Raw genomic sequence first — 72089 nt, 5'->3', positions numbered from 1 at the left:
AAAATGTCCTGTTTGTTCACAATTGTAGCATGTTCTTGGCCTGGCATCTAAAGCCTGTTTTACTGCAGCTGCCACAATTTGCCCTTGTTCATTAATGTCTCTGGCATCTAAAGCCTGTTTTACTGCAGCTGCCACGACTTGCTCTTGTTCATTAATGTCTCTACATAATTTAATATATGTGTTTAAATCTTCATGTTTCCATGGTCTAATGATATCTCTGCACCAACGATTCGCTTGCTCATAAGCCAGGTGTTTTAGTAATGGCATTGCTTGTTCTGTATTCCCAAAAACTCTGGTAGCTGTTTGAATAAGCCTATCTACAAATTCAGCATAAGGTTCATTAGCTCCTTGTATTACCTTAGATAATTGACCTTGTAAACCTCCATGTCCTTGTAAAGTCTTCCATGCCTTAATTGCATCTGCAGCAATTTGTGCGTATACGCCAGGATCATATGCAATTTGTTGCTGCTGATCCTCATAAGGTCCCTTTCCTAACAACATATCTAGATTTCTCTGAGGATAACCAGCTGCTGCATTTTGCCTAGCCATCTCCTTGCAAAATTCCTCATTGGCAACCTTCCATAACAGGTATTGTCCTCCATTTAGCACAGCTTTACACATATTAGCCCAATCTGCTGGCGTCATGTTCAAGTTGTTAATGGATTCGACCATGCTTACAGTGAAGGGTGCTTGAGGACCATAGGTTGTTACAGCCTCTTTTAGCTGCTTCACTGTTTTGAAATTTAAAACTTGGTAAAATCGCTGCCCTCCTGCCTCAAATACAGGGCATGTTAATATTTGAGATCTTGTCTCAGGATCCCAACTATCAACTGCGGGTGTTGGGGACCTCCCAGCATATGGAGGTGGCCTTGTTAGTTGGACACTTACGTCCTCTGGTGATAGAAAGGTGTTAGTAGCAGTCTCCTGTAGAGGTGGTGCTGTTGGTTGGACACTTACACCCTCTGGTGATAGAAAGGTGTTAGTAGCAATCTCCTGTTGTAACTTTCCCCCTGATGGCTTTTTCTGTTTTACACTTTCTTTCTCTGTCTGACTAACTTGAGAGGCCTTCTCTTTTACTTGAATCTTTTCCTCTGTCTGACTAACTTGAGAGACCTTCTTTTTTACTTGAATCTTTTCCTCTGTCTGACTAACTTGAGAGACCTTCTCTTTTACTTGAATCATTATGTCTTCTCCTTCCTCTACCATTGTCTGAACTGAAGGCTTTGGACTAAGCAAACAAGATACGAACGTCCACAATGGCAATGTGCCAACTGGCAGAGTCCCTGGGCTTTTCTTTTCTATTCTTTTTAAATCTTCACCATGATGGTTCCATTGTGATATATTTAACAACTCCTCCTTAAAAAGCCATGGGCTACATTTTTGTATTGTATCAACGTATGCCCTGACTGTTCTTGATTTTACTGAGATGCCTCCTTCCTCTAGCAATTTACTTAACACTCTTTCAGTTTGTTTTTTACTAATTTCTGATCCCGTATTTCTACTATAATACAACCCAACAAGATGACGCCAAACAAAACCGAGACAGAATGAGATAAAAAGGGAACAACAAAAAGTCATTATAGCCTTTCTATCCTCCTGACATGTGCATCCGTCCTTTCTCCCTATCTGTTCCTCAGACGTAAATAGTTTTTCCTCAGATGTGAGCGGTTTTTCTTCCGTCTCACTCATCTCCAGGGACAGGCAACTTAAAACAAAAGTGAAACAAAATAACAAAAGAAGAATCTTAAAATGGCTACCCATCCTCTCGCCCTGCCCTCAGGGGCGAGCAGTTTCACTTACCCTCAGTCGCTCCCCGTGCGAGCCACCAAATGCCGCAGTCTGGCTGGGCACAATCAGGAGCCACTTGTCAAAAGAAACTAACTTTATTTTTAGAACAAAACACGCCAAACAAAACAGCCTCTCAGGAAAAACCCTCAGAGCCTCAACTGCCACCACAGGCTTTTTACAAGCCTCTCTCCCACACAAGCTTCTCTCCACCTCCCCCAATCCTCCTGCTCTTGAGGCAGATTGGCTGGGTCACATGGGCGGAGCCAAAAAAGTCCCCCAATGAGCAGCTCCGTGGTCTGAAAGGGCAGGGAAACAGTCCAATGAGCATCACCGCAGAGGAGCCAATCAGCTAGATGTTGCTGGGGCCGAGGAGCCAATCAGCTAGATGTTGCTGGGGCCGCTGTGAGCCAATCATCAGCTGGCAGCTGGATTGCTGGCAGCTGGAAGTTTGCTGGGGCCCCTTCGGCTGTGGCTCTCAACATGATGGCAAGAATAAAAGTTAATCACTGTGATTTGATCAGTACACAACAATGTATGCATATGCTGAGATTCCACACTATGCCACATTCATATTATAATAAATATATTAATGAGACAAATAAATAAAGAGAATGAGCTATCTTTAAATTAAAAAAAAGATTATTAGGGGAAGTGATGAAACAACAAATCCCATTTTAAAATCTTAAAATCTTCCAGTGTAAAAATCTTCACAGAAATCTTCTGGAACTCTGAATGAGAACTTCAAAGATCACTTGGTCACCCGTTTTAGTGCCAGTCTGAAACACAAATGCTCCCCATATTCAAAGTTGTTCTGCCACTTGATTTACACAACCTACAACTGTATTGGGAGTTGGTGCCACATGAAAATTTCATTTGAAGTTCCCAGAATTATTATGTACTTAATATATTTAAACATGTTTTTATTTAATTTCAACCTGGAATAGTAGATAGATTGGTAGATTATGGTTTAAAGAAAGCTTATAGAAAAAACATGATTATGAATCATTATTTTTCTATTCTTCTTTACTTTCAATAAATTTAATCCATAACCACTCTAATAATGTTTGGCATTACATATTGGGTAGAAATAACCTTTTCCCTGTGTAATACTACATGCAATATGCTTAGCATTGTGCCAGGTATACAGAAAGCACTCAATAAATAAGACATCACAATAGTATAAAGGTGTGGTAAAGAGCAGTCAGCCAACTGAGAGTCAGAGGCAAAACTTTAAGTCCCACCCCGTTTAATTTTTTTTTTTTTACAAAGGAGTCTGGGATATTTTAGTTTAAAAAAATTAACAGATAAAGTTGTATATATTCATCCTGCAAATATATATGTATATAATTTTTATTTATTTATTTATTTATTTTTATGTGGTGCTGAGAAGCAACCCAGGGCCTCACACGTGCTAGATGAGCATTCTCCTGCTGAGCCACAATTCCAGCCTCACATTATGATATTTTTATATGCACAAACACACATTGTCCAATGGCTAAATCAAGCTAATTAATATCTGCATTACCGTCCATAGTTATTGTTGAGTGATGAGAACACTTAAAAGCTGCTCTCTTAGCATCTTTCAAGGATATAATGTATTATTATTAATTATAGTCATCATGTACAATAAATCTTTTTTCATTTTTAAAATTTTTAATTTGTTATATATGACAGCAAAATTCATTACAATTCATATTACACATACAGAACACAATTTTTCATATCTCTGAAATCTCTTTTAAACCTTATTTGTAAAAGTCAAATTTAAAAAATAAATAATGTGTAAAACAATGGGCAAGAGAGTTGAAAGTGAGTTGATTTAGTGAGTCTAATCAGAAAGGAGATGTGAACAGCAGGATTCTGAAGATCAGCAGACTTTGTGATTCTTCTCTAAAGATCTGCCAGGACTTTTTTCTGGTGTCCTAGGTGTAATCGCAATAATTTACACTTTAACTTGGAAACTTTGCACATGAAACTAGAATCAGGAACATTTTAACTTTAATTTATAGTAATAATAGACAAATAATTGTGCCCATTAACCATCTTCTAGAAATTCTGCCTCTGGACTTTAGAGAAATGCAGTGATTATTTCAAAATCACTAGCAAAATGTGGTAGAATTGAATCAAGAAACCAGGTCCGACTATCTACATGGCTTTTTTTTCTTCTTCTTTTTTTTAAAAATTAAACTATGATATTGTTAATGAACAGTGATCAGATTCTCATTTTATAAAAGATTATCCTCATATTTAAAAGATAATTTCTGTCTTAGTCAGCTTTTATGTCACCCAAAGACCTGACAAGATGAACACAGAGGAGGAAAACTTTATTTTGGTTTATGGTTTCAGAGGCGTAGTCTACAGTCAACTGACTTCATAGCTTTGGACCAGTGTGAATGCAGAATGTCATGGCAGAAGGATATGGCTGAGGGATCCAGCTTAGAGAATTGCATGAATGGGGGAGGGATGTAGGGAAGGAGGAAGGGCAGGAGGGAAAGAGGAAGGGAAGAAGGGAAGGAGGGACAGTAGGTAGGGTGGAGAGCTCTCTCTGATCACCAGGGACAAAATATAAATCCCAAAGGTACACCCTCAGTGGCCTGCCTTCTGCAGCCCCAGCCTGCTTGTGTACAGTTACCATTCAGTTAATGCATATCAGTGGATTACTCCACAGATAGGAGCTTTTGGGGGATACCTCATATCTAAACCATAATACTATAAAAATTCATTCTAAGAATTCCTAGAAGACTTTCGTAGATGGCTAATTTTATTATTTTTCCCATTAGGAAGTATAACTGAATTATATTTTACTTTTCATCTAAATGAAACCCCAAAGAATTTAAACTATTTTTTTAGGATTAGCAGATGTGAATCAAAAACTCTTCAGCACTGTTCTGAAAACGAATTTGGTCCTTTTCCTTTTTTTTTCCTCAAAAAGTGATCAATCTATGCTGATCCATAATGGAGGTGTGTGTGGGAAGCATGGGAGGAATGGAAGATAGGGCAAAGGGGAGGGAGAGGAAGGGATGGGGCATGGAAGTAGGAAAGATGGTGGAATGAGATAGACATTGTTACCCTAAGTACATATATGAAGACATGCATGGTGTGACTCTACTTTGTGCACAACCAGCAACATGAAAAATTGTGCTCTATATGTATACTATGAATTGAAATGCAATCTGCTGTCAGGTGTAACAAATTAGAATAAATAAATAAAATTTTAAAAAGTGATCAATCTAGTCAATACAAGGCTAATTCTTTCCTGAAATAGCTCAAATGCAAAGTTAGTTTATATGTGGGGGAATGGTGTACATTTTAAAAGTTGAAAGAGAATAACGTAATTTCTTTTGAAATCTTCTTGACAACTATCATCAACATTTTCCCAATTTATACTTATTATGGAGTTGTCTTCCAGTGTCGGCAGTGGGACAGAAGTGGAAAGAAACCACGTTTAATTAGATTGCAGCTATATGACCCCAGCACTTTTCATTAAATTAGTGAGGAATAAGTAAAAATGATTTGGTGTCTTGAAGGCAAAAGAACTCCTTGTTCTGTAAATTTCTTGCTTTTAAAATTGGTAGCTTTCTTGTTGCATGGATCCAGGGTTAATGGAACCAAAACTACTAGCATTTTCCTGGAAACTGCAGGAGACATTGATGACATCTAAAGAAGTAGCTCTCTCAGAGCCACCTCAGGAGCACCTGAACATTGTGGCAAAAGCAAAATTAGCTCTGGGTCCTCTAGGCTTTCCTGGCCACTCCTTCCAGGCACCAGCACATCTGGAATGGAAACACCTGCCCCTTGTTGCATTTCCATGGAGCTTTCTGTGCTGTAATCCTAGGGTTAATTACAGGTTGAGCATCATTTTCCCCCAAATCTGAAATTCAAAATCCTCCCAAATCCAAAACTTTTTGAGTGATGATATGATTACACAGGTGAAAAAATGCCACATCTGACCTCACAGGCCAAACAGGTGTGTTAAAAAATATTGTACAAAATTATCCTCATGCTATATATATGAGGTGTCTATGAAACTTAAATGAATTTCTGGTTCAGACGTTGGTCCCATCCCTTAGATATCTCATATATCTCATGCAAATATTCTAAAATCTGAAAACCTCTGAAATCTGAAATACTTCTAGCCTTGAACATTTTGGATAAGGAATACTCAACTGGTAATAATAACTGTAGGCTGAAAGTTTCTAAGAGATATTTGAATTCTAATGAAGAATTGGATGGAACAGCATACCTAATGATTATATTTCAAGAGATGGTGGGTGAAAGTTTGATGGTTAGGGAATTCTCATATTTCACTCTATAGATAGAAGTTTACCTGTGCTGATACGGAGGTTGGCCCACACAATGAACACCATTGATCCAAGATCATAGCCAAGGTCCAACATTGAGGATACTAGTCTAATTCTTCATCTTGATTGCTTCTTTTATTCCTTTGGGTGCAATGATAATAAAATTTGAGAATACAAATGAGGAGCTTGGGAAAAGAGGGAAGAAAGGCATAACCACATGCCGCAGTCTGGCTGGGCACAATTCAGGAGCCACTTGTCAAAAGAAACTAACTTTATTTTTAGAACCACACACGCCAAACAAAACAGCTCCTCAGGAAAAACCCTCAGAGCCCAACTGCCACCACCGGCTTCCTACAAGCCTCTCTACCTCCCCCACTCCTCCTGCTCTTGAGGCCGATTGGCTGGGTCGTGTGGGCGGAGCCAAAAAAGTCCCCCAATGAGCAGCTCCGTGGTCTGAAAGGGCAGGGAAACAGCCCAATGAGCATCACTGCAGAGGAGCCAATCAGCTAGAAGTTGCTGGGGCCGCTGTGAGTCAATCATCAGCTGGCAGTCTGAAAGTTTGCTGGGGCCCCTTCGGCTATGGCTCTCAACATCTCCCCCTCTCTGTTTAAACAACAAGCATGTGGCTTAGGGACCGTGTCTGCCTTAGGTCGTCCAATAGTACATATGGTCCTTACCCGTTATTGGATGAGCTGACCTCAAGGCATCAGCCTCCTGTCTTAGGTTGGTACCATTGCAATTGGATCTTACCCGTCACTGACTACCGGTCCAGTATACAGCCACACATGTAGATAGGTCTTTGTATCAGTGGGGGAGTGAGGTTCTTTGCCTCACCTCTGTTGGTCCCCAAATTTTAGCTGAACGACCATGACAGGCAGAAGGGAGGAAGATACACCAAGCCAATTGACGGTTCCTTTTGGAAAAATTGTACCACCGATGACACCATCAGCATAAATACCCCAACACTACCACAAGTCGCTGCACCAACAGATAGTTCACAATGCATACAAGTGAGTTCACAATGCACACAAGTGATACATAGTCCAGGCAAGTTTTGCAAGCAGTTCAGTGATGGCTATTGCAGAAGCTATAGATTGGTTTTATTTTTGTCTTCACCGGCACTGGGATGAAGATAGGAATTCTGGCAATAATGGCTAAAGAAAAAATTATGTAACATTCCAGAAGGCACTAAAAGAAAACAATTTTCTTAACAATTTACATTGTCTTGAAGAGAATTATTAAATATAATGAAAAGGAAAGGTGAAAGTAAACAAACAGATCTGTTAACCCCCTTTTTTGTCCACATTTTAAAACAATCCTCAACAGCTGTTTACCCAATTTAAATTAAGCCATTTAAATCACGTGAATAAAAAAAATTATTTGGATCCATTTTTTCATGAGCGCTCATCATATATGATATATGGATATACGTACATTCAAACATATAACACAAAACACAAGTGTGCACACATAATATAATACATACAACACATAACATAATAGTAAAGGCCTTATAACTTTTTACAGGTGAAATCTCCATTGCAATGTTTAAAAACTCTATAGTCAAAAAATAGAACTGATCAGCAAAACATTAACCTAGGTCTGTATGAGCTCAAAAAACAAAATAGAACTTCATGATGTGGGAAAGGGCAATAATAAATAGATATTGAAAAAAGCATCCTGGTTCTGTCGCAGATGTAAGAATAACCAAACTGGAGTTCTGGATATCAGTTGTTATGGATTTGAGCCAAATCATCTTCTTTTTGGTCTGTAGAAATCACTTTAGTTAATCTCTCTGGAATCCAAATCGGCTGCTGTTTTCCCTGTGGAAACACACAAACAGACCTCCTACTCCAGACAATTACTGGGTCAGGACCTTTCCATTGTCCTGTTAGAATATCCTTCCAAAGTACCTTGGGCTTATGTACATTTTTTGGACACATATGCCTTTCCGCAGCACTAAGCCCTGATGAATCCAAATTTAAAAAGTTTAGAGTAAAAAGGGTTATTTTAAGTTTATCTTTGAGGAATATATACCCCTTCCCAATTCCTTCTTTTTGCTTTAATAAGTACATTTTAATAGTTTGATGAGCTCTTTCAACTATGCCTTGTCCCTGTGGATTGTATGGGATTCCTGTTATATGAATAATGCCAAATGATGAGCAAAATTGTTTAAAAGAGGTAGAAGTATAACCAGGGGCATTATCTGTTTTTAACTGTTTTGGAACACCCACAGTGGCAAAATTTTGTAAGCAATGAGCTATAATATCTTTAGTTTTTTCTCCGGCATGAAGGGAGCCCATCAAAAATCCAGAAGAAGTATCAACTGTAACATGCAAATATTTTAATTTTCCAAATTCTGGCAAGTGTGTGACGTCCATCTGCCAAATATGGTTAGGTATCAATCCTCTAGGATTGACTCCAAGATTAACTTGTGGTAAAAAGGTCACACAATTTTGACATTGTTTTATTATTTGTCTAGCTTGTTCCTTAGTTATTTTAAAATGCTTTTGTAAAGTATTAGCATTGACATGGAACTTTTTATGAAAATTTATAGCTTCTTCTAGTGTAGAGAAAATATGTATGTCATGTGTAGTTTTATCTGCTAAATCATTGCCCAAACTAAGGGCTCCAGGCAATGCTGTATGTGCCCTGATATGTCCTATAAAGAATGGATCTTTTCTGTCCCAGATTAGACTTTGTATAGTGGAAAGCAAAGAGAAAACAGTAGAGGAAGGGGAAATCCTTTACCAGCATCTTCAAGGGATACTATAGCATTAACTATATACTGACTATCGGAAAATAAATTAAATACAGAATTTTTAAACATCACAAAAGCTTGTAATACTGCATTAAGCTCTACCTTTTGAGCTGATTGTTTGGGTACTAAAAATGTAAAAGTTTGATCAGGGGTAACTATTGCTGCTGTACCATTTTTTGACCCATCAGTGAATATATTTGGAGCATTCATGATAGGTGTTTTTCTTGTCATTTTTGGAAAAATTACAGGATGCAATGACCAAAAAGACAATAAAGGATTAGATGGTAAGTAGTTATCAAATGAAACATTAGATTTGCACATGATTATTGCCCAAATATTTAACTCATTAGCTAACTCATCAATTTGATTCATAGTATATGGAGTAATAATTTTATTGGGAGAAATTCCAAACACTCCCTTTGCTGCTTTTATTCCTTTGAGTATTAATTGTCCTATAGCCTCAGGATACCTAGTAAGAATAGTGTTAGGAGAATAAGATAAATGTATCCATAATAATGAACCTTCTTGCCAAAATATTCCTGTAGGAATATTTTTTGTTGGCAGTACAATAAATAATAAAGGCAAACTTATATCAATTCTATCCAAATGCATATTTTCCATATATGTTTCAATGATTTTTAATGCCTTTCTTGCTTCAGGTGTTAACATTCGGGGTGAATTTGGATCTAATGGACCTTTTAGGATATCAAATAAAGGTCCCAACTCTCCTGTTGGTATACCTAGATAAGGCCTTATCCAATTTATGTCTCCTAATAACTTTTGAAAGTCATTAAGTGATTTGAGTTGATCTACTCGTATTTGAATTTTTGGTGGATGGACCATGGTTGAGGATAATAGAACTCCTAAATAATTAATTGGAAAATTTAATTGTACTTTATCTATTGCTATCTCTAGATTATAATTTTTTAATAAGTTTGTAAGTGTGGCATAACATTCTAGCAATGTGTTTTTATCTTTGTGTGCTAATAATACATCATCCATATAGTGAAATATTTGTAGTTCAGGATTTTGATTTCTAAGTGGCTGGATTACTTTGTTAACATAAATTTGACACATAGTTGGGCTGTTAGCCATCCCTTGAGGGAGTACTTTCCATTCATATCTCTGATCAGGACCTTCATGATTCAGTGCAGGGATAGTAAATGCAAAACATGGAGTATCCTCAGGATGAATTGGAATTGAAAAAAAAACAATCTTTAATATCTATAACTAAAACATACCAAGTTTTTGGCAAAGCAGACAATTGAGGAATCCTCTATTGAGCAGGTCTCATAATAACCATCTCATTATTAATGGCTCTTAAATCTTGCAATAATCTCCATTTACCAGATTTCTTTTTGATGACAAAAATGGGAGTATTATGGGGAGATACAGAAGGTTGTATATGTCCTTCCGCTAATTGTTGTTTGATCAGGTCATGGGCTGCTTGTATCTTTTCTTTAGTCAGGGGCCACTGAGGAACCCATACTGGTCTTTCTGATTTCCAAGTAATTTTTATTGTCTCAGTGGCCCTTTCTGAAAAATCCAACCCATGTCTGTCTGTTCCTCGATCTATTTGTATTGGTGCTGCTATACCTTGTTCTTGTTTTTCTAATCTTTTTCCTTTCCTAAAACCTTGTCTAGTCATAATAGTGGGTGTATTTTGGTTGATGTTATTTGTTAATGTCAAACCTAATTGATCTAGGACATCTCGTCCCCATAAATTTACGGGAAGATGATCCAATACATATGGCTGTATAGTTCCTTCACATCCTTCAGGATCCTTCCAATCTAATACCATTGCACTTCTATGGGGATTAGTAGCCACTCCTAGGCCTCGAAGCGTTTGAGTGGCTTGTTGTAATGGCCAATGTTTTGGCCATTCTTGATGAGAGATGATGCTAAGGTCTGCACCTGTATCCAGTAGCCCATTAAATTCATGTCCTTGAATATTTAGTTTTAGCATGGGGCGAGAATCTAAATTTAAAGAAAGCATAGCCTAATCTACTCCTGTGGAGCCTAATCCCTTGGAACCTCTTTCTACAGCACGACTGGAAAAGTTATCATGTAGGCTGGGTATTCTTAGTAACTGTGCTATTCTATCTCCTGGTGAAATTACTGATATACCCTTTGGAGAACTGGCTATAATTTTTATTTCACCTTCATAATTGGGATCAATTACCCCAGGACTTATCATAAGTCCTTTTAGAGTAGAAGAGCTGTGTCCCAATAATAAGCCTACTGTTCCTTTGGGAAGAGGTCCTTTTACCCCTGTGGGAATGATTTGAACTCCCATCTCTGGAGTTAGTACTGCTCTGGCGGAGGCGCAGATGTCCAACCCTGTGCTCCCTCGGTTTGTCTGATGAGGGATCTGATGGACAATGTGTCCTGGGCACTACCCTGATGGGGTTGCTGGGTTCCTCCAGTGCTCCGTATATATGTGGTTTTGGGCCCCGAAGCATTGGGCCCCCCTGTCCATTTTTTGGCAATGGAGCCCGATGCTTTTCTCTATGATATCGTGGATAAACACCTGGTCCTTGTTCGTTTTTTGATAATGTAGTACCCTCTCTGGTGGTTTGAGAACAGCATTCATTAGCCCAATGTCTCCCTCTATGGCATTGTGGGCAAATACCTGGTATTCTACTCCTTTGATACCTAGTTTTGTTAAACCCTCCTCCTATGGGGCAATTCCTTTTAAAATGTCCTGTTTGTTCACAATTGTAGCATGTTCTTGGCCTGGCATCTAAAGCCTGTTTTACTGCAGCTGCCACAATTTGCCCTTGTTCATTAATGTCTCTGGCATCTAAAGCCTGTTTTACTGCAGCTGCCATGACTTGCTCTTGTTCATTAATGTCTCTACATAATTTAATATATGTGTTTAAATCTTCATGTTTCCATGGTCTAATGATTTCTCTGCACCAATGATTTGCTTGGTCATAAGCCAGTTGTTTTATTAATGGCATTGCTTGTTCTGTATTCCCAAAAACTCTGGTAGGTGTTTGAATAAGCCTAGCTACAAATTCAGCATAAGATTCATTAGCTCCTTGTATTACCTTAGATAATTGACCTTGTAAACCTCCATGTCCTTGTAAAGTCTTCCATGCCCTAACCACTTCTGCAGCAATTTGTGCGTATACACCAGGATCATATGCAATTTGTTGCTGCTGATCCTCATAAGGTCCCTTTCCTAACAACATATCTAGATTTCTCTGAGGATAACCAGCTGCTGCATTTTGCCTAGCCATCTCCTTGAAAAATTCCTCATTGGCAACCTTCCATAACAGGTATTGTCCTCCATTTAGCACAGCTTTACACATATTAGCCCAATCTGCTGGTGTCATGTTCAAGTTGTTAATGGATTCGACCAAGCTTACAGTGAAGGGTGCTTGAGGACCATAGGTTGTTACAGCCTCTTTTAGCTGCTTCACTGTTTTGAAATTTAAAGCATGGTGAATTCGCTGCCCTCCTGCCTCAAATACAGGGCATGTTAATATTTGAGATCCTGTAAATGGACTCAGACTGCCAGCTGATGACCACAAATATTTATTGAGTACCATTATGTGTCAATTTACCTCATACTAGGTACATATGTGGGCAAGACATGTAGTGTCCTTGACCTCGTGGCACTTGAAAGGATAGTGGTGGGACCTGTCAAACCAAAGTGTGGGTATACACGCATATATATATATATATATATATATATATATATATATATATATGTACAATATGAATTATAATAAATATTGTGAATAAAAAGAAAAAGATCCTCAGAGAGGCACCGAAGAAGTTTTTCGATTTTGTTTCCTATGGGTGGACTAGCTCGATGGTTAAGTTCATTGACTCTGGGACCAGAATGCCTAGATTTAAATCCTAGCAATGCCATTTATTAGCTGTGTGATATTGAGCTGTGTGATCTTGTGCCTCCCCTTCTTCACCTGTAAAATAAGGAAAATATTAATAAGTACTTTATAGAGTTGTTGTGAGGATTGGGTGAATTAATATATGCAAGATGATTCAAATAGAGCTGAGAACAGAGTAAACCTTTAACTAGTGGCACCCAGGGGGTGAGGGACAGTTTCACTGAGGACATGATGGTGGAGGATGATTAGGAGAAAGCCCCGTGAATAGGGCTGGGGGTGGGCAGGTTACGCTGAGATTGGAAGAGGATTTGAAGCACTTGGATTTTATTCTCATGGGCAGTGGGAAGTCAGACATGTTTTAAACTGGAAATCGCCATGATATGTGCTTTAAGAAGATCACTCTGGTGGAGGTTGAATGGGAGTGCTGGGGTGGGAAAACCACTCAGGGGTGTCATATTGGGTTCTCCACAAAACAGGATGTGTGTGTGTGTGTGTGTGTGTGTGTGTGTGTGTTTGTTTAGAGAGGGAGAGGGAGAAAGCATGCTCACATACGATAGTTTGATTGACTGGCTGATTTTAAGGAATTGATTGGCTCACTTGACCATGGGGCTGGCGAGTCTGAAATCTGTAGGGCTGCCCACCAGGCTGGAAACTCCAGCAAGAGTTGATGTTGCAGTCTTAAGTCCACAGCAGTCTGGGAGTCGAATTCCTTCCTCTTTGGGGGACCTCAGTCTTTTCTCTAAGGGCCTTTGAATAATTGAACAAGGCCTCACACATTATGGAGGGTGATCTGCTTTACTCACTATTTACTAATTTAAACGTTAATCCCATCTCAAGAAATATCTTTGCAGCAAACATCCAGGATGGTGTTGACCAGACAGTTTGATACCACAGCCTAGCCAGGTTACACCTGGAGTTGACCATCACAGGGCCTTCCCTGGGCATCCAGGAGGAAGATGATGGTAGATGAGGATGAAGATGGGGGATGGAGAAAGTGGTTGGACTTGAGAAAAGAATGAGCAGAACTTGTGTTGTCTGATGGTGGGGTGAATGTGGATAGGAATATGAAGCAGGAGCAAGAACATCCCGTGGGTGTCTGGTGTAAGCAAAGGGCAGCCCTGTCTTCTCCAGCGACTCACATGCATTAGGGGGCGGAGCAGAGAGAAGGGACTGGAGGTGAGAGGAGAGAGAGGGGGTGAAGCAGGAAGAGAGAGCACATGCCTGTGGATGTCCTTCTGGTGCAGGGTCCTGCTGGGGGTGGGAGGGAGCTCAGTGCTTGGCACTAGTGTTGAGAAGCTTGTGTCTTGGCTGAGGGCTGCCATGGCAGAGTGATCACAGTTCATGACTTGCCCCTGCCCCAGGAGAGACCCTGAGGAACAGCATCCTCATTCCTGCTAACCACAGCCCAAAGGAGGTCAGGAACTCTGGGAAAGAACTGGCTCATTCTGCTGTGAACCAAAGAAGAGCATCTAGAGAGAAGCCTCTCTTTCTACCAAGCTTGGGGGAAATCGTTTCCAAAAGGAGACGGTCTTTTTTAGTTATGTCAGGCGAAGCTGGGAGACCTAGGACTAAAAAGTACACGTTCAGTTTGATAATGTGGCAGCTCTGGAAACCTTAAGAAGAGTGGTTCCTCTGGTGGCTGTATGTTGCAGATGAACAAATTGAGTTTAGAAAGAAAGTTAAACTATTTCTCTTGCAAGCTCACAGCTCAGTGTATGTGCCATGGATGACCCTGATGTTTCCTCCTCCTGAGAAGGTGCACAGGGTCGCAGCTTGCTGCCTCCTCCCTGACGCTTCATTCTCCTTTCCGTTGTGGGTGGTGGAGAGCTGGCGCTCTGACCCTGGAGTGTAGCACAGATAAAGAACTAGGCCTTCTGAGAACATCACCAGTCTCTCATATTTAAGAATCTTTAACCAAACTCAAAGTTTTCATGGTGTAAATTATCAACATCTGGCACCAAGTCTTTAAAAATCCTTCTTGGTTAGGAGACCTAGGCAATTAAAGCAAATTTATTGAAACAGATTTTATACTTAGTCTGGTAGCAAAATTTCACCCTGAACTAAGAACAACCACTTAACCATATTGAAGAGCTAATTTAGTTTCAGCCCCAGCAATTTTGAAATAAGCATTTATATAATAAAATTTAAATTATAGTAGTTCTTCTCTAGAAGTTACTGTGTATATATTTATAACTTCATAATACATGCTATTATGGTTGATTTAATATTCTTTTTTTCCCCAATTCACATTAAACTTCTGTTTATTTGACTTCTGGGTTCCTATCATGAATCTGTGCTCATGTTTCATGGTCTTTCTTTTATATATTGGGGGCAAGGGGACCGATTGCCTTGGTTTGGCTAATTTGTAGTTGTGGTAATTGTGTCTTTTTAACTCCCCAGAATGTATTTAGAAAAATGCACATGTAAATCATAGTCATATCTGAGGAATAAAATCAAAAGAATAAAGGAAGCACAAATTAACCCCACCTCCATGAGACTGACAGATGGACATGGCCCTGCTTGGACAGACCCAGGGTGAGATAGCCCGTCAGAGATTTCTTTATTAGTATTTGCTGTAGTTGGAATCTGGAATGTGTCCCCAAGGCTCATGTGTTGAAGGTTTGGTCCCAGCTCATGGCACTGTTAGATGAGGGTGAAGACTTTCAGGGGAGGAGGGCAGTGAGAGATTTTTGTTCACTGGGGGAGTGCTTTTGAAGGAGACTGTGGGACCATGGTCTCTTCTTTCTCTTTCACTTCCCAGCCATGAGGTGAATTGTTTTGCTTTGCCATCTGCTTCTGTTATGATATGTTGCTTCACCATAGGCCCCAAAGTACTGGGGCCAACTGGTCATGGACCAAAACCTCCCAAACTGTGAGCTAAAATAAACCTTTCCTTTTTATAAGTTTATCAGCTCAGGTATTTTGTGATGGTAACAGAAAACTGACTAGCCCAGTATTTCTATAGAAATCACAATCAGATGGTCTGACTCATCTTTAGCTTAATCTTAAAAAGAGTCAGTTTTATATGTTACCTTCTGCACCTTACCTTTGTGTGCTTTTTTCCTTTTCAAAGTGGCATTTTTTTTGAAAAGAAAAATTCAGTTAACAGTTTATTTCTAACTTAGACTTTTGAACTTATTTTTTCTTTATAACTGCCAGTTTAGGATAGAATTTTCTTAGTTTGATGAAAATCTTATATATGAGGATGAAGTTAACACTTCTTCCACATGCAGAAATTTGACACAGGATTGCATTTTATCTACCTGTCACACCTGGGCTCACTGAGCACAAGGGCTTCACTTTTGATTGCAGGATAGAAGATTCCTAATTTTTGTATTATAGTGGAGCCATAGCAGAGTTTTTGTCTGGCATGAAAGGTTGGGCACCAGAAGAGCCTGTTCCATTACCTCCTGCACCCTCTTCATATGTAGGACCCTCCTTTCCCATTAGCCCATTGCTGTGACCAAAATGCTTGAAAAGAACAATTTTTAGGAGGGAAAGTTTATTTGGGATCACGTTTGCAGGCGTTCAGTCCATGGTTGGCTGACTCCATTGCTGTGGGCTCCAAGGTAAGGCAGCAGCACATCATGGCAGGAAGGTGTGGTAGAGAAAGGTTTCTCAGGTCATGGCAGGCAGGAAGAAGAGAGAGAGTACAAGGAGCCAGGGATAAAATATAAACCCAACAGGCATCTCCCCAGTGACCTAACTTCCTCCTGTCCCACCCCACTTGCCTATAGTTACTGCTAAGTAGTCTATTCAGATTAATTCTTCAAATATATCCATCCACAAGTTAGATTAGAGCTCTCTTAATCTAAGCATTTCACTTCTGAACATTCCTGCATTGCCAACACATGAAAGTTTAAAGGGCCATTAAAGATCCAAACCATTACAAGCTTTCTGGAGGAACTCATGGTTTCCTTATGCATTTGATTTGATCCTTAAAGACTCATATCCTGATATAATAGATTTATCTATTCATATTTAAATAGATTGTACTTATGATATTTCATAAGTACAATTAATTGGACTTATGATGTTTCCCCATTTCATGACTGAAACTGATACATTTGTTATATGGCCTTCAATGAACCCCATTACCAATGAAGGCATTATTCCCATGTAACTCTACCTAATTTACATGTTCCAAGAAACGCCCTCCAATATTTGTTTCTCCTTGTTCTTTTGGGCAGTTTCATGAGTGTAGCAATCAGGGTGCAGTCAGGAGACAGAAACCACACCACTTGTTTTATTTCAACAGAGAGAATTTAATGTAAAGAGTGGTTAAGGAAGCAGATCAAAGGCAAAAGTAAGCTGTTGTGGAGGTAGCAACTGCAGGAAGCAGCTACCACTGTGGAGCTGGGGAACAAAGAGAAGGAGTCGAATTACTAAAACTCAGAAACATGGAAGAGACATTTCATGGAGCTGAAACCTAGAATTCTGAGAAGGAGCCACTACATATCTGGTACTGGTGTCTCTGAGCTTAGAGGAGTGGTCCTGATGGCTAAGGCAGGGATCCTGGCAGACACGTAACTTTGAGGGGGTGTGATGGTACTGGACAAGGATAAATGCATGCTGTCTTGAACTGCTGCTCTGGGAAGAAGCTACAGCTGCTAGGGTAGAGAATCAGCAGACAAAATTGGAAGTGAACCGGAAGGAGCCAATCTCTAGCTTGGCAATCCCTAGTTGGTTCCTCTATTGCTAGAACCTAATAAGGAAGAGCTGGCCATGGAGAATTGTGGCTGCAGAATCTCAGCCCCAGGAGCACACAGCAGAGTATGAAGTGTGTATTCTGAGCTGAGAGGTGAGTGGCTGATATCTGGCACGTTGAGCTATCTTTGTACAAATGCTAACATCTATAAAAAACTCTCATTCACCTTCTGCAGTTTTGAAGCAATAAGCATGCCAACCTATGAAAAATGAGTGTGACCAAGGTACTTCATCACTTTTGAGGCATGCTGGCAACCTGCTCAACAAGTGTGTACACGTGTGTGTTTAAAAGTGAGACTATTTTACTGAACACAGCAGTTCCATTGGGGGGCTATTGATGTCAGGATCCTGTGTGGTGGTTTTAAAACACGTCCAAGAGTTCTTCATCGTTCCTCCCTTCAAAACATTGTGCCTTATTGCTCTCCCCCTCTCATTTCCCTTCCTTGCCTGTGGGTGGACTTAGTGATTGGTTTGTAACAAATGGAATGTACCAGAAGTGACTGGGATGTGACTTCTGGGGTTGGGTCATAACAGGAGCTGCCTTTCTACCCCATCCTCTTGGATTGCTATCTTTATGGATTAGCCCATGGCCATGGTGGGGCCATTCAAGCTGTCTGAGGAAAGGCTTATGTGGGGAGAACCGAGACTTCCCGTTCACCACCAGTACTCACTTGTCACTGGGAGGGAGGGACCCAGATGGAAGCAGAAAGCAGAGCCAGCTGTCATTTCCATTGTGGCTTGTGAGAGACCTTGAGCCAGAGCCAATAGGCTAAGCTGCTTCTAAGTTCCTAAAGTAGAAGGAATACATTTTATTCCTTAAAACCACTAAGTTATGAGGTAATTTGTCATGTAGTTATGAATGACTAATACATCTTGACTTTTGGAACCAGGGGGAGTGATCAATGTTTTGAAAAGATTTACTTTCTTCATTCAGGTAGTCAGGATCATTTTTTAACGGAGTCTGCTTCCGAGGACCTAAGCTTTTCCAGGGCAGTGCCTGTAGACACAGCACTGTTGTGAGTGTTTAAAAGAAAGCGAGTGGGTTCTGTATCTTTCAGTAGAATATCTGACATCCAGCAGTTAGCATAAGACAAAAAGCAGTATTTCTCAAACAAAGCTATCATGTTATTGCTATAATCATCACCGTCAACACCACTGAACAGCCGGCTGCAGATAATACCGGGATAATAAATATCCTTTTGAAGTGGAGAAATCAACCAAAGGCCACAAAAGGCAATTACATGGATATTTATTTTTCCTAGTAAATACTTAAAAGGATACTTTATTTTAAATGTAGATAGTATTCTAATTCTTCAAAATAATTTCTAATAGTTAATTGCTTGTGAAATTTTGTCTCACAAATGATACCTTCTGAACTTAAAATAGGTGGATGAAATAAATTTTTAAAAAATTCTGTTTAGAACATATTAAACAGATGATAATAGAGGTAAAAGAATCTTCTATGGAGTCTTCTACAAAAGAAAATTTTGACAAGTTCCCAATCAGATTAAAAAAAAAAGACTATTATTGAAGGAGGTTAAAAAGAAGCATAAATAAATTTGAATATAAGTATTCATTTTCTGGATTTTGCCCTTCTCTACTAACTTGACTTTGTCAGAGTTAAAATTATATTCTGGTTTCCTCTCTATGAGTAAGAAATTTCTTAACAGCAGCTCAGAGGTGACCTTAATGTCTTAATGAAACATAGTTGTTTGGCTATGGGGGATCACTTGGTGTTCCCATTGATATGCTCGAGTTCAGGACCCCCAAAAGACCACCAGAGACCAAGATGGATTGAAAAACCAGCCTCTGTCTCAGAGCAAAGCCTGTCCAAGGAAGGGACATCACCTTTGTCCTTGGAAAAACCCACAAAGCACTCCTAAGCACATTCCCACCCTGCTAAGTTGTTTAATCTACAAATAACAGGAGAGATCTGCTTCGCCAGGTGTCCCTGACTCAGTCAGGCTAAGTGGAGATCTATAGCAACCCCCTAGCAGCCACCAATCAGCATGAGACAGGGAAATACCTGGGATGCCAGATGACCCTTCCAGTTTATGGTGGTTGATAACATGTTGGAAACCATGTAGTTCAGCAAGTACACCCCTCTTGGCTTAAACCAATCAGTTCAAATGAATACCCCTTTTGTACTGACCAATCACCCCTACCCAACTTGTTCCCTCCAGTGAATGTGCTAATCATGTTTTAGAGTTGTTATTTGATTTTCCCGCGGTGTGTGATGATTTGCTAAGGGATGCTATGATGTATGTGAAGTCCCTGCCTTCTCCAAAGAATGTATAAAACTGCTTCAAACCCTGGGCTCGGGGCCTCTCAGCATCACCAGTTGCTGTGTGTGCATGCAGAGGACCGAGCTAGCTCGCAATAAACACCTCTTTGCTGCTTACATCGATCTTGGGTCTCTGGTGGTCTTTGGGGGTCCCGAATTCGAGCATAACAGCATATAAACAGCAAAGAGGCTTTTACTGCGAGCTAGCTTGGTCCTCTGCGCACACAGCAACTGGTGACACTGAGAGGCCCTAAGCCCAGGGTTTGCAGCAGTTTTATAGACTCTTTGGGGAAGGCAGGGACCCCCACATACATCATAGCATCTTTTAGCAAATCATCACACAACTCGGGAAAATCATAAAACAACTCTAAAACATGATTAGCACGTTCACTGGCGGGAACAAGTTGGGTAGGGGTGATTGGTTAGTACAAGAGGGGGATTCCTTTGAACTGATTGGTTTAGGCCACGAGGGGTGTACGTGCTGAATTCGTGGTTTCCCAACGTGTTATCAACCACCATAAACTACGGGGAGGGTCATCTGGAATCCCAGGTATTTTCCCTGTCTCAGGCTGATTGGTGGTTGCTAGGAGGTTGCTATGGGTCCTCACCTAGCCTAACTGAGTCAGGAACACCTGGAGCTGCAGATCTCTCCTGTTATTTGCAGACAAACAACTCAGCAGGGTGGGTATGTGCCTAGAAGTGCTCTGTGGGTTTTTCCAAGGACAAGGGCCACGCCCCCTTCCTTGGACAGGCTTTCCTCTGAGGTAGAGGCTGGTTTCTCAAAAATGGAGTCACATCAGTTTCTCACCATCATCTCTGCTGACTGTCCCACACATCTCTCTCCACAGCGGGAGAGGGAGATGTCCTTCCTAAGATGGCTCTACTCCGTTGGGGAATTAGCTCAGGGCTTTCCTTTTAAAGCACCACACTTTAGAGAGGAGGCAAAGCATGATGAGTCATCACTTCAGCCACCAAGTCCTCCTTACCTTCCAAGGGCCATGTTTGTGAGGAGGGGCCATCACAGATTGCCATAGCGACAGAGTCTTTCTGACCTAGTGCATCCCCCACTTTTAGGCACTGTCAAATGGACACCTGGTAGAGCTGATTATCCTCCCTCTAAATCATCATTTTTCTCCTGCCTTAAAATACCTAATATTTATAAGCTAGATGATGCTGGTGTTTGTATGACATGCCCAGCATTCCATGGGGACAGACACCTCCTACCAAAGCAGCATCACCTTCTATGTCAGCAGTCCGCTGAAAATACTCCCCATCAACTCAGCCATTAGCTTCATTTTGCAAATTGATTCCTTTTGCTGTTACCCATATCTGATGACAGAAGAAAGGGAAAAAATAGAAGGAAGAAGTACCGCCTGCTGAGATAATTGCACTCTTCCCTCTCTGCAGGAAATAAAAAATCTCCTTTATCTTTTCATTCCTCCAAGTATGCCACTTCAAAGTGCAGTTCAGCAAAGAACTCAAATGTTAAAAAGCTCTGATGACATTTCCGGAGCAATACATTATCTGACTTTTGAGCTAGGGACAGACAAGGTGACTAATGGCTAGTGAATTGGTTCTATGGCCCAGAGAAGTGTAGTAGTCACAATTTCCAGTGATTCCTCTTGAGGAGCCAGCAGCAGGGGTTTGAAGTCAGTGATTTGTTTGCTACAGAATAAACCAACCGTGGTGCCTTCATGCATCACTTGCATTCTGTGCAGCTAGAGGTGAAGCAAGGATGTTTCCTTCTTTTCATCCTCCAGTGTAAGTGAAGCTTGATTGGCTACTTACGCTAGGAATCTTAGCCTTCCTTCCATATGTGGATGTCAGGAGATAAATTATACTTTCCCCAACTCTGTGTTACAAAGGACACCTGACACTGTGCGATGTAGCTCCTCCTTTTGATTACAGGGCTTTGGGAGGAAGGTCAAATGGACAGTTATTTTCAGTTTAATACAATACAGAGGGAGGAGAGTGATCACTGGAGAGGAAAAGGAGACAAAGAGGAAAGGCAGAGTGAGAGATTTGGAATTGCAAATCTGAGGTTAAAGGGACAGTTTTGGAGGAACCAATTTCTGGGTATTTTCAAGAATCAAGCAGTGAGCGGGGTCCTGCAGTACCTCGTCCACCACTCTGCATACCAATGTTTTAGACCCTTCTCCTGAGGGTGCCTCTGCACCCCCAATTCTACAACCCAGTCTTCCTCCTTTCCCTCCATGTGGAGAAAACTGGACAGAAAGAATCTGATTATATGTCCAAACTAATGTGAAAATAGGGCATGTCTCCTTAACAGAATTTTAAAAATAAATTAAAAAAAATAAAAGAAACCATCCTTGATGGTTAGTCAGGAATCCCCCCTCAAGACAAGTCACTCTGTTTCAGTGGTAACTCAGTTGCTTCTGATCCAAAAGTCCTCAAAACTTGAATGCATGGTAAGAGGTTGGGGATTCAGGGCATCCTTAGAAAAATGGGAAGTGCCAAATATTTTAAATCTCTATTGTAACATGTGAAAGTAGATGAATGTTGTGCTTAAAAATGCTTTGCTCCAAGAGACCTTGGATATTGAAAGTGAAATTTCTATGAGTTTGCATAAGTCAGAAAAGATGTCCAAGACAGATTGGCTGGGAGCTACTAGGGAAGGACTTTAATTTACATTAGGATAATTTCAAAAGGTTGGAGGCTAAATTAGAAGGAAGAGGAGTTGTCATTCCTGATTACTATGGGATGTAAGGAAATGAGTGTTTCACATGTCTGGATGTATTGGTTTAGTTAACATTTTAAAAACATTCACTTAGGAAATGAAGACTTTGTATTTCAAAGAGTTTGTCTTATATCCAGGACAATCAGTTAGTCTTTAATGATGGCTCTTACATAAGTTCTAGGAAGATTTTTGAAGTATGGGCTTGTCCTAATTTGTAAGGTATTTCCTGGCAATTGTTCTAAGCAGCACCCTGCATCCTGAGGCATTTCAGCCTTAGATCATGCTTCCTTTTTCACCAGCCAGGTGTGTTTGGTGCAGGGCTATCATGGTTGCCAAGGTTCTAGCCTCTTTAGCCTCTTTCTCTCTCTTCAGGCGACTGGTAACTTGTGGAAGTCTTTATAGCTATTCTAATTTCTTTAGGGTTAAGATATTATAATGAGCTTCTAGGATTTCCTCCCAGGTGCTAGAATTAACTTCATTTCAGAATTTTTTTTTAATAATTTCTTATTAAAGTGGAATGCATGTTATCATAGACATTGAAGGGCTTAGAGTAAGCTTTGGATAACAAATGTATATGTTCTTGAATTTAGTATCTTGGGCTTCCAGTATATTGTGGAAAACAATTTCAGGCAGACACTTGTAATTTCTCCCCAATTCAGTTCTCTTTCTGGACACATAAGAGGGTCATACTTTCCTGCTGCTTTGCAGTTAGGCAATCAGTTGGTGCTGGTGGGTTGTGAGCAGAAGACCTGAGCCACTTGTGAGATAGAGCACAATGAACAAGGGTTTCAATTTCTACATGCTTGCTATGTTCTGTATTTTAAAACATAATAGCCCTCCTAATAGGTGTGAGTGGTATCCCACCGTGGTGGTTTTGGTTTGCGTTGATCTAATGATTAGCTTGGACATCTTTTCACGTATTTACTTGTCATTTTATTTCTTCTTTTGAGAAGTGCTTATTCAAGAATTTTGCATTTTTAAAAAATTTTAATGTTTTCTTAGTGCATTATTACTATACATAATAGTGGGGTTCATTTTGATATAATCACACATGCATGGAATATAATTTGTTCCATTTTAGTCCCCAGGACCTCCTCTCTCCCTCCCTTTCCTTTGTCCCCCCATCCCCCTCCTGTACTCTGTTGGCCTTCTCCCCATGTATTTATTGTTTTTATAACTTGGTACCTAATAGGTATACATAAAGATGGAATTCACTCTGGCATCCACACACACGCACAGCATAATTAGGGCCACCTCATTCCTCTGTTCCTCCCCTTTTCTGTCCCACCCCCTCTCATCACCACCTCCCTTTTCCATTCCACTGATGTCTCTTCAATTTTCATGGTGCCTCTTCCTTTGCCCCTCTTATTTTGTTCCAGTTTCTGCATATGAGAGAAAATATCCAAACCTTGACTTTCTGAGTCTGGTTTATTTCACTTAGCATGACATTCTTTAGTCCCAGGTATTTACTGGCAAGTGCCATAGGTCATTCTTTTTTACCGCTGAGTGAAATTCCATTGTGTATACATACTACATTTTCTTTGTCCATTTATCTGTCGACAGGTGTCTGGGGTGATTTCATGACTTGGCTATTGTGAATTGTGCTGCTGTAAACATTGATGTGCCTGTATCACTATAGGAAGTTGATTTTAGTTCTTTTGGATAAATACCAGGGAGGGGAATAGCTGGGTCATATGGTGGGTCTACTCCTAGTCTTTTGAGGAATCTCCACACTGCTATCCAAAGTGGTTGTGCTAATTTATAGTCCCACTAACAATGTTTGAGTACACCCTTTCCCCCACATCTTTGCCAGATTTTAGTATTATTTGTATTTATGATGGTTGCCTTTCTAACTGGAGCCAGATGAAATCTCAGTGTAGTTTGGATTTGCATTTCCCTGGTTGCTATAGAGGTGGAACACTTTTTCATGTATTTGTTCACCATTTCTATTTCTTTTTTAAAGAAGTGTCTGTTTAGTTCTTTCACCCATTTATGGATTGGGTTATTTATGTTTTGGGTATTAAGTTTCTTGAGTTCATTATCTATTCTGGATATTAATTATCTGTTGGAAGAGTAACTGGTAAAGATTTTCTCCCCTTCTGTAGGTTTGCTTTCTGTGCTCTTAAATGTTTCCTTTGCTGTGCAGAAGCTTTTTAATTTGGTGCCACCCCACTTATTGATTCTTGGATTTATTTCTTGGGCTTTAGGGGTCTTTTTAAAGAAGTCAGTGATTGTGCCAATATGGTGGAGTGTTGACCCTGTGTTTTCTCCTAGCAGTGGCAGTTTCTGGTCTAATCCAGAGATCTTTGATCCACATTGAGTAGACTTTTGTGCAGTGTGAGAGGTAGGGATCTAGTCTTATTTTTCTACATATGGATATCCACCTTTCTAAGTACTATTTATTATAAAGGCTATCTTTTCTTCAGTATTTATGTTTTTGGCACCTTTGCTGAGTTTCAGATGACTGTATCTATGTAGATTTGTCTGTGTTTTCTATTCCATTGATATTCATGTCTGTTTTGATGCTAACACCATGCTGTTTTTGTTACTATAGCTCTGTAGTATAATTTGAGATCAGGTATTGTGATGCCTCCAATAGTACACTCTTCTTGCTCAGGATTTATTTGGCTATTATGGGTCTTTTATTCTTTTAAATGAATTTTAGGGCTGTTATTTCTAGTTCTATGAAGAATGTCATGGTTATTTTGATGAGCATTGCATTGAATCTGTAATAGTTATAATCTATTTTGGTAGTATGAACATATTGACAATATTAATTTTGCCTCAGATAAGACCATGAGAGACTTTTTCCTCCTTTAAAATCTTCTTCAATTTCATTCTTCAGTGTTCTGTAGTTTTCATTATAGAGGTCTTTCACCTCCTTGGTTAGATTTTTCCTAAGGGTTTTTTTTTTTTTTTGAGATTACTGTGAACAGGATAGTTTTCCTGATTTCTTTCTCAACAGGCTCATTACTGGAATACAGGAAAGCTTATGATTTTTTTGTATGATCATCTTGTATTCAGCTTACAAAATTAGTTTATCAGTTCTAGAAGTCTTCTGGTGGAGTTTTTTTTTTTGGGTTTTCTAGACATAGAATCATGTCATCTGCAAACAGAGCTAATTTGACTTCTTTTCGTATTAGTATCCCTTTAATTTCCTTTGCTTGTCTGATTGCTCTGGCTCAAGTTTCAAGAACTATATTGAATAAGAGTGGGAGAGTGGGCATCCTTGCCTTGTTCCTGATTTTAGAGAAATGTTTTCAATTTTTGTCCATTCAGTATGATGGGTGAGAGTTTGTTATAAATAGACTTTATAGTATTGTGGTAAGTTCTTTGTATCCCTAGTTTTTAACATATTCAGTGTTTTAAACATGAATGGGTATTGAATTTTTATCAAAGATCTTTTCTGCATCTATTGAGATGATCATATAGTTTTTGTTCCTAATTATATTTATGTGATAAATTACATTTATTGATTTGTGTATGTTGAACTATTTTTGTATCCCTGGGTGGAAACCCACTTGATTCTGGTATATTTTCTTCTTGATGTGTTTCTGAATGTGGTTTGCTAATATTTTATTAAGGATTTTTGCATCTATGTTCATCATGGATATTGGTCTGTAGTTTTCTTTCCTTGATGTGTCTTCGTCAGTTTTTGGTATTAGAGTGATACTGGCTTCATAGAATGAATTTGGGAGTGCTCCTTCCTTTTCTATTTCATGGAATAATTTTGAGTAAGATTGATATTAGTTCTTCTTCTTCTTCTTCTTCTTCTTCTTCTTCTTCTTCTTCTTCTTCTTCTTCTTCTTTTTGGTGGTGCTGGGGATTGAACTCAGGGCCTCACCCATGCAAGGCAAGCACTTTACCACTGAGCCACATCCTGGGCTTGCATAAGTCCTTCTTTAAAAGTTGGTAGACTTCAGCTCAGAATCCATTTGTTCTGGGATTTTCTTTATTGGAAGGCTTTTAATAGTTGCTTCAATCTCTGCTGGATACTGGTCTGTTTAGGTTCAGTTTGGATAGGCCATATGTTTCTAGAAATTTGTCAATATCTTCTAGACTTTCTTGTTTATTAGAGTATAGCTTCTAATGATCCTCTGGATTTCAGAATTGTCTATGGTGATAATTTCCTTTTCATTCTTAATTTTGTTGATTTGGGTCTTCTCTCTCTTTTAGTTAGATTGCCTAAGAGTCTATCAATGGTATTAGAGTATCTTTTCAAAGAACCAATACTTTGTTGCATAGATCTTTGTATTTTTTCTCAATTTTGTTAATTTAGGCTCTGATATTATTTCCTGTCTTCTACTGATTTTAGGATTAGCTTGTTTTTTCTTTTCTAGGGTCTTGAAGTGTAGCATTAGACTATTTATCTGGAATTTTTCTATTTTTTTACTATAGGCACTCATTACTATAAAATTTCCTCTTAGAACTGCCTTCATATGTCTCAGAAATTTTCTCTGTTTTCATTTGTTTCTAAAATTTTTTAAATTTCTCCCCTGATTTCTTCTATGACTCATTCCTCATTCAAAAGTGTATTATTTAATCTCCAGGTGTCAAAGTGATTTCTATTTTTTATTTTGTAATTGATTTTTAATTTCATTCCACTGTGATCTGATTATGACCAGATAGGTGAATGAAATTCCTTGTCTCTCCTCCCTGCCCCCATTTGCTAAGACTTCTTTGTGCCCTAAAATATGGTCTATTTTAGAAAATGGTCCATGTGCAAACGAGAAGAAAGTGAATTCAGTTGTCAATGGGATGAAATATTCTACAGATGTTTGTTAGGTTCATTTGTTTAATAGTATTTTTTTTGAAGAGAAGAGAATCTCAAAGAAGTTAACAAAGGAATTTAGCCAGTATCTAATAAAATTTGCTTTCCAATACTATTTCTTTTTAGAAGAATGATAACTCCCCTAGTAGTACTCTATGTAAAATATTTTTATTTATTCTTTCTTTTTAATTAATACATGTCATTGAAATAAAAATGTGATAAATAAAAGAGGTTATTCTTTAGTTCCAAAGGTCTTAGTTTAGTTTCTCTGACTGGCCTATCTATTGGTGAGAGAGGTGTGTTGAAATAACTCAGTATTATTGTATTGGGGTCTATTTGATTCTTTATATTAAGTAGGTTTTTTTATTATTTTTAATTTTTTTTTTAAATTTATATGTCGGTGTACTGATGTTAGGGCACAAAATTTTCAATCATTATATCTTGTTGAATGATTCCCTTAGCCAGTATGAAATGACCTCTTTTGTCTCTTCTGATTAATTTTGACTTGAAGTAATCTACTTTGTCAGGTAGGAAAACTGGTATCTCTGCTTGCTTTTGGTTTCCATTTGTATGGTAATATCTTTTTCTGTATTTTCATTTTCAGCCTGGATGTCCTTGCCTATAAGACAAGTCTCTTATAAACAACATATGGTTGGGTCTTGTTTTTGATCTGTTCTGCCATTCTATATCTTTTGATTGACCATCTATTTCAGTGTTATTATAAAGAGTTGATTTTTATTTCTGGACATTTTGATTTATTTCTGATGCTTCATCCAGGCTTGATTCTTCTTTAATTGGCTAGTCTAGTGATATTCATCCATATGCTGGCTTTAATATTTATTTTTCATATCTTCTGTGTGCAATATCTCATGGAGTATGTTTTGTAGCGCTGGATTAGTAGATACGAATTCTTTTAGTGTCTGCTTATCATGGAAAGTATTTTATCTTCAATTCTGAAGCACAGTTTTGCTGGATACAGTGACCTTGGTTAGAACTCATTATTTTCCAGTGATTGGTACATATTATATCAAGCCCTTCTAGCTTTTAGGATCTGGACTGAGAAATCAGTACAAATTTGAATTGGCTTACCTCTAACTTTGATTTGCCATTTTTCTCTGTGGTTTTTAGAATTTTATCCTTACTCTATATAGTAGGCATTTTAATGATAATGTGTCTTAGAATATTTTTTGATCTTGCCTATTTGGAGTTCAAAATGTCTCTTGTATTTGGATTTCCATCTCCTTTCTAAGGTTTGGAAAATTTTCTGATATTATTTTGTTGAAAACGTGGCATATTCCTTTAATTTGTATTCCAGTTCCATCATGTATGCCAATGATTCTTAGATGTGGTCTTGTAATGTTATTCCAGATTTCTTGAAAATTCTGATCAAGGTCTCTGAACATCTTTTCTTTATTGGTGGCCTCATTTTCAAGTTAACAAAGGAATTTAGCCAGTATCTAATAAGGTTATGTATTTTGTCAATGTTATGTATTTTGTCAAGGTTATGTATTTTGTCAATGTTATGTATTTTGTCAAGGTTATGTATTTTGTCTTTTGAGGCCTGAGAATCTGTCTTCAAAGTGGTCTAATCTATTGGTGATGCTTTCAATTGAATTTTAAATTTGATTTATTGAGGCTTTTATTTCCAGGATTTCTGTTTTGTTCTTTTTTAAAATCTAACTCTTTATTGAGTTGTTCTTTAACTTCCTATATACTCTCCCCTGGTTCATTCCTTAGATCTTCTTTTAGTTCATTGAATATTTTAATTATTGACTTTAAAATTCTTTTTTTCAGGTATTTCTTATACTATGGGTCCAATAGTTATTTGGAGTAGGTTTTTAATATTGTTAGTATTTCTATCCATCTTTGAGGATGATTCTCTCTTCTGCTTTTACATAAGGGATTTTTTGGGGGAGTTACTTTCTCTTTACTGTGTGTCCTGGGTTGGGCAAATGTCTTGGTGTCTGTATTTTCACTCAGTTTGAACTTGCTGCTATTTCCAGTCTCTAACATCACATTGAAAAGAGATATTAGTCCCCAGTAATTACAGCCATTTCAGAACAGTGTCTTATACTAAGAAATGTTAACAACAACAACAACAACAATATATCAACAATGTTCTTCAGCAGTCCACTTATCTATTGTTTGGGGTCATGTTTTTTAAGTAGGTTGTTTTCTTTCTGGGGTTTCAATTATTGTGCAGTTTGTTTATTCTAGGCTCTGACCCAATGTGGTCAAACTCCTTAGGGGAGCCTGTAGGTTTCACTGCAGCATTTCTCTTGCTTCTTGGCTGGACAGCTCTGATGTCCCCCCTCTCCCTGGGAGTCTCAGACCATGTGCTGGGGTGAGGAGAGCAGAATGTATCAGCCTATCCCCAGCTCCTCCAGCCCTTTTGGGGCTTGGAAGAGATGACTCAGGGCTCACCATATTTGGTCTGAATTTAATTGGTTTCAGTCCCACTACCCTACCAGTATCTACCCGGCTCCTAATCCCAGAGCTCAAATAACCTGTTCCAAGTGAAAGAGTTCTTCACTCTTCTCAGATTTGTAGACTCAATTTGCCAGTGCTGAGTTGCTGTTTTCGTTTACTCTTGGGAAGCTGCTATGACAGTGTGGCTTCCTCCCAACCACCTTATTCCATTCCTTAGAGTAGGATAGCCTTCTTATGAAGCCATATTTATGTCATTAAAATTATTTTTTCTTAAATTAAATTATTTATTCATTCTAATTTGTTATACATGATGGCAGAATGCAATTCACTTCATATTACATATATAGAGCACAATTTTTCAAGTCACTGATTATACACACAATATTTCACACCATTCATGTCTTTATACATGTACTTAGGGTAATGATGTCTAACTCATTCCACCATCATTCCTACCCCTTTGCCCCCTCCTTTCCCCTTCTTCCCCTTTGCCTTATCTAAAGTTCCTCCATTTCTTTCGTGCTCCCCCCCCATCGTCATTATGTGTCAGCATCTCTGTCCAAACCCCCCCCCCAAAAAAACATTCAGCTTTGTCATTAAAATTCTAAACAGCAGAGCAAGTGGGAAGTGCCTCCTTCCTCCACTCTGCCATCTTGCCAAACTCCCTTGCCCATTTTTGAATTGAGCTGTTTGTTGTTGTTGAGTTGTTGCTGTTTTTATAGATAAAGTTTTATTGGAACACAACTATGCCTGCTTACTTACTTTTTAAAATGGCTGCTAGAGAATACAACAGAAGAATTGAGTACTGGTGATTGAAACTGAATAGCCTGAACAGCCTAAGACATTTGCTCTCTGGCCTTATACAAAAAAAAAAAAAAAAAAAAAATTGCCAACACCTGTTCTAAACCATTCTGTTTCTTTTTACTCTTTTTATTTCCACTTCCTCAAGAAAATTTTGTAAGTTATTCTCTTCCTGTTTCTTCTCCTTTTTCCTCTTCCTCAACCTCATCCCCAAGATGTGAGACTTAGCCCATTGGTCAAGGCTGGGAAGAAAGAAAGAATTGGGTGGCTCAGAAAAAAGAGAATGGATATTATAGAAATGATAATATTTCAAGTTTGTGAGGTAAAAGCATGAAACTCTGAGTCCACAGTGTTGATTTTTTTAATCAGTATTTATTTAGTGCTTTTAACATGCCACGTACTGCAAGGTAATTTCTATGCATAATAACATTTAGTCATCAGAGCAATTCTCTGAGTCACCTTTTATTATTAACCCCATTTAAAAATGAGGGCACTGAGGCTATTTGCCCAAAATTATATGATAAACAACTGACTAAACATTTGGACTCAGGTCAGTCTAACCTCAGAATCTAAGGTTAACTACTCAATCACCATGGTGAACGGAAACCAGTTACATTTAGAAACAGGGGCAGTCCAACTAGTTGTAGGAAGGACTGAAGATAAATTTCATATGGCCTTGAATGCCAAGTTATGGATTTAAGACTTGGAATTTGTTTGTTTCTTGTTGCTGTAATGAAATACCTGAGTCTGTGTCACTTTAAAAGGAAAGAGGTTTGTTTAGCTAATACTTTGAGACATTAAAGGGCATGGCACTAGCATCGCCTGGGCTTTGGTGAGGTCCTCACATAGGATAATATCACAGTGGTGGGAAAATTTGCAAGAGGGGAGATACAGAAGCCTAAGAGGCTGGAAAGTGGCTAGGCTTATCCTATTATAGACATTGTCTTCTAAGAACAAGCTCAGGGGTTCCATAAAGAATGCCTGATCCCTTCTGAGGAAAGTACCTCTGATGACCTAAGGGCCACTAGTCCCCACCTCTTAAATGCCCCACCTTTCAACATGGCTACACCTAGGACCAAGCTGCTAGTACATGAATCTTTGGGGGATATACCATATCCAAACCACAAGAGATTGATCCTAAAAATTGTGAAGAAATTGAATGATAAAAATAAATAGGGAGTTCTGAAGAATTGGAGAGTATGGGAAGAGTCAAGCCAAGGAAGAAGATTTGGCAGGATGTTGTAGTAATCGAGAACCATGATAAAGGTTCAAACTAAGATGCTATAAATTTTAAGGTGCATAATAAAAAATCATAAATCTTTTTTCTCCAAGTAATGACCTCTAAAGATATTTCTAGGTTAATTTTAGTGGAGAATGTAGGTTGTCCCTCTCCTTTACTTCTGTTTCCCTGGCTGAATTTTTCATCTTCCAATATCCAGAAGATACTGGGCAATGTGCCATAATAAAAATGGGAAATAGGACACATCATTCCTTGAAGTTCCTGTGACTATGGCAGCAGTTATTTGTGCTTTGCTTTAGTCTTGCCAGGGCTCTTTTAATGTATGTAAAGACTGAGAACTTTAGCTTAATCTCCTTCCAGTTACTAATACATTGCAATCTTCCTTCATTGTTTATGACCAAAGGACTTTTTCTTTATAATACTTCTGTGGGTTTTGCCAGATAAGCAGAAAAGAAAGGAACTTATTTATTTAGGAGCTTTTTAGAGCTGGGAGAAAGTCAAGCCATTGTTGCTATAGTCATTCACAGGCTCTTCATGTTTCAGAGTTAGAGACCTGTCTATGACCAGGAAGGCTGTTATTAATAGGAAGGCCCAGGAATGAGGCAGACATTTCGGTATTTTTAATGAGGAACATATAACAATTGTACCTAGTTATTTGTATTTATCCAAACTTGATTTAAATCATGACATATTCATAATTCAGTTGATTCACATGATTTGTAGTAGTCAGGCTTTATATATGAAGTCTTTGTAAAATACCAAATTAGTAAACACTGAACTATCTCTCCTAGGAGACATGCAGGATTAGCCTGGGAGCCTCTGGTCTCAACGTTTTCATCAACTGATCAATACATAACCATGTTTCATGTGTGCCTCTGCTTAAAAACATCTTATTTAACACACAGGGTTGACTCATTGCACTCATGGCCAATAGCACTGGGCCTTATGACTGAATGAAGCTCATCCAACATGTGTCTTTTCTCCATTTAGACAGTCTTTTGGGGATTAGGAACACCACATGGCATTTCAGTACTAGGCTTAAGGATCATTTTAAATAGCAAAATTACAATAAAAAGAACAAAAAAATGCAAAAAATGTGTCACTAAATAGACACTTGCTTACAGTCTGAGAGCCAAAACAATTTTGGCAGGATGTTTTCTTGTTTGACCTGTGCACATCAGGGTACTCAAAATTTTGATGCTCTTTATATGTCCACTAAAAACCATGAAAACACCATGAATATTGATTTTGTTTCAAATACAATTTAGTCAGAGGGCAATACATTTCAGTCAGAGGGCAAATTTGTAAATACAGAATCCATGAATAAAAAGGATTTTTGGCTATACATGATTATGAATGACATTATTTTTGTTAATTCGGTTAACTATGTGCTAGCTCATGCTTAAGTACCCCCACTCATGCTTAAGTACTGGGGATTGAACTCAGGTACACTTAATCACTGAGACACATTCCCAGCCCTATTTAGAGACAGGGCCTCACTGAGTTGCTGAGGCTGTGATCTTCCTGTCTCAGCCTTCCAAGCCACTAGGATTACAGGTGTGCACCACCGCACCCAGCTAGTTAACCCCCTTTTGATGGAGTACTGACCCCATGTAGCTCTGTTGTGATTTTCAGGGAGTTCCTGGGCCTAGTGCTTACATTGTAAATCTAAAATCCTGAAAACAGCCAAGGCCCTTTCTCTAGTCCTGGTATCAACATCAGCCTGACACTGACAGCTACTAACTACCCTACTGAAGAGAACTCACACAGCCTTTACCTACATTTGCTCTCCCTGCATCACTTACTAGAGTTAGGGCATGTAAAGCAGGGGAGGGTTTTAATTTTGATAGGACTTCCATTCCAAGACAGTCATGAACATAGGAAATTTACAAAATCTAACCTGCATATCTCCCAAGATGGGACCACCCATTAACCTGCAAAGGAGGATGCAGTTTGATGCACCCCAAGGAATTAGATAGAGTCACGGCCAGAATATCTAACCTGTGTTTTGCTTAAAACAACTGGTTATTAAATGTTGGCAAATTAAATTTCCATAGACTCAGCTGGTTAATTACAAAATGTGATGTAATTTTGAAAGCTACCAAAAGCCCCATCATTATATATTATTGGTCCTTTTGAATCATGAGAACACATGAGGTCATTTCAGACTTTGAAAGCAATTGCCAAACATGGAGACTGGGAAGTCCATAATACAATGATTATGTCCCAGGGCTAGTTCTCAGTCCTATCTAGCAGAGTGGAGACCATGCCAGGTCCCTCTTGGGTATCATCTCTTGCCTCCTCCAGTACTCAAAGGCTTCCACGTTGCTGATCCCTATGGACCTGCCCTCTTTGCAGGGTCCCATGCCTCCAAACACCTGTCCCTCCCTGCTCTGCCAAAATAACTAGTTTTAGTTCACTTTGTGTTGTTGTAATTGAATGTCACACACTGGGACATTTATGAAGAGTGGAGGTGTTATGGTTTGGATGTAAGGTGTCCCCCAAAAGCTCAAGTGTGAGACAATGAAAGAAGGTTCAGAAGAGAGATGACTGGGTTGTGAGAGTCTTAACCCAATCAGCGAATTAATCCCGTGATAGGGATTAACTGAGTGATAACTGAAGTGGTAGGGTATAGCTGAAGGAAGTGGAGATTTGGGGTGTAGCTTTGGGGTATATATTTGGATCTGGCCAGTGGAGATCTCTCTGTATCTGCTTTCTGATCATCGTGTGAGCTGATTTCCTTTGCCACACTCTTCTGCCATGATGTTCTGCCTCCCTTTGAGCCCCAAGGAATGGAGCTGACCTTCTGTGGATGGAGACCTCTGAAACTGTGAGCCCCTAAATAAACCTTTCCCCCTTTATAGTTGTTCTGGTCAGGTCCTTTAGTCACAGCATCAAGAAAGCTTACTATAAAAGAAGGTTTATATAGCTCACAGTTCTGGAGGCTGGGAAGGTCCTGAGCATGGTGCTGGCATCTGGTCAGCATCAGATGAGGGCATTTTTGTTGCGTCATAACATAGTGCAGGGCATCTTGTGGTGAGATAGGGTAAGCATACCAGAGAGAACAAATTTTTATAACAAAGTGACCTCCATGATGAGCCGTTGATACTCTAATCCATGAGAGTAGGGCCTTGATGAGTGAATCACCTCCAAAGGCCTTATTTCACAGTACTGCTTATTTGGGACCAAGTTTCCAATACATGAAATTTTGGAGGACATATTCAAATCACAGCAATAGTCAGAGTATGACCTATGTTAGCCCAATTTTAGCTTTTTAGAATAAACCAGCTGTCTGAAGCTCCTCCAGCCTTCTCCAGAATCACTGAAGGATTAGAATTTGGGGAATTCTTGGCCTGCAGAAAGAAAAATGTTTGGACACTTCTGATCTGCCTCTGGCATCCTTCCTTACTGCCATGTACATTTAGAGAAGCTGGGGGCTCCTCCTGATTCTTTAGTGCTGCTCTAAATTATTACTGAAGTTTATAGCAGCAGAAAACCAAGATAACTCTAAGGGAGAAGGTACTTTCTTAAGGGACTGCAGATTTTTTTTTTTTAATATATAGTATAGACTATCCACAGCAGGTTGCATAAGATGGGGGCAGTCAGCTTTGGAGCAGAGTTTTGGAGTCTCTGGAGGCACCAGGGTGTTTACGCATAGTGCAATAATCAATGCCTTTAGTGGCAGCTCTGTAATTCAGTAAATGTTACACTACGTTGAGACATATTGCCAAGTAAGGCATGAGCACTTCTGGGGAACATTTATCTGCAAAATTAAGTTATGTTTGACACTTTATTTCTGAATGATGCCAGGTTAACAAGACTTAATCAATTGCAGGTGATTCCTCAGCTAACAGCCTTCCCAGTTTCTGCGTGTTTCTCTTCTAGGTAGGAGCAATGACCCTAAAGTGTTTTAAATTAGAGAACCTGTATGAGGGACTGGAAGACACTTGGTTATCTTCTTGTTAAGAGTTAAGTGGGTCCCCTATATTCCTATGTTGAAGCCTTAACCCCCAATGTGATGGTATTGGGGGGGAGGGTCTTTAGGAGGTTAATTAGGTTTAGACGAGTGCTTGAGCATAAGACCCTGGTGATGGGATTACTGCACTTACATGAAGAGAGGAGAGAGTGATCTCATGCCAAGGAAAGACCATGGGAGCACACTGGTAGAAGCCAGGAAGAGAGCTCTTCCCAAGAATTCAATCAGCTGTCACACTGATCTTGGGCTTTCCAGATTCCAGAACTGTGAGAAATAAATGTGTTTATCACCAGTCAGTGGTATTGTGTCATGGGAACTTGAGCTGACAATAGCCATTCCCTTCCCTGTTTTCCATGATGGCTCTGTGGGAACCGCCCACCCCAAAAATACCAGATATTTTTACAGTTTCCTTTGCAGTTAGAGGTGGGCATGTGGTTGATGTTCATCTAATGAGATGCATGGGAAAGTAAGCTGGGAAGCTTCTGGGAAGAACTTTACCCTTGGTTTAAAAAAAAATTGGACAAAACAGAGACACATTAGGAAAGTTTTCTCACTGTCCTTGTCCCCATCCGCTTTTTCCTGCCTTTGCATTGGGTTGTGATTAAAGTCCAGTCATAAGGGACATATCACTCATGCATCACAAATGGCAGAGGAGAGAGACGAAGTCCTGAGTACTAGATGACAGAGTTGAGTCCCTGAACCAAACTTGCTACCATCATTATTCATTGTGTGAGAGATTCAAACAACCAAAGGGTCATCCTTGATATTCTGATATTTGTACCTATAAACTTCCCAAGTAATGTAGTAGTAATTGGGGGTGCTAGTTTTAAAGGTCTGTGTGCTGGATTTGCTCCTTGGTAAACGTCTATTTTAAAAACAAAGGAAGAAGCCGAGTGAACAAGTGATGGAGAAAATCATTTACGTTGACTGTTGGGCTAGAGCAAACTGCTAATAAGGCCGGTTCTGGGAGTGAATTTTGGCTAGTGTTTCTATTTCATGGCTACCAGTTAAGCCCTTGATACTAACACAAAAATGAATAATAGCTAACATTTTACTTAATTATGAAATGCTAAATCCTGTTGTAAGAACTTTATGTGCATTAACTTATAATTCTCCTGAAAATCCTATCAGGTAGTGGGGAGCATTCTCCATGGTAGCGTCCAGGGATCCCCATCTCCAAGTATGCACATCATTGTTCAGTCACTTCCAACATTGTATTGGAGTTGATCTGGGACCAATAACAGAGGGCAGAAAGGATGGTATGTCACTCCCAAGACTAAGCTATAGAAGATTGCATCTACCTTCTTGAGAGGAATTGGGGACTCCAGCCCACACTCAGGGAACTAAGACTTGCACACAATGCATGAGCCAGTTTGGAAGCAGATTTTCCATCCCAGATGTCTATACCCTCCTGAGAGACTGAGACAGGTCCACCCAGCTAAGCCTCTGCTGATTCCTGACCCTCAGAGACTTGGTTTATGCTGCTAAGTTTTGGGGATAAATAGTTAACATGATAGTAGTTAACTAATATAAGTAGATACCACTATTTCTTCATTTTACCGAAGAACAGAATAAGCATCTCACTTTCCCAAGTTTACACAACTTTTAGGTAGTGGAATTGGGGTGAAAACTGTGGTCTGTGCCTACAGCTCATAACCATTGCTTCTACACACCAACTCCTGGTATTTTTGTAGATGTGTTGTGTAATAACTCGAGGTGCTCCTCGGTGTGGAGGAAGTGGTGTAAAACCATCAGCACTGTGGGAAGAATAAGCTCCCTGCTCATGAGAGTCGTGATGTCAATTTCTCTATCAAAGACATGGGACTCTCAGCCCACTCAGAATCACTCTGTATGTCAACTGGTGATGTCAGGGGCTCATGTGGACTTAGAGCCTCAGCTCAGCAGACCTCTAGCACCAAATATTTGGTACCTTTTAAGGATCTGGAATTATGTAGAGGATGAAGAGAATTTATTGAAAATATAGGGTACACCTCTGGGAGGGGTGTGCTTTGTCACAGACTTATTCCTGCTCCAGGCAGTGGGTACACTGTGAGTTCATATTCCTTTCAGATTTGTGTAAACTCCTCCTCCCAGTGTCCTCTGGGTGTGTCATTGGCAGGTCAAGATCCTGGAGGAGATGTCACACCTTTAGAAGTATTGGAGAATATTCCTTTCAGAGACAATGTACACCCAGGCTCTTCTCCTTCAGCTTACGAAGCTGAAGTGTGACAAAATAAAAATCACCTTTGTAATAAAAATATCATGTCATTTCACAACTGACCTAGCTCTTTTAACTTTTCAGAATGCCTCTGCTTACATTGTTTCTTTTTATCCTTAGCATATACTTATTCTGTCACTATTGAGGGAATGCCCCCCAGAGAGGCCAACTGATTGATCAAGGTTTTATAATAGAAGCCTATTTTTAATGTTTACTGTTTCTAGTTACCATTTTAAGTACTTTACACAGATGAACTCATTAATCCTAAATACTCTACGAGGTAGATTCCATTACAGCCTCATATTTTGCAGATAAGCTAAGACCCACAAAGGTTATTAACATAACCAAGATCTCACAGCTATGAAGCAACTGGGTTAGGATTTGAATTCACATAGTCTGATTCATGAAGGCCGCTGGCCTCCAAACCCTTGCACATAACCAGGCCAGGCTAGGTTTTACTAGCTATTAGGTTTTATTGTAATTAATTAGCAATAAAGCTTGAGATTTGAATTCTTTTTTTTTTTTTTTTTTTTTAATTTTTTTTTTTTATTGGTTGTTCAAAACATTACACAGCTCATGACATATCATCTTCCATACATTTGATTCAAGTGGGTTATGAACTCCCATTTTTTACCCCAAATACAAGTTGCAGAATCACATCGGTTACACATCCACATTTTTACATAATACCATATTAGTGACTGTTGTATTCTGCTACCTTTCCTATCCCCTACTATCCCCCCTCCCCTTCCCTCTCATCTTCCCTCTCTACCCCATCTGCTGTTGTTTAATTCTCTCCCTTGTTTTTTTTTTTCCCCCTTTCCCCTCACAAACTCTTATATGTAATTTTGTGTAACAATGAGGGTCTCCTTCCATTTCCATAGTTTCCCTTCTCTCTCCCTTTCTCTCCCCCCACTCGTCTCTGTTTAATGTTAATCTTTTCCTCATGCTCTTCTTCCCTGTTCTGATCTTAGTTGCTCTCTTTATATTAAGGAAGACATTTGGCATTTGTTTTTTAAGGATTGGCTAGCTTCACTTAGCATAATCTGCTCTAATGCCATCCATTTCCCTGCAAAATCCATGATTTTGTCATTTTTTAGTGCTGCGTAATACTCCATTGTGTATAAATGCCACAGTTTTTTAATCCATTCATCTATTGAGGGGCATCTGGGTTGATTCCAAAGTCTAGTTATTGTGAATTGTGCTGCCATGATCATTGATGTGGCAGTATCCCTATAGTATGCTCTTTTAAGGTCCTCAGGGAATAGACCGAGAAGGGCGATAGCTGGGTCAAATGGTGGTTCCATTCCCAGCTTTCCTAGGAATCTCCATACTGCTTTCCATATTGGCCGCACCAGTTTGCAGAGATTTGAATTCTATTTCATGTTTTCAATTTTAATGTTGACTTCTGTTCTCAAGCTGGTTGACATTTTGTTGTTCTACCAAATAAAATATCATCAGATGTCCATTCATTTTTTTAAGAGAGAGAAAGAGAGAGAGAGAGAGAGAGAGGAGAATGAGAATTTTTTTAATATTTATTTTTTAGTTTTCGGTGGACACAACATCTTTATTTTATTTTTATGTGGTGCTGAGGATCGAACCCCACACCCTGCACATACTAGATGAGCACGCTACTGCTTGAGCCACATCCCCAGCCCAGATGTCCATTCATTTTTAAGTGGAAATTTTGCTTAAGAAAACTTGATTATTTATTTGTAAATACAGTGTTCCTTTTCTGCTAAGCTACCTGCCATGTGGGCCAGAAAGACCTTCTTTTGACAACATTGGGAATCATCACATACACTTAAAAAAAATTCAGCCACCTGACTGTATTGCTGATTTCTGAGGGTGTCGTGGAGACCACAGAGCAATCCTGAAGTTGTCAAGTCCCATGTCATTGCTACCTAGGGAGTTGGCTTTAGATTGCATGTGGGCTCCTGTGCTGAGGAGGGTAGGAGCTGGGAAGGGAATGTTTTCCTCCCTAACCTAGGACCTAAATGGGAATCAAGTTCAAATCCTGTTGTGTTGCTTTTCCTGGCCCCAACTGGAACTTGACTCTTATTCCTTTGAGCGTGAGAACTGAGGCCTGGGCTATCTGCTCATGGCCTTCAACACTTGTTATCTTCTACAAGCCTGATCACCCCAGGATTCAGGAGGTAGTGTGGTGTAGGGTGGGGAGTATGGGCTTAGGGTCAGCTGGCCTGGGTTTCTTTGCAACACCCTCTCCTACAATTTCTTTTCTCCTCTGACCTGTGTAGAAGCATTTAACATGGCTTGAACCTATGTCTCTCACCAGATATCAAAGGCTGTATCTCACTTCTCTTTGTACCTTCTAACATAGGTGGCCACCAGCAGTCCCCACCTTGGTGGGAGGAGGCTGGTGAGGGAGGTGACTGGGAAATATTTGCACCTAAGCAGAAGTACCTTTACTTCCGGTGCACACAGCACTCTCATGCTTATTTTAAAGAACCTTCCCAGGTATTGTTACTTTGAATTCCCACATTGCCATCCATCCCAACTAAGACACTTGTTCTTGTTTCAAGAGATCTTACAGAGGTTTCAAGATGAGCCCAAAGGTAAGAGAAGGACTCAAATTCAGATCTTCTGCTCTTCTCCTTATGCCACACTGCTTCGCTCATTACCAGGCTCTTTTGAGAAATAGCCAGGATGTTATGAAGGAGTCTGTAACAACAACAAGATCCATTAGTAGTTACCGAATGTTTACTACACTATGCCAGGCACTGTGCTGAGAACTTTATGTGCATTATGTCACTTAACTCTTAAAACCCAGAGAATCTTTGTTCTTTAAAATGTGGTCTGCAGTTCAGCAGGAGCATCATCTGGGGGCTTGTTAGAAATGCAGAATCTCAGTTCCTTCCAGATTCCTTAGTCAGAGCCTGTATTTGAACAAGACTCCAGATGATGTGTAGAAACACTGAATTTTGAGATGCTCTGTTGTACAGAACTGTTTAAGCCCATTTCACAGGGGAGGAAAGTAAGGCTTAGAGAGGTATCAGTAACTGGGATGTCCATTTAGCTAGTGGAGTTAAGCCAGCCAGTCACCTGCCTCCAAAGCCCTGCACATCACTACAGTTACCTTCCTTCTTTGAGCCTCTGCATGCTTGCCTGACTCACAGAAATAATTGTACCTCAGGGTTTTGGTGTCATTGCATGAAATGCGAGATAATCATGCAAAGTGGCAGGCTCGGCACCTGGAGTGAAAGGACAGTTTATTTTCTGTAAAATGTTGTTAATGTTACTCACTTGGCAGCATTCTGAGACTTCACCATAATCCCTAAAGGATTTAGCTGAGGTTCAACAAATGGTGCTTCAACTCATAGATCAGGACTAGATTCCCAGCAAGGATTTCTGATTATTTACAAGGGCAGGAACCCTTCTGCAGACACACACACACACACACACACACACACACTCTTCCCACATTCCTGGAACAAGAAACCTGAAAGGGAGAGGCAGGAACACAAACATCTCTACCAGAGGACACAGACTTCTCCTGAAGTCATTTGTTTAATAGGTTGAGCAAGCTGGACCATGACCAAACGCTAATTTCTGTATTTTCAGGCAACATCTCCTTATGATGGATGTGACTCTGGAAGGGTTTTGGCTTGCATGAGGGGATGCCACTTTTTTCATTTAGGAATAAAATATAACCAGTTTGAAATATGTAATATGCATATTATTAATTGCCCCTATTTTGTTCCCAAATCTTCTTATGTCACAGGTTCCCTTTCTTTCTCACCAGGGAGGACCTCTGGGGTGGCCCACACATACACATTCAGACCCTTCTTGGTGTCATAGGTGTGAGCCTGACCTCTGGCTAACCTCCCCACCTTACTGCTAGTTCCCTTTGGCAGCCTCCTCATGAGTCACAGTAGGGTACCTTTCCTGAGGTGGCCATTGTCATTGCTCTTCCTCGAATGCTTTGCAGCCTGCAGCTTCTCAACCTGGGTCTTCTGTTTTGATTGTTTCCCACAATTTGATTGAGACCACACAACAGTGGTGGAAGCACCCTCATCTCTGATGGTAGCTTCCCAAGTTCAAATCTGGTTCTGCAGTTTACTTCAACTCTTTGTGCCTCATTTCCCTGGTAAAAATATAATAATATAGATACCTGGGGCTGGGGATGTGGCTCAAGCGGTAGTAACGTGCTCGCCTGGCATGCGCGGGGTGCTGGGTTCGATCCTCAGCACCACATTAAAATAAAGATGTTGTGTCCACTGAAAACTGAAAAATAAATATTAAAAAATTCTCTCTCTCTCTCTCTCTGTCTTAAAAAAATACCTGCCTGCTTCATAGGACTGTAAGAATGTAGGCTCAGGACACAGTTCATACACAGTAAGTATTTGTAATAGCTTTTGGTTTGTTTGTGCTTCTTAGAGAATCTGTGTTCCAGTCAGGACATATTTATTTTTTTCTTTAACAGATAAATATACTGTGGTCACCTGAGGATAAGGGTTCATAATCTCTTATGCCAAAAAGCACTGGAAACAAAAGACTTTTTTTTTAAAAAGCAATTTATTTCATCAGAATACTTGACCAGATGGATATGATGGAACCTGTGATCTTTATTTGTCCTACTTTAGCTATGACTTATGGAACGGATTTCATAGAGCCTTTCCAGGATGGGACATTTAATGAGCCTCTTGTGAAAATGATTAAGATGAATGAAATTCTAGTTCTCAATCCCATATGATTCCAGGCATGTAGGAAAAAAAGCTGAACTCTGTCCTGTGCCTCAGTGTCTTCCTGGATCCAAGGGTCAGAGAGGGTATGTTGCTATTAGGAGACAGGAAGGACAGATGTCCACCTCTGAGCCAGGTTAGACCGCACTGCTCACCTACACCTGCTCTGGACCCCACCTCACAGATGCAAGTGTCAGGCCTTACAGTGTGGCCTGCAGCTGTCACCTTCAAGTCCCCAGGCTCTGGCCCTGCCTCTTTCCCTTACCTTTCCCTCCTGTTAGGTTCCAGATGCTTGGGGGTTTCCTTCCATTTCATGACTCACTCCAGCTCTGTGCCTTGATATCTGTGGTTCCCTCTGCCTAGAACATTTGCATGACAGACAAAACATTCAGCCTTTGGTTATTTGGGATTGGCTTATTTCACTAAGCATGATAGTGTTCAGTTCCATCCATTTGCCAGCAAATGCCACAATTTCATTCTTATTTATGGTGGAGTAATATTCCATCCTGTATATATACCACCTTTTCTTTATCCATTCATCTGTTGAAGGGCACAAAGGTTGGTTCCATAGCTTGATTATTGTGAATTGAGCTAATATAAACGTTGATGTGTCTGTGTCCAAATAATTCAGATATAAGGAAAAGGGTGTGAGGCACAACATAGTGTCCTATGGGGCAGTTTCCTCTAGCTGGGGGGGTGCAGAGGTGAGTTGGGATTTTAAAGGGCACAGGGTTGGAGTGGTGAGATTGTGGGGATTCGATGATATTTTACAAATTACATTGTTACATCTTCAGAACAAAAATATCAAGCATGTAGTAGAGTGTTTAGGGGGAGCGTATTGATATTTAGTATATGATTCTTCATAGTTTTCTCATTGTTTGAAATATTTTATAATAAAACATACTAAAAAAATTGACAAAAAGCCAGGAGAGAAAACTCCTCCCTATGGAGAAGGGTGGTTTTACTCAGAGGCAGATGGAATTTACTTGCAAAAAAAAGGTGACTGCGGGAGAAAGATCAGCAGGAGAAAGATCAGCAGGAGGCTCAGGGCAGGGCAACCAGGTCAGAATCTGGGGAGTATCTATGGACCATCCTCTTATGAAAGGTTGATTTCTTTGGAGAGTTTCCCGCTGGTCTCTGGAAACAGTTCATGAAAACCTAACCCCTCTCTCTCTTCTTGTTATTCCCATTCAAAATTTGTCCAAAATCTTTAGTGAAGAGATTTGTGCAGGCTCAGCCTCTTATGACAGTCTGGGGGAGGTGGAAAGCTCACACCTCCTCCTGTTGAGCTCGCATGGTCAGGTCAGGATGTCCTCCTGTAGCCATTAGTGCTACAACAAGTTGCTCATGTGGGCGTTGGGCAGGGTGGAAAACAGTCCCTGATGCTAAGGACTGGTCCTCAGCAGCCACTTAGGGCTGTAAAAAGCCTTGTGTGTGTGTGTGTGTGTGTGTCTCTTTTTGTTAGAATGTGAGACTCTAAGCAAGAAAGGAAAAGGAATATCTGGACTTTTCATGTGAGATGGATATATCTTAGAAGATCAACGGAGGATCAGTCTCAAGATGGGGTCAAAGTCCCCAGCCTTAGAATAAATAGGGGATATGTAGCCTCACATTGGAAAAACAAGTAGTCAGTCCATCCAAGCCAGTCTTGGCAAGTCAAATGACAAATATGATCTACAAATAGGGATCCTTCACCACCCAATGACAATTTATAAAAAAGAAAAGAAATATGAAATAGTGATATTGGAAGGAACCCATGTGAACAGAAAGTTCTATGACTTTTTTCCATGGTGCTCCCAACAGGTCTTTCTCATCCCCAGCAAGTGAAGCCTCTCAAGGCCCCCCCCCCCCCCCCCCCTAGAGATGGCAGTGCTATTGAAGGGGGTGACTGGTTACCTAGTCCCTGTCATTGGGACAGAGCAGGGAGAGAGTGGTGCTGGTTTTCCCCAGAAGTGAACATTAAGACTGACCTTTGTGTCTTGCATGGAGAATTCTTTAAGTGGGAGAGTGTCAGGCTCAGACGCAGAGGGAGGGAGAGATGCAGTCAGGCCAATCTGTAGTGATGCGTGAGCTCCTGAGGACCACGCCCACCCAGCGGAAGGTCACAGATCTGCTTCAAAGACACCTTGCAAAGAAGGGAGGCGCCAGCAATTAGAAACTGGAGGTTGGATTTCTGAGGACAAGAAGTGGGGGAGATTGAAGGAGGCTGGCCAAAGAGTGATCCTGATGTTTCCATATGACTCTACTTGACGATAATACTTGAGAGTGAGTCTTAAAGCGAATGGAGGTGGTGGGAGCCATGGAGATGTGTCTGACATCGGGGATGGGCTGGTGAACAGGAAGCTTTGACCTAGTGGGCCAGCAGTGGGGAAAAAAGAAGCTGCTTCCTCGTTGCATTTTTTTGTGATCAGCTCATATGAAACCACGTCGAGCTTGGCATGGTGCCTTGTAAATGGCAAATTCTTGGTAAATGCTAAGTAAAAGGTTGTTTTGATGATCATTATTTCTGTCCTCCCTGCCGATCAAGTCAGTCAGGTCCAAGTCACCATACTGCAGACTCAGGGGGCTAAACTCACAAGAGTGAAGCAGTGCCTGATGACACTGTGAAATTCCAGGAAAATATCGAGATCAAATTATATTTCATAGCTCAGCCTCAGATCCCCATGCCTGAAAAATACCCAAGAAGGAAGTAGGAAAGATGAAATCTTTTAAGCTTGTATTGAACAAATGAGCTATGCTTCCCAGGGCAGTAGGGTGAGGCTGAGCCTTCTTGAGTGAAATTTTCTAGATGTGTTCCCTGGGAAAGTCCTTTCATAAAGCTTTTGGGGTCCTTTAGTAGTTTGAGGCAGGATATAGATCTTGGCTATGGTTTTCATATTGTCTGTAGATCGTGAGAATTACAAGGTGTGATTTCACTCCTACCCCTCTTATTTTTGGTGTGGGACTAGTATAATTATGACTTTTCCTAAGTCTATATCATGCAATTTCACCATGACTGCACTTTAAAAGTGGAGAAGAGTCTATGTTCAAGCACTCACTATGAGAAGTGTCTGGAAGTTATGACTATGCAAATGAATGCAGATTTTTTCGATATAACCTGGCCTGGGGGAAAGCATAGATAGTAGAAATTCACAAAAAATTCAAAAACTTCAGTTAATTGTTTTAATACTCACAAGCCATCTTCTCTGAGATCTCAGTTCCTTTTGTATTTCATTTTATTATGTTTTGGAGAGTACGAGGAATTGATCCCAGGGGTGTTCTTTCATCCTTTTTATTAGGAAATAGGATCTCTCTAAGTTACTAAGACTGGCCTTGAACTTGTGATCCTCCTGCCACAGCCTGCCTGGGATTACAGGTGTGTACCACAGTACTGGGCAGACTCTAAGTTCTTTTCTTTTATTTTTTTGGTACTGATGATTGAACTCAGGGGCACTTGGCCACTGAGCCCCATCCCCAGCCCTATTTTGTATTTTATTTAGAGACAGGGTCTCACTGAGTTCCTTAGCACCTTTTGCTGAGACTGGCTTTGAACTCATGATCCTCATGCCTCAGTCTCACCAGCCACTGGGATTATAGGCATGCGCCACTGCACCCGGCTGACTCTAAATTCTTAATAGACGAGTTTGAGTTTTATTTTTTAATTCTTGCCAATTTAAAACTTGGGGATGATTAAAACACTGAGTTGAAAAGAAATAGGTAAAGTAATGGGACAGGATAGTCTAATGCATAACTGGATCATCAGTCTTTGAATGCCCTGAAGTTAGCTATAAATACTGGTTTATAATTATGTGTAGGCATCTGGGTGATTTATGCTGATGGTCTGTGAAATGTGACACGGAAGATGTACCCTGCACCTGTTTTGCTTCCTCTTTGGATTTGACTCCGTTAATAATAAAGCTTGTACAACTCAAGAAAATTGCCACTGACACAGACTCACAGGAGGCACAATGCATTGGGTAGGTATAAATGTTAGACAATTGAGTCTGCATTTGAAAAAAAAGAAAAAAAAACTTTATTAGATGAGAGCATTTCCTGGAATAGCACACTATTGAAATTTGCCATGATCGATTCTGAGAATCTTGGGGTCACTTTCTCTACTGTTGTAAGAATACCCCCACCCTGTGTAAAATCAATATGGTCAAGCAGCATATCCACAGAATCCTTTAACATATCTGTCTCTCCTTAGAAAAAAGCTTATCTTTTAATCACAGCAATACCATGTTCTTTTGAGTGCTGACCTTACCTTTATTTAAGCTGACCTGAGAAAAATCATTTGACAAAATAATTTCTTCAAATACATGATGGATGTTGACTCACTAATGTGGGAGCAAACATTTAAAGAAACAATCCCTCTAAATTCAGCTACTCTATTGTTGTATCAGTGCCATGTACCTGCCTGAGCCTATCTTCATCTCTCTACCCTCACTGAGACTTCCAAATACTTTCCTGCCATATATACTTCATCCGTTTGTTATGCATCTCTCTGTTCACTTAATTTTTTTGCATATCTCATTGTTCATTTGGTTCACTGGTTATACACAACCCTGCTCATTCATTTCATATTTTCCTTTCATTTGTTACTTACCTCCTTGTTCATTTAATGCATTGTTCACATACCTCATTTTTTTTCATTTATTTGTTGTTCATCTCCTTCTTCAGGTGCACTTGTTATAAACCTCTGTCTGGTCCCATTAGTCAGTGTGCTGGGAGAAGACTGGTTCAATGGGTGTAGGGAACCATACCCATTATAGCAAAGCCTGAACAAATGTGGGAAGACCTCTAAAATCCAGGCTGATGTCACTATCCAAGGAACCAACTTGAAATCTAAAAGAGCCAAATTACCCATCTTGAACAAGATCTCAGTCTGGCCTCCTAGTGAGAAAGATTGGTATCTATTTACAATTCCCAAAGGGATTGGCAAGGACTAGGCAAATTATGTTGGGTTGCCTAGCACACTGGTTGCAACTGAGGCCCACTACTTGTCTCCTCTCTCTGGACTGGTGGTAGGTGGTTGGGGGAAGGTGAAGTTAGTAAAGAGGCTACAACTGGTTGCGGTGAAGGCAGGAAGCCCTGCCCCCTGTGGGATGGAAATAATGTAGATAAGCTGTCACCTCAGGCTTTTATTGTACTTGGGATGATCTGCTCCTAGATACTCAGATTTGAGGAAGGAGATAACTAAACATTTCCTAAGTTGGTGCTAGGCTGGACTCTATTGCCCATGGCCATTCTTCCAGATAACTGATGTTCGCCAATTTTCAGTAGCCAGAGTGGGGTGATGTTTCTTGAAGACAAGATCCTTGCTGCCCTCCCCTGTTACCTGTCTTTGCACCTCTCACTGGGCTTCAGACACAATCAATGTGTCAAGGTAGCACTTGAATACCTGAATATTTCAGATATTGAACCTGAATCTATCAACTTTGTCACTTACTTTTCTAATTTCAATGGACTTCGTGGTCAGAAAGACCTAGATTTGGATTCAGGTTTTACTAGTCCATAACTATAGATTTTGGTCAAGTTGCTCATCTCCTCAGAGCCTCCTCACCTCACCTACAAATTGTGATTAACATAGGTAAGTCTTGGCATGATCGAGAGGTTACACTAAAGTAGAAAGCAAGAGTGCTACCAAATGGATGCTGCATGTTTGTTGAATCACTTTGCTCTTCCAGACCACTGACCCTGCCTCTCCATAGTCAGTGTGCCTCTCCATGCATCTCTCCAGATTATTGTTATTACTACAAGATGTATCATCTTTATTTACTAGTGAAAAAACTGAAGGACTTCAAGTAGCTGTTCCACAGTCATAGAACTGGAATTCAGTGTACACAGGATTCCAACCCACTTCTTTCTAATTCATATGCTCACATGCTCTTTTCACTCTTTCTGTTCTCTGTCACATTAGCAAGTTTCTAGAATTTTCTGTATTCTAAAATTTTGAAAACAGGATTATTTTTGTTTTCAGTTTTGTGTTCTCACAGAATCACACATGATGGACACAGAGAACTAAACACACACTAAATTTGCTGTGGTTGTGCATTGCTGACCCACTATCCCATCCCTCAACCAGGACCAGAAATGGGTTTCCTTTGTGCCATTTGTCTTCACTTTCACATATACCCATGTGTGGTCAACTGAAAAATGCCCCCCATCAAAGATGTCTATATTAAATTCATGGGAACCATGAATGCAATTTATTTGAAAAAGGGGTCTTTGTGGATGTAATTAAGTTAAGGATCCTGAGATAAGGTAATCATCCTAGATTTTCCAGGTGGATCCTCAATCTAATGATAAGTGTCTTTATAAGAGGAAGGCAGGTGCAAACTACTCTGGAAAGCAGTATGGAGATTCCTCAGAAAACTTGTAAAGAAACCACCATTTGACCCAATTATTCCATCCCTTGTCATATACCCATTGGTGTTAAAATCAGCATACTACAGTGATGCAGCCACATCAATGATTATGGCAGCTCAATTCACAATAGCCAAGCTATGGACCAACCTATGTTCCCTTCAACATATGAATGGATAAAGAAAACATGGTATATCTACACAATGTAATATTATTTAGCCATAAAGAAGAATTAAATTATGGCATTTTCCGATAAATGGATAGAACTGGAGAATATTGTGCTAAATGAAATAAGCCAATCCCAAATAACGAAAGGCCAAATGTTCTTTATGAAATGTGGATGCTAACTCACAATAAGTGGGTGTGATGGGGAGGGGACAATAGAAGTTCATTGGATTAGACAAAGGGGAATGAAGGGAAGGGAGAGGGAATGGGAATAGGAAAGACAGTAGAGTGAATTGGACATAACCTTTCTCTGTTTTTATATGAATACATGATCAGTGAAACTCCATGTCATATACAACCACAAGGATGGGATACTAAGAAGAATAAGTTATATTCCATGTATGTATGATATGTCAAAATACAATCCACTGTCATGCATATCTAAAAAAGAACAAATAAAAAATAAATTATAAAAAGAGGAAGGCAGAAGAAACTCTGAAACAGAAGACACAGGGAGAGGAGGATGTGATCAGGGAAGTATATTTGAGTATGCAGCTTCAAGTCAAGGAATGCCTAGAGTCACCAAAAGCTGGAAAAGCAGTCTGGAGAATCCTTATTCTCCTATCTGGTAAGATACAGATCTTGTACCACATTAGCTCCTGAACAGGAATCCTTATCTCAAGTCTTTAAAATTTAATTTATTTTATTTTCCATCTTAAGTCTGCAGTTATTCATTGTGAATCACTTGCAAATAATTGTTGGTCATTTCATTCACTTCTCGATGTCAACAGATAACTCTAATTTTTACCTTAATATTTGTAAGAAAGGATTCTCCTTCAGAGCTTCTTAAAGGAGTGCAGCCTGTTGACAATGGTTTCAGACTTCCAGCTTGCAGAATTGTGAAAGAATAAGTTTTTGTTGTTTCCAGCCACCAAGTTTGAGGTAATTTGTCACTGTATGTGTTAAATATGAGGATAAAAAAATCACATTTTGTGGGCTGGGATTGTGGCTCAGTGGCAGAGCGCTTGCCTGGCACATATGAGTCACTGAGTTTGATCCTCAGCACCACATAAAAAAATAAATAAATAAAATATATTTAATAAATAAATAAAATAAATAAATAAAAGTATTGTGTCCATCTACAACTAAAAAATATTTTTTAAAAAAATCACATTGTGTGAGTACCTATGATTGCATCTCAGACATCACTTCACACTTGGAAGCAATGTTATTAGCTTAGTTTCCTATCCTAACTCTTAATGCAGTGGCTTCCTCACCTGGTGGCATAGCTAAAGGGCCTTTACTAGCCACTCTTGAATAGAAAGAGGTCAGATGACACTTTGGTTTGGAGTTTGGAGAGTTTAGAAAATTGGAGAGGTTAGAAAAAGGTCAGTTTGTGGGTTTTTTTCCTTCCCTCTTTTGGTCTTTAATCACTTGCTTAAAGAAAGAAAGGTGAGGTCAGAGTTTCCATTAAATATGGAAAATTTAATGGAAATTTTTTATCTTAAAAATTAATCACTAATTAGGGCAATGGGCAAAGAAGGTTGTCTCATTTCCTGGCAAGTTGATTTTAACTCACCAGCAACCTGCTGCCACTAGATCTGAAAGTCATGCCAGTCTGTAGTTCAATTCACCCTTTGCAGGTTGTGACAACTGCCACAGTGAAAAATGTGCATCATTGGAAAATTATGGTAAGCTCCTGTAGGCAAATATTGAGGTAAAAATTAGAGTAATCTCTTGCTATCGAGAAGTGAATGAAGTGACCAACAGTTATTTGCAAGTGATTCACAGTGAATAACTGAAGACTTAAGATGGAAAATAAAATAAATTAAACCTTAAAGACTTGAGATAAGGAATCCTGTTCTGGAGCTAATGTGGTAAAAGATCTGTATCTTACCAGATAGGAGAAGAAGGAGAATGGCTTTCTGATAAAAGAAACCTGTCCACAGTGATGATTTTTCTAAAGGCCTATTTTCAGTATTAGAAAATCTGAGAGGAAAATTATGTTTCAAGGATGCACAATTAATCTTTCTCTGAACTACAACAATAACAACAAAATGCAATTAAAATGACAGATTTAGATCTGTGAATAAATCTCTTGGAAGGGATGGTGCTTCCTATTTGAGCACCAGGTAATGCAGAACTTACACATAAATAAAAAATATTACTTATAGGAAGAGCTAAGCAAGTTGATTTGATCTCAGGTCAGTCATTGGCCACAGAGAGGTGGCCGAGCTCTGCTCTACAGGAAGGGCAAATCAATCAGGTGAGCAAAAAATAGAAGCGGAGATGTTCCTGTTTATCCCTATTTTGTCACAATTTTAAAATTTTAACTGTAATATCCATCATACTATTTTTCATGGCTATTATTGGTCAGCATCATCCCACAGCTCTACAGTAGCTCTGGTCAGCTGTCCCTGTGGCTCTCTCTCTCTCTCTCTTATTTTTGTAAGTTCCTATTATCATCATTGTCCTTGGGTGAAAGGAACAGAACATAGGGAACTGTCCCTCTCCCCAAAGTGCTAATGTCAAGATATAATTTACTTGAGAAACAGACAAAAAAATGAACATGTAATTTTTGGAAATCAGCTTCTCAACTCTAAATACAAAGCATGATTCTTCTTGCCACATAAGAAAAAAAAGTAAGCACCAACATAGAAAACTAAAATAAGAAAAATAGTGAGTGATTTCTCTGGGCACTTCCCATTACTATCCCTTCTAGGTTGTCTGGGACTTCCTAACCAGGTTTTATTCACTTTTTTAAAAATTTTTATTATTAGTTGTTCAAAATTTATTCACTCTTAGGCATATGTTTTCTATTGTGGTATAACAAAATTAGTCCAAGATTTCACCTTCAAATAAGGATTTATTATATCAGAATTTTTGTGAGTCAGAATCCTAGAAGTGGCTTAGCTGCGTGGTTATCCTGAGGTTGCAGAGAAGCTGTCGCCTGGGGTCGTAGACATCTCAAGCTCTACTGTGGGAGAATCTCTTCCAAGCTAGTTCACATAGTTGCTGACCTTTGGCAGATCAAGACTCAGTAGTGGCTGTAGCCAGGTTGGTCACGGTAAGCAGAAATCTGTGGTGCTGTGCCCATGTATAACCTCCATCCCTGCTGTTATAGCCACTTGTGTTAATGAACCTCTTGTGTGTTGACAGGGGTAGATGAGGAAGGCGGATGACTTACTTCCACAGACTGGCCTTCCAACCCACCTGATTATTAAAATTCTTCCCCAAGACTACTCGTTAATGAGCCTTCACATGGGTCACAAACATCTCTATAGTCTGTCTATTTGAAAATGTCTCTCCAATACCTCTTTCTTAGATGTTGTAGTAACTGATTTTCTATGTGTATTTCTTTCAAGTCCCTGACCATCCCATCAAACTATTTGCCACAGCTCCTGAATTAGTGTATATACATATACACTAATTAATTAGTGTGTGTGTGTGTATATATATATATATGTATATATATATATATATATATATATATATATATATAGTAATTCATACACACACACACACACACACACACACACACACACCACACACCTGTGGGCATCTCTTTTTCCTGAAAGAGATGAGAAATCTGATGTATGGCTTGAAGTTCTACCCACAGCAAAGGTCTCTATTCATCCTCAGGGGTCTTCTGGAGTGGGGTTATCATATTATATCTCTCCATTTTGGGTGGTGCCTGAATATTGGGCAGAACTTCCCTATAATCCAAGATTGATTTTGTTCCTCAGTGAAATGGTCACAGGGAAACTCTCCAAAAGTCCATAGATGTTCAGTGGAGAGCGGAGTGAGGGGAGAGATAATATAGTAGGATTAGGGGCTGTGGGCATTTGGACCATTTCCTGGTGTTCCTACTTGTATCTTGAAGACCTGATTGAGCCTGATCTCATGTATATCATTTCCATTTGATGACAGAGAACTACTGTGAAAGCAAATTTATAACTTGGTAGGTTTGGTAATACCCAATTATTGATGCACAGTTCAGTTTGCATGGTAACTTGGTATCTCTTGTTATCCCATGGACAAGCATTTAGTTTCTACTAAGCCCCAGGAGCAAATCAAAAGATTTTTCTCAAAATGAGTAATTATATTCAGAGGATGGCATAACTCTACTCCAGAATCCTACGGATCTTCTCTGATCTTCTCTGCAATTCATCCTTAAGAGCCTGACAAAGATGTCAATACTGTATCTTTATCCACTACTGCCACTTCAAGAACTTTTGGATTTGCTGGTTTATACAGTTCAAGGAGCAGAGCATAGACCTGTTGCAGAGATTTTTCTTTTCTGGGCACTGCTCAGAAAAGTGGCTTTTCTGGGTGTTATGGTATCCATGCATGCTTTACCTGTGAGATATAATTTGCTTAAGAGTGTTCAGCCTGCCCTTCCTGATGGCTTTCCCATGCATTTTTGTATGTACCTAGTCGGCTCTCATCATCTCTAAGCTTATTTCTTGCAATAAATTTATTCTTACATGTCTCCTGTGGTTCTGTTTCTCTGGTGGAACCCTGACTGTTTCTTGGCCCCTATCTCTGTTGAGCTTTTAGTTTTACCTCATCCCTTCCTATTCCATTATTTGTCTCTTGGCCTTGAAATTCTCGCACTATTAAGAAATAGCCATGGTATATTAGACTAGATCATCTTTAATATCATAAAACAAACTAATGTCTTTACCAAAGAGAACTTTAATATTCTCAAATAACATTTAGTCTAAGGATGGAAGTCCAGGCTGGGTTCCCTGACTTCAGGGTCAGGGCTCCTTCTAGCCTTCCACTACCACTTCTATGACATGGTTTTCCTACTCTTGAACCTAAGAAAATAGCAAGGTGCTGCTAACCTTTTGCCCCTATACAGCTTTGGACCTTGTTTAGATATGTGTCCCCCAAAAGCTCGTGTGTAAGACAGTGTAAGAAAGTTTAGAGGTGAGGGCTGGGGATGTGGCTCAAGTGGTAACGCACTCGCCTGGCATGCGCGGGGCGCTGGGTTCGATCCTCAACACCACATAAAAATAAAATAAAGATGTTGTGTCCACTGAAAACTAACTAACTAAATAAATAAATATTAAAAAATTATCTCTCTCTCTCTTTAAAAAAAAAAAAAGAAAGTTTAGAGGTGAAATGATTGGGTTTTGAGAGCCTTGACCTAATCAGTGAATTAATCTCCTGAAAGAGATTAACTGAATAGTAACTATAGGCCAGTAGGATGTGGGTGGAAGAAGTGGGTCATTGGGGTTGTGCCTTTGGGGTATGTATTTTGTATCTAGTGAGTAGAACCTCTCTCTCTCTGCTTCCTGGTCATCATGTGAGCTGCTTCTCTCCTCCACCACACTCTTCTGCAATGATGTTCTGCCTCACCTTGAGCCCAGAGGAATGGAGCCTGCTGTCTATGGACTGAGACCTCTGAAACTGTGAGCCCCCAAATAAACTTTTCCTCTTCTAATTGTTCTTGTCAGGTCTTTTGTTCACAACAGCAAAAGAGCGAGAAGGAGGAGGAGGAAGGGAGGAGGAAGGTTTGTGCCTATGAATTCTTATCTTTTTTAATGAGGAAAACAAGAGCTTCCCTCTCTGACTCCTCTGATGGGGAGCTGACATCACATCTCACTCAGTTCTGGCCATTCCACGCTGTAGTAGAGGCTGGAGAGATGAATTTTTTTTTTAATTGGGTCTAATGCTTCCCAAAACAAAATTGGAGTTCTCCTATGGAAGGAAGAGAGAAAGAATGGGTACTGGAAATTTCTACTGCTCATTATTTTTTCTTTTCTGAAGTTCTTATATATTGGAATTGTGGATGGGAATTAGAAATAGATTGAGGATCTGGGCAAGGGAGAGGAAGAGGAGGAAGGGGCAGTCAAGAAGAGGAACTGGGTGCTAGAGGAATGGCTTTCCTTTGTGCCCACTAAACCTAATAAATTTGCATGGTGTGTAAACTCTCATCTTTCTAAGGGAGGAGGCCTGGGAAATAAGGCTTCCTTAATCTTCATGCTACTTGTCCGGCTTTTCCTCTCTGAAGACCCTCTTCATTCCCATTATTGCTAGCTGAGTCTTATGAGGATTTGCTTTGGCCGGAGATACTAGTTTGGTAATCCTGTCTTTTCTGTCAGCAACCAAAGTGGCTCTTTTGGGTTTGGGTTCCATTTTCCTATTCTTCCAGAGACATTAGCTCTATTTTTATCTAAAGCAAAAAAAAAAAAAATGGTCCCTGGTGATGATTTTATCCTGAATTTAGGAAATGTAGGGTTGATAAGATTTTTAGTTGGTTGGGACTTGGGAAGGTACCATATTACACTCTTTAGGTAATTTACCATTTTGCTTAGACAAAGCTGTTTTTGGCTGTGTAGACTCCCTTTAAACTCATTCTTGTGGTACTACCTATTCAGGACCCATGTGGATGCTCTCTAAATTCCTGGGAATAGGTTTTGAACTGGGAGGCCTGCCTTGAAAAAACTTTCTGTCCTTTGGTCATGACCATGTATAATTAATGAGACACCAACTGTACTACATATTAGTTAAATGGCAGATTTTCCTGCCAGCAAATTATTTTCATGCCACCTCCTAACAGTGAGTCAGAGTAAAACAGATTATTTTAGGGAGGTAGTTAATGCATTTGTTATGTGCTAGTCTAATATAGATTATAAACCACACATTGATATATTGACAGGATGAAGCTACAGAAGCAACTGTACACTGAAAGTTCTGGAACTCAAATAGTGATATCAACATAGCACCACAGCTCACAAATTATGTAGGAGAAGATGTGAATTTCTCTTATCCCGAGATAAATATCTTGTCCCAAGATTGGTATTGCCAGTCTCAGTGGTAAACTATTCAAATGATGAGTGTTTCTCCTTCTTGGATTAGTAGGTTTTAATAATTTAAACTGTGCTTTTGATTTCCAGGTTGTCTCCATGGTAACCTACTTGGAAGTCTTTTTGGCAGCTAAATGGTTTAGAACTTGTATCCCAGCCACCCTGACTTGTGGAAAGCTTCTAGTAGCTGTTTATTTTTAATTCTAAAAAGTCAAGGAGCATCTCATTAGCACTGAATTACCTTCAACTCTCTGTCCTGAGGAGATTGACACCCTTAGAGTTCAGGGCTGTGGCTTCTACTGTGTGTCCCACCTGACATGTACTTACTTGTCCCCTCCAGCCCATAATCTCTAGTCTGGTGTGGTCAGTGTCCCAATTCCCTGATTCTGTTGGAAGCCAGACTTCTCAGAGGCAGAAGGGCTTGTGGCTTCCAATGGCTTCCAGTGCCCTCTGTGATGCTTGGTTTTTCATGATCTTGTTATTTTCTGTCTTCTCTAAGCCAGGGATAGACTTTTCTAGTTGATCTGTCACTACACTTGAATTGAATAATATTTTTTTCATGTTCACGACCCACTTCTGCTTAATAAGAATGTGAAGGGTGGTTTAGAGCACCCAATTCTTCATCGCCTGCCATCCTTTCCGGTAGCTTATTATACAAGGTTGTCAAGCACCAAGGTAAGATGTCAGGCTACCTTAAAAGCTGCATTTGCTAAAAACTTCATTTGTAACAGATACCCAAGGGAACTTAGGAGAGTGGCAGGTAACAATTAGCCAACAGTATCTTTTTCTGGATCTACTTTATTACCTTTTTCTTGCAACTTGTCAGAACATATTTGTGGGCACGTTTGTTTCAAATATTGGAGGGAGTTAGTAGAAATCCATTTTTCAGTTTATCTTGTATGGTGGTCTCATGGAATGATGGCTTTCTTGATTTTTCTTGAGAGATACAGCCCACAGAAGTTTGAGTATCCAGGTACCTCAGCTGAACTGACTAGTGAAGGTTTGAGATAAGAAATTCCTTTGTAAATATAAGGCAGTACTTCAATACATTATTTACCCTCTCTATTCTTTATTCTGTCATATTCCTCTCTTTCTTTTCTTTCTTCCTATGAAAAAGTATTTTTCTTTTTTTTTTAACGTGTAATTTCTCCTTAGATCTTTAATTCTCCTCAGGTCAGCTACAAATTTGATTTCCTTGGCTTAGCTGGCTGTGACAGAGACAACCAGCTCTCCACCTCAGATGTGTGTTCCCCTCCGCACAGTGGGAAACTGCCTAGCCAGAGACCACATTTCTTGGCCCCCCTTGCATCAAAACAGACTTATATGACTCATCTTCAGCAACAGAGTGTGTAGTAGTGATGTGCTTCACTTCTGAGTTGGAGCTTTAAGAAATGGTTGTACATCCTTTGCCATTTCTTCTTTGGACCAGTGATTGGATTCATAACACACTGAAGTCCCAGGGAATGGAGAAGTCATGAGATGAAAGTTACCCAAGCACTGGATTACTGTGTGAAGATAGTTGACAAGCTCCATTGTACATTTGGACAGTGCTATCAGTGTGAAATAAACTTCTGTCTTCTTCAGTTCCATCTTACATGCTTTTTCTGGGTGAATAGCAAATTAGATGGGTAAGAGTTGAGGTAGATGGGCAGGAATAGAGAGGTGATAAATTCTGTTTTAGGAATATTAATCTGAATTTTCTGTGAGATATTCAAATTAAGATTTCAAGTAGGAATTTAGATATTTTCCTACAAATTTCAAGTGTGGGTTAGAGATAAAAGTTTCGCAGTCAACAGTTTAATACTGTTCTTCAACTCCAAAAATAATTGTTGAGATTATCTAGGGAAAGAAGATAGAAAATGGAGAAGTATGCCCTAGAACAAGCATTAAGGTTCCTCAACACTGAAAGGATGAGTAGAAAAGAAGTTTGAGGAAGAGTGAAAGGGGAAGTAGAAGGAAAATCAGGAGAGTATGAGGTTGAAAGAGCCAAGGTTAAAGAGTTGTTCAAGAAGGAAGGAGGCCACCATTTTGAATTCTCCTGAGTGGTAGAGTAACTATGAAAGTCCCTGGTAATCTTGACAAGAGATGTTCAGTGGGAGGATGGAGGGAAGCCAGATTAGGGTGGTTGAGGTGAGAACCAGAGGTTCTCAAGATTTTCTAAAGATGAAAAGTACTTGATCCTGTTATATGCTGTTGAGAACAATCAAATGGGGAGAGAAATGATAAAGGAGAGGGTTAGTGTGTGTGTGTGTGTGTGTGTGTGTGTGTGTGAGAGAGAGAGAGAGAGAGAGAGAGAGAGAGGAATTTCCTAAGGAAAATGATGCCTTCCTTGCCTCATCTAGCCTTAAGTGATCTCTTAAGCAGCCTCCAGCCTCTAGAATGTACAAATGATGTGGTTTTTGTATCCCTGCCCTGCACAGGTTGGGATGGTGTGTAGAGTTGGAAAGACTAGACTAGAGTTGAATGTTCCTCCATCTATTTTTTTCCCAGGTACATCTTTTTACTTCTACATTCTCTTTTTCTAGTCCTGTCCATCCTGACCTACCTTCATATGTGTTGTTCTCATATATTCCTTACCTTTGCAGATTCTAATCCACCAGTCACGAAAGCCCATACCACCTTCTCCTCCGAAGGTATCACTAACTCCCATGCATCAAGCTCACTTAACTTCCTTGTTATATTTCCTGGACTTCTAGAGGTAGCCGCTCCTTCAACATGCTCTTGTAGAACCACAGCATCCCTCTACAGAGCACTTGTCACACTGAAGACAGTTTTCGTTACTAATCTTATTCTTCAGTAGCTCTTAAGCACCTTTCCAATAGAGATCATGTCCCGTTAATCTTTGGGTCTCAATTGACTCACATAGTGTCAATCACATAATAGGCATTCAAATAATTTTTAATGAATGAGTAACGAAAATAGGTATCATATTGGCTGTTGCTTTATAGAGTTGATTATTACTAATAATCTTTATTTGTCCAGTGCCTAAACAATATCCTTTTGTTTATGAAGGCTCAGATTCACTCTGCATGTAATTACATATTGTACTGAAGGACAAAGAAATGTTCATTCCACTGCTAGGAAATTCTTAAATATATTCCAATAACAGATGATACGTTAAGAAACTTTATAAGATAGAAAAAGAGTTAAAATTGGGTGGAATAGATACGATCTCCTGATTAAATTGCTCGGAAAACAATTTTGATTTTGAAGATTAAATTATGAATATGCTCTCAGTATTTCTGCTGGTGAGAAAGTTATTTCTCCTTGGGTAAAGATGATTAATATGTGATATAAAGTCAGGAATAATGATCTCATATTAACAATGACGAACTATCTTCCTGGTTTATCTTTTATTGAAATGAAACTGTTGTTTTAATCCCCCTACTGAGATGGAATGGGAATGGGGAGGGTATATGTTTTGTTTTCAGGGTCATTTACCTTAACAAATATGCCATTTTCAGTGAGACTATTTGTGAATAACCTTTAGGAGATTTGAAAGAGAAGATTTGTAATTTAAAGCCACAAGTAGTCAATTTGCTTTATGAAATACATTGTCTTGCAGGATCTGTGGTTGGGTCTTCTCAGAGAGCACTGAGATTTCTCACTGCCTCATCATGGGCACTGAAAATGTCCTTTCAATTCAGAGGATGAAAGTGGCAACACAATGAATAAAAGACATGGAACTTATGTGCACAAGTTTTTTGGAGTAATTGGAAGAAATAAAGCACTTACGGCAAAGTTTTAGCACCACTAATTGTGGCTCAGACACTCAAAACTGTAATGAGGAGTTCTAATGCTAGAGGGGATTTTTTCCCTCCCCCTCCACATTAACAAACAAACAAAAAACTAAAAACATTCACTAAAGTGAGCAAGAATTTCCTAAGGAAAATAATGACAAAGATGGCAAATGGTGGCAAAAAAAGTTAACTTTGGGCATTAAAATGTATCTTAGGGCTACAAGTAAATATCTTCATGAAGCTCGGTTAATGTTTGAAGAAAGAAGGGGTGAATGGAAAACTTCATATTTTTTTAACTTAAAAAATTAATTGGTACTAATTGCATATATTAATGGGGTTCAGTGTGCTATCTCATACACGTATATATGTATGGGATGATCAAATCCATCCTTCCTTTATTCCCCACCCCTTCCCAACCTCTATCAGTCACTAGTTGAAATTCAAATTCATTGAAAACTTTTGGGTTCTTAAAACCAGAATGTAGATGCTAGACTCATAGCTCCAGAATCATTTCAGGTCACCTTGTGTTGAGAAAGTACATTTATCTCAGAATTGAAATAGAGAACTTCATGAACCCATTCAAGAGACTAAGAAGTAGGTATGAGAAGATGATTAATATGTGATATAAAGTCAGGAATAATGATCTCATATTAACAATGACGAACTATCTTCCTGGTTTATCTTTTATTGAAATGAAACTGTTGTTTTAATCCCCCTACTGAGATGGAATGGGAACGGGGAGGGTATATGAAGATGACAAGTGGAGTCATCAAATTGTAGGGACTAGAGCAGCATCTCCTGGGAGCTTGTTAGAAATTCAGAAACTGTTTCTGGTTTTTATTCTTTTTTTTAGTAATACATTGAGTAGAATGTATTTTAATACATCATACATACATGGAGTATAACTTCCTATTTTTGTGGTCGTACATAATGTGGAGTTACACAGGTCATGTATTCATATATGAACATAGGAAGGTTATGTCCAATACATTCTACTGTCTTTCCCATTCCCATCCCCACTACCTTCTCCCCACTTCGCCCTGTCTAATCAGGTAACCACCCCACCCACCCCACCTTTGTGAGTCAACACCCACATATCAGAGAGAACATTCTGCCTTTGGTTGGGGAATTGGCTTAATTCATTTAGCATGATGGCCTCCAGTTCTATCCATCTACCAGAAAATGCCATAATTTCATTCTCCTTTATGGCTGAGTGTATATATAGCACTTTTTAAAATCCAATTATCTGTTGAAGGTCACCTAGGTTGGTTCTATAGCTTAGCTATTGTGATTTGAGCCGCTATAAACATTGATGTGGCCACATCACTATATTATGCTGATTTTAATTCTTTTGGGGTATATGCTGAGGAGGGGGATAACTGGGTTACATGAAATCATATTCCAAGTTTTCTGACGAGTCACCAATTTGCAGTCCCACCAGCATTGTATGAGTGTACCATTTCCTCCACATCCTTGCCAACATTTATTTTTACTTGTATTCTTGATAATTGCCATTCTGACTGGAGTGATATGAAATCTCAGTGTAGTTTTAATTTGCATTTCTCTAATGGCTAGTAGTGTTGAACATTTTTTCATATATTTGTTGACCAGTCATAGTTCTTCTGTGAAGTGTCTGTTCCATTCCTTTGCCCATTTGTTGATTGGGTTATTTTGTTTTGTTTTGTTTTGTTTTTGTATTAAGTTTTTTGAGTTCTTTATATACTTTGGAGATTAATGCTTTATCTGAGGTACAGGTGCAAAGCAACTCATTCACTCTTACTCATAACCTTGGAATTGAGGATCCTTTCACAGTTGTATGGCATTGTACAGAGGGTTTTGTATAAGAGCATCTTAGGTTTTCCTGTTCATTTTGATGTGGATGTTGCTCTTGAATAGAAGTGTCTCAGCTAGTTTCTGGCTTTCTCAGAGGGAATTAACACCTGTGTAGATGTTTATTTGTTGCATATGTGGGAGGAGGGAAAGCCAGGAACCACTTATTCTGCTATCTTGCTGATGTCCCTTTCCTAATATATTTTCAGATCACAGATCACATTTTTAGGTGATTTCACTTCTGGTTATATCATTTAAATAGAATTAGGCCTTTATATATATATATTGAAGATTAATGATCTAGCTGAGACAACTGCATCCATTTTTTTTTCCAAATGACTGAGTAGCACTCTTTCCTAAGGTCTAAAAATCTCAACAACAACAAAAATTTTAAAATCATCCACATGAGAAGTAAAAAGTAAATAATAATTTTCAAGAAAGTTAATGTTCTGCAAGTCATCAAATATGTGGAAAGGTAGTAAATAAATTCTTCTACTCTGAAAAAAAAAAGATATTCAGAACCTGAAATCCCAGCTAATCAGGATGCTTGCAAGAGATGGAACAGCTGTGCTCCAGGCTATTCACTGCAAGATTTTAGCTGAACCATTCTGCCCCTCTGGGCCTCCGTTTTCCCAAATGTAGGTTAAATGGAATGGCATTAGTCACTAGGATCTTATTCCTGACTTTGAAGAGAGCCAGAAGTGGAGGTGATTCTGGTAGGGGGAAGGTTATATCTGTGCCAGGCACTTGGCAAGTGCTATGCTGAACGCTACCAACTTTGTGTGGTGTAGAACAACATCCGTGCAAAACAGTTGTTAGCTGATGGAAGACCAAGTCTGGAAAGGTGACACTTGTACTGTGGAGTGCCATGCTGTGATGTCAGGGGTCATTTGCAATCAGTTCTAGACACGGGGAAGCTAAAGTTGAGAGAGAGAGAGAGAGAGAGAGAGAGAGAGAGAGAGAGAGAGAGAGAGAGAGAGAGAGAATATGTGATTAAGAGTGCAAAGCTCAGGGCAGAACAGCTGTGTTGATCCAGGAGGGCAGGGCCTGTTGAGGGCAAAGTTGAAGGACCCAGAACCCTGGAGCTTAGCCAAGCAGTGATTTCATCAGGGGCAGATCAGAACTGCTTGACCATTTGAGGGGTGGAAAAGTTTTAAAGGAAGACAGCGTGTTTGATGTGATCAAGGGAGATTTAACTATGAGATGAAATCAGAAGCCTCAATGCAGGATTTTCCAGAAGAGCTAATGAGAAGGGAGATAGACTCAAGGGATGTCTGACAGCTTGAATCATGAGGCCGACAAAATTCTGAAGGCTATGTGAAAGTCAAATGAATCCTCTCTGCTGTGAGGAAGTGGTGGGAAAGGAAATGGGGTGTTAAGGTCCACAATGTCTTTCTCCCCATTTCTGTTTGGATCCACAATGGCACAGTCATTTTACTTTTTCCTCCCCAGAGTCTTCTTTGGACTTATCCCAAAGGTCTTAGTGGACCTCAAGCCTCTTTTCATTTATGGCTAGCCTGCAGGCTCCAGACTAGCTATTGCATTTCGCTCTCCATATCCACCTCTTCAAAAATGTCACCGTACAGACCACAGGTGCTGCCTGAAGCTGACTGTCAGCTGTTTGGTTAAGCTGTTCCTTTCAGTCCCCTCTCAGCCAGAATTTTACAAGAGCTACACAAGTGCAGAGAAACCATACTGACATACCAAAGTGTACAAAGAAAGAAAAGGGTCTGGATGAGTCCATGACAGTGCAATTAACACTTGTACAATTTGTAGAGATTCTGTCACTGTCACTTCTGTTGGAACCTCTGGGAGAAACCAATCCTCGGGCGCTATTGTTGCCCATTTAGGGTAGACATGTTTTCTATGTGGCCCCATCTTTCCTCACTCTAGAAAGAATTGGCTTTAGTACTTTTGAATTTAGCTGGTTGAGTTTTTGGCATGTGTACAAATTTATGCTCATATTACTAAAGAGTTAAAGAAGTTGATTATGGGTTGGAAAGAGCCTATTAAAGTAACAATATACACAACTGCACTGGCTAAAAGTTGTCACCGTCTCTAGTCCACACAAAAATATATATAAAAAATATTCATTAAAGAAGAAACAAAGAGGATTGATAAATGATGGCTCAATTGACAGCAGACTGGCTTACAGTTATCTGAAATCAACATCTTTGAGTACTATATAAATGACCAAGCATGTTGATTTCTTACAAATAATAATAATTCCTGGTGAGAATATGGGGAAAAAGGTACCACTTATACATCATTGGTGGGATTGCAAATTGGTCCCAACACTTTTAAAGCAGTATGGAGATTCCTCAAAAGTCTAGGAATGGAACCACCACATGACCCAGCTCTTCCACTCCTTGATATTTATTCAGAAGAACTAAAGTCATCACACTATGGTGATACATGCATCCCAATATTTACAGTGGCAAAATCCACAATAGACAAGTTGTGAAATCATCCTAGGTGCCTGTCAACAGATAAATGGATAAAGAAAATGTTATGTGTATATATACATACACACACGAAATTTTACTCAGTCATAAAAAATAATGAAATTATGTCATTTGCTTGAAAATAGATGGAGCTAGAGAACATCAAGGTAAGTGAAATAAGCCAGACTTATAATGTCAAGGGGTGAATGTTTCATATGTGGAAGAAGTGGGAGGAGAAGGGGAGAGAGAGATAAAGTGAGAGGGAGGGAGGGAAGGAGAAGAAGGAGGAGGAGGAGGATAAGGAGAATGAGGAGGGATAAAAGAAAAGTGATCTCATGAAAATAGAAGGGAGATCAAGAGAGTAGAGGAAGGGGATTGAGAAGGAGGGGAAAAATGAGGATATGGGAAAGTACTGGGGAACAAAATCTAACAAATTATGCTATGTCCATTTATGAATATACATATACATACACACACACACACACACACACACACACACACACACACATATATATATATATATATATATATATATTTACAATGCAGTATTAAAATAATATTAGAAGGCAGATCAGAGCAAGAAAATGGGGGAGGAGGGGAGGGAAAAGGAAGGTAATGGGGATTGATAGTGATCAAATTATGTTACATGCATGTATGGCTATGGCATAATAAATCCCACTATTATGTGAAATTATAATTTACCAATAAAAACAAAATTAAAAATGAATGTTGATTCTTTATATATACATATATATTTTTAATGTTTATTTTTTAGTTGTAGTTAGACACAATACCTTTATTTCACTTATTTTTTATGTGGTTCTGAGGATTGAACCCAGGGTCTCGCACATGCGAGGCGAGTGCTCTACTGCTGAGCCACAATCCCAACCCTGATTCCTTATATATTTGATGAACATGTATTTGAATAGTTAAAGGACAAGTGCACAAGTTTAAGAACTTGGATACTATATCTGAGTGGTGTGCCTGGAAATGGGCAGTCCTTCAACATTCCCAACCATAAACCATGTAAAGATAAGTTGAAGAAGGAATATGAACCCTGATGAATCCTGGGTGATGTCTGGTAACTTTCTGATGATACTTTCTGGTAAGATCCAGAAAGTGCTAGAGTCCAAAGAACGAGTGGTAAGAAGCTAGAAGAAAGCCCTGGAGACAGCAATGGTATATTTAAGAAATATGGCGTCTTGGGCTAAGGTTGTGGCTCAGTGGTAGAGCACTTGCCTGAATGTGTAAGGCAATGGGTTCGATCCTCAGCATCACATAACAATAAATAAAAATAAAACAAAGTTATTGTGGCCATCTACAACTAAAATAAATAAATAAACAAACAAACAAACAAACAAACAAATAAAATGGGGCATCTCTAAGGCTCTTAATGACACAAAGAACAGTCATCTGTAGAAGAACAGGGTCTTTAATTACTTTGAGTCTAAGAGTGATTCTGTGGAGCTGGGCTCTATGTGAAAAGTCTGGGGAATGCATTGTTTGTTTCTTTTTCTTTTTTTTTTTTTTTATAATTTGCTGGGAAAGGAGGTTTAACCACAGATTGAACCGAGAGGGAACTTACCCATTGGGCCACATCCCAGCCCTTTTAATTTTTTATTTTGAGACAGAGTCTTAACTGAGTTTCTTAGGGCCTTGCTAAGTTGCTGAGGCTGGCTTTGAACTTGTGATCCTTCTGCCTCAGCCTCCCGAGTTGCTGGGATTATAGGCGTGCACCACTGCACCTGATTGCATTGTTCCTCTTTGAAAGAACTTACTTGAAGTCTGGTTCTAAAGCTGTCTCTTCTCTCTTTCTAAATCTAACTATTGATTTAGGGTTTCATTCCCCTCCTTTGACTAGAGGCTCTTCAAACATCTAAGATATCTATGTTCTTAATAATATACCCAACTTCTGACTCTGACCCCACCTAGCTCTTTCTGTCATTGTATCCCTTTACTGTCAAATGTAAAAAAAAAAATAATAAAGTCTGTGCTCACAGCCCCCACTTCCTCACCTCCTGGCCCTTCTTCAGGCTTGTCATCCCATCATGTCCTCAAAACCTCTTTAGCTGAGGTTACCAAAGACCTCCAGGTAGCCTGATCTGCTGGCCATCTATCTTGGCTCACTTGACTGTCTTGCAGCATCTCTGCACCTGTCACCTTTCATTCCTTTTGCTTATCTTCATAGCCCTTGACTCTGGCCTCTTACCTCCTCTTGTGCACCCTGGCCATTTTCTCCTAACCAGTCTTCCCATCTCTGCCATGTGTTCAATCCTCTGTACAGTTCCTGTGGTTCTTTTAAATCAAAACCAGAGGTTCCTGTTTTCACTTGAAGCCATTCTGTTGGGCTCACAGAGAAAAACCTCGCCTTTCTTAGCTGTCCGAGAAGGTCTTGAGGATTTGCCCAGGCCTGTGTCTCCCTCACTTCATTCTCCTTTTTCTGACTCTGTGTTCCAGTTGATCTCAATGACTTGCAGTCCCCCATATCATGCCATTTCCCACATCTGTGCCTGTGCACTGGCATTTCCTTCTGCCAGAGATGTCCTTTGCTCTTTTGTTTGTGTATCAAACACTCATCCCTTGAGATCTGCTCCAAATGTCTTTCTCTCCATTAAGCTTTCCTTGCCTGGGTAAAGGGGATCTCTCTGTACCACCATGAGCTGCACTTCTGATTGTAATTATTGCCCAGTTTACCATTACTGGTTACATTTCCTCCTTTTTCAGCCTGTGAACAACTAGTAGCAAGACTTAACCTTGTAGCCCCAGTGCATTCAGTAGACACTTATAAGAACACTTATTGCATGAATGAATGGGAGACTGAATCAAGGTGACATTTGTACATGATGCTTACTCTCTTTGCTGGCAGCTGTCTCTGCCTCTGGCATTTGAGTGCAGCCCTCTAGGATATTAGCAAATTGTCTCCACCCTGGGTTCCTGAGATGCCCCAGATGAGTGAGCTCTCTTTTCCTCTTGGGCTACAATATCACTTCCTATTGACCCTTCCCTCTCACCTTGTATCTGTGTCTCTCTCTCAATCCTACTCACATGTGAGTAAGTTCCCTGAAGCAAGGGACTCTTCATTATTTTTCTTGGTCCTCCCCCGCCCCACCAAGATCAAGTTCAGTGCTTTGACAGGGAAGGTACTTGATTTCTGTATACTGAATTCATCAACATTGTTTTAACTCAAACAACCAGGAGTTTTTCAACAAGAAAAGGAGCCATACATTGCAAAATTGGCTAGAGTGTTATATGGGTGGAGTATAGGTTATATGGGTGAATGATTATTACCAATAGACAGGCAGGTCATTCCAGAAATCAGAAACAGAATGATTGCTGAGAGAGAGAGAGAGAGAGAGAGAGAGAGAGAGAGAGAGAGAGAGAGAGAGAGAGAGCGCCCCAGGTATGAAAAATCCTCTTCCACCAAGAAGCTGCTTTTAAGAAATGTTCTCAACCCACAGGGGAGAGCTTGGCATATCTCAACACTCCCAGCCTGGGGCAGGAGGAAGAGTTGCTTTTTCACTGAGCCTATCTAAACTTGATTGGACTTTGGGGCAAAGCTCTGTGAAGCTTACGAAAGGCTGTTTTTAGAAGATGTCAAAGGAGAGAAGCTGATTAAATCTTCTTGAGCTATGGCAGGCCCTGGAAGAAAATGTGCTTCCTTTGCCTCTGTTCCCTTGGTGGGAATACCACTGTTGAGGAGAGTTCCTTTCCCACTCTCAGAGGCCTTAGTATTCGAATCTCTAGTTAAATTAAGCAGCAATGGAGAGGAAAAAGAGCCTGACTTGATGAAAACAATGAGCTTCCATGGAACAAACCGATCTTGCGGGAGAGCAGATACCCTTAGCCATCCCCACTCTCACTCACACTTCTGAAGAAAGGGGCCCATTAAATGTTAAATATACCCACAATCAACATTTCCTTTGATTTTTTTCATGAGTTATCAGATATTTCAATATTTCAGTGTAACATGTTTTCATCATGTGTATTTCAAAAAAATTGTCTTTAGTCCTTGAAAACAGGCTGGAAGCCCTCATCTCATTTTTTTGAGTGTTAAAGGAAGCAAGCTGCTCCTGGACGTTAGGTGGCTGATCTTGGGACCCTGACCATCCTGGGAGGAGGAGGGGGAGCACCGAGCTCCCCACAGTTCCCCTGACAGCAGGACAGAAGTCCCAGCTAAGTGAACTTTGGGCTTCTAGGACTTGAAAATGTTTATGGAAGCATCCCTCCTTGGCCCAGCAAGGGTCGTTTCTAATTTAAAGAAATCCCTCACTCTTGTGGAGAATTTTTCTGAAAAGGCTAGAAGAGAACAACAGTCTTTTAGTGACTTCCATTTGATATTTGTTTCCATAGTAGATACAAAAGGAAAGCTTGAAGACAGGAAGAAGAAAACTCTGTTTTATCCATATGGTCAGCACGCTTACTGGAGGCCCAGTGAGTTCTGCCAAGAGGCAGGGGCTGTTCTCCCCCAGGGGAGGTTAGCTGAGAGGCCTTATTTCATTTAAGGGCAATGGTTGGATCTGGGTTGGATTGTTTTCTGTTTGCCCTTCTAGCACCACACTCCTCCCCTTCTCATCTTGCTCTGAGCCCCAGGAGATCAGCCATTATAGGCTGAATCACAGGGCTCTCTTGCCTTTGAGCTCTATGTTAGGTCTGATCAAAGAAAAGCAGGTACAAGAGGTCAAAGGGAGGGAGGGCCCTAAGGCTGGGGTATTGATCCTTGGTTCTTCCCTGCTGGTCACTGCAGGTTAGATGGCCTCTTTGGCTTCTGTCATGTCCTCCCCTATAATTTCTCTAACTTTCTCAAGGTTTGGTCGATTACTCCCTCCCTCTTCTGCTTCAAACCTGGGAGGAGGTAACAGCTCCCCCTAAAGCTAGCCTCAGGGTGCTTCACCACCCCTTGGTGGTGCCTCTGTTGCTAAAGAGCCCCTGTGTTAAAGTTTCCCCAGGTGTCCTCCTTGAGTGTGCCATTTGTGTCTGGCCTGGGCCCTGCTTGGTATAGGAGGCATCTTGGAAATATCTGGGTGGAGGACACTAAATAGAGCATGTAGGAATTGGAAGGTATCAGGGGAGGAGAAGCATGAAGCAAATGAGGGTTGACCAGGTGGGAGGGGGTTGCAGAAGGAGCAAAGCTGAGATCAGTTTGGAATGATGGAAACCTATCACTCCTGAGGCAAAGAAATAACCTGTCTTGCTTATTGCTTTAGGCGCAGTTTCCACTGGAGCCCTAGGGACACTGTAATTAATTCTGTTTGTCAATAAATGGAAGAGTGAAGGAAGGCAGAGAATGGAAGGGGTCAGAGTGTTCTTCAGGGCCCAGATCCCAGGGATACAGGTAAGCCACGGCAAAGGAGAGACACATGTGAAAATACATAATCACATGAACTTGAATGATCAGATAAGTGACATAAAGAAAGATTCAAAGAGGACAACTAATATGCAACTATCAACTGAAAAATAAACTCGGGCTTTCCAGAATAAATGATAGTAATTATAATAAGATTTTTTTTTTAACAATAGGATTTTTGGTCCTTTTGTAACCTTCAGTCCTTCATTCATATTTATCTTTGGGAATTCCTGCTGAGACATCTAATTCTAGGTGGATTTTGCTATATATGTTTAGATGTATATTCAGTCAAATGTCCTGGGGTCACCTGAGTTAAAAAGAACATAGAGGTTCTTACCCTTAGTCTTTTCTACCTAAGCCCCAGGAAGCAGCATAAGCTCAAGTAAGGGAGGCTACATCTGTCCCACCAGACAGGCCTGCTTTCTAGGGTACAAGCATTTCTTTCGAAAGATAGGTTCTTCTTTAAAATATAATACTTCAAATAATTTTGCATATTCTTTTCAAGTTATGTTTTCATCCTTGATTTACCAATGTTATTGTGAAACTACTGGGTGCAGCATGGGGGGTAGATTTGTCAATTAAAAGAAAAACAGACATGGGCCTTGCCTTAAAGGGCAATTTTAACTGTAAATACAAGGTAGTAGTCCTTCCTGCGCAGAGTGTTCCTGAAAATATGCATAGGAGGGTGTTTAAAATCAGGAGCCCAAACCTTAACCCCATCAAAAAAGAGCTGTGGGTACTGAGACTCATGTGGTTGCAGAGAGGTGATCCTGCCACAGTGGAGCAGGGGGTCATGGTGAGGAGAAGACAGAAAGATAGTGAGTGACGTGTGGTAAGCCAGCCAGGTGGACGGAAGGTACAAGTGGAAGGTGCTTTGTTCCACTTCCTGAGGTCAGAACAGGTGGTAAAGTGAGGTTGCATCTGTGTATATTGTCTTAAAAGAATGGTTAGCGTTTGCTGTCCTGTTGGGAGGGGCTGAGGGGTTAGTCTTGCTGTTCCTCCTGGAGTGAATCCTGTGTATGCAATGACGAGGTGTGGAAGGCAGGCCAGTGGTGAGGGATGAGCTGGGCAGAAGTTAGATCACGACACAGTGGACTGCTGTTTTCTTTCTCGGGGTAAGGAGGTGGTATTCTATTGTAACAATGATACCGATTTGGGTAAAAAGTTTGAAATGATACAGAAGCAGATGTGGTTCCTTCACGCTCTCCTCCAACTCCCCAGAGGGACCCAAACACCATTAGAACACTTCCATGTTTTCTTTGAGATATTTTCTTTTAGATGTATATTCATATACTCTTTATTTTAGAACAAAATTGTACTTTAGATAATTATAACCTGCTTTTTTCTTTTAATAATTAAAAAGGAGATTCCATTGTATTTCTACCTGATATTTTCTAGTTATTACATGGTATTCTCATTAGGAATCATCATGGCTCATAGATAAACCAAATGAGTGATGTTTATGTCCACTGCTACAACAACATAAACATTTTGGTGTTGCAATCAATGCTGAAACAAATCTCACATTCTGTATGCATGTGTCTAAGATAATTTTTTTTGGAGGTACTGGGGATTAAACCCAGAGGGACTTTACCATTGAGCTACATCCCCAGTCCTTTTTATTTTGTTCTATTTTTTAAAATTTGAGACAAGGTCTTATTAAGTTGCTGAGGCTGGCCTTGAACTTGTGATCCTCCTGCCTCAGCCTCCCATGTTGCTGGAATTTCAGGCTTGCATTACCACACCCAGTTTGATAAATTCATAAACGTAGAATTAATAGGTTTAAGGGGCATGAGCAGTTTTGATTTTGATGCCCATTATCACATTCTTCTCCATGAATTGCACCATTTTATACTTGATACTAGGTTTTTACTCAACTTGACATACCTGGATATTGTTACACAGTATTTCACAGGACTGGATAGCATTTCACTTGTAATAGCTGTCCATCTGATAGGTGGACTCCCAGTTATTTTACTTAACTGCTTTCTCTCAACCAAATGCTTCATTTTGGCTTTAGTAACTTCCATTTCTTGTATTGAAATTGCAAACTCCATTTAGAATGAAAAGAAAGAAAAATCTTACAAGTACTAATTAATTTTATTCTCTACATATATTTCCTCTGGGATATTTCTACAGCTTCTGAAATATTTTCTTTTCTTACCTTCAATAAGTGACTATTTTAAGTTCATTTCCATCCTTGCTGCTTTCCTCATGGTTTCTAACACTCCTTATTATTTCCTATTTTTTTTTCCTAAGGGCAATCTGGCACTCTGATTTATGCTTATAGTGTAGGTTAGTGAGGCAGAAAATAAACAAGTAAAAAAGAAAACAATATAATTTCAGATGGGGAGTAGAGCTATAAAAATACAATAAGGACAGGATGCGAGGGTGTGTATGTTGGAGATGGCACGTGGAATTTGGTGTCCAGATATACAGGTGATGGACGACCTCTTTGATGAGGTGACTTGTAAGCAGACTGAATGATAAGAAGGAGTAAGACCCATGATGAAGGGACAGGTGGGGGAAGTGAGACAGGCAGAGAGAGAGTCTGCAAAGGTCCTGGCATGGCCAGTGGTGGTGGTGGTGGGAGTTCAGCAAGAAGCGAGCCAGGCAGGGGCCTAGTGAGCCCTTGTAGGCCTCATGGTGGGCCACTGCAGAGTCTGGCTTTGTCTGGAGGAAGGGAGGCCATTGGAAGGTGACATGATATGACTCAGGTTTTTAGAAGACTGTTCTGGGGACGTGTGCTCCTTCCTGAAGTTCCAAACAAGACAAGCAAGAATTAAAATACAGAGGTGCCTATTTGTGTGGTCTTTGATCTCTCCTTAGAGTCCTTTAGCTGATTTCATGAAAGGTGATTAAATT

The sequence above is a fragment of the Marmota flaviventris genome, chromosome 4, assembly GCF_047511675.1.
Source record: "Marmota flaviventris isolate mMarFla1 chromosome 4, mMarFla1.hap1, whole genome shotgun sequence".
NCBI classification, from domain to species: Eukaryota; Metazoa; Chordata; class Mammalia; order Rodentia; family Sciuridae; genus Marmota; species Marmota flaviventris.
Note: the sequence above shows the minus strand (reverse complement) of the source record.